Genomic DNA, 72089 nt, shown 5'->3' on the forward strand with positions numbered 1-72089 from the left:
TCTCAGGTTTCCTAGAAGTCTTCCGCTGTTTGCTTATATGTTAGACAAGCTATGTGCATGGAGTCGTACATGGCATATTTTTCAAGAAAACATTGCATTCACCAAATCATCATCATGTATCTTATTTTGACTGCATTGTCAACGGAAGTACTATTGTAAACTATTATTTACGGTGATTATCTATATGTAGAAATCATCAGATGTCGAAAACCTTTGATTTAAATATTCATTTATGGTGTGCCTTTTCAAAAGAATGCAATGTTTACAAAACGTATCATATAGAGGTCAAATACCTCGCAATGAAATCAATGAATGACGTATTGTCCATATGGATTTGGAGCGATCGTCACATTTGGTATCAGAGCGTTGGTCTTAGCGAACCAGGTCTTGCATGAGTGTGTCTAACTGATAGTTGTTAGGATGCATTAGTAAGTCTGGACTTCGACCGTGTCTGCATGTCAAAAGTTTTACTTATCATTTCTTGTCAGAAATTACCTGCTTATCATTCTTAGTCTAGACACGTCTTACTGCATTGATTGCATGAATAGTGTATAGACAAAATTCGTATCTTAGCGTATCTGCTAATTCATATCTTAGCGTATCTGTTACTGTAACTTTGCCTGACAGCTTCCGAAAGTTTCCTCTGTAATTTACGGATCCCTTGTATTATATATAGGTATTCTATGTAATAAGAATATCATCTGATATCTAAAAATCATTTCATATCAAAAATACTTTATCTAACCGTGTAAGATGAATTCCACATCTAGTTCAAATTCCTCAGATTCCGACAGCTATTCCAATATGGATTTCCATTCGAGCTCCGAAAGCAGTGTGACCGGAATGGATCAACCAATTAGTCATCATCTATTATGGATGAATTGGGGATGGGTTCGTAGCCTACTTAATCATTGGAGACAAGAAGAAGGCGATCCTTTCCATCCACCACATTCCCCTCTTGGTGAAGAACCTGAAGCACTTACCGGCGAACTTATTCGAAACACCATTTTCTGTCTCATTTCCCGAGTATCTCGTCACGATTATATACTATCCCATATTCTAAATCTTATTTATCTGATCGTCCGAACCACCGATCATCCCAGTGTAATAGAAGAAGTCAACGAGCTTCGCACTCGGGTAGTGGCTTTGGAGAATATGGTGCAAGGATTACAAAAACCAGCAGCAGCACCAGCAGCCTAACCAGTACCACCATCATCAACACCAACAGTATCATTACCACCACCAACAACAACATCACCATCACACGCCTCAACATCATACGCACCATAGATACCAAGGTGTACCAACAACAACAAACGATGAAGTATGGATTCATAACTTCATCGGAGAAATATCCAACGGCGATTATGTAATCTCTAAAATCTTATAGATTATTTATCCCAGTTCTAACCATAAATCATATAAGTAGAGAAGATAGAAGGGAGATTAGAAAGCCTGACCGGAATGGTGCACGATTTACAAGCTAGATCTGTTAGCAGCAGCACCGTCAGTACCATCAGCATCAGCAGCATCTACAACAACCACAAGCTCCGCCAGATCCATAATCACCGCAAACATCATCACTAATCAACAACGCTTATATCGTATCAACGAGTTATGAAGTATTAACTCATTTCCCCTGAAGAAATTATATGTATATTTTATATATATGAATTTTGAAATCAAAATGAATCTTTTCGTACTAAGCTATTACGTATGAATTTTAAGGAGTAAATAGTACTCGGTTAATTCATATTACTAAAATGCTATAATGTACATCCTTCGTTAACAACTTAACTATCGTTAACTATAATCTCTATTTCAACTCAAAGAATTCCATTCCATAACAAACCAAGTTTATTATTCAATCACATGTTTGATTTTACACTTTCGATATATCCAAAACTTTCTAGGAAAACATCATTCGCACCTTGCGAAGTTTGCAAGAAATCAACGAACATCAACATCCTTCACCAATGGATATCAATAAACAATGAAGTATTGATTACATTAGTGAAATACTCCGCAAAGATTATGTAATCTCTAATGCTATAAGAGATTATTCATTTCTAATTACATCCAAAAATCAAATGAGATTAAAACGATATTAACCCATTAAATCTGTATTACAACTGAAGAAAATATACATACCTATATTTTCATAAAGACTGTAATGAAAATTCTTTGTACAAAGTATTAATTGTGAAATTTTTTTAACGGGTAGGTAATACCTGAGAAATATTTGAGTTCACAATTAATATGTTACACAGTACAACATTCGATTATTCAATAATCATTAACTAGACTACTTTCACAACGCTATACATTCGTTCATAGAAATCTGAAAAATCATTCTGATTCGAATTCAAATTACATATTCTGACAGAACAGAATCCAAGTCAAGATTTAACCAGTGACATCATTATTAGATCTCTACATCTTTCAAAGCTATACTTTGACTTCAAAACTGTGCAAGATCCTTTAGCGTTGTTTTTACCGAAAATAATCTTGAAATCTCTTTTCAAAGTATCCAGTTTTACCACACTTCCAACCAGTCAACTTCGACTTTTCAGATTAGCCTTATTATAACCTTGATATATATGCGTGCTCTTTTATTGTTACCGAGGAACCGTTTATATTCCACCACATTAGCAGTAAACGTACCAGCAACTTCATAAATCTGTGACTTAAGTCTCTCCGAAAAGTCATTATAATTATTCATTGAAACCCTAACAAATACGCATCCGCATCTTGTAGCAAGAATGGCCATACCAACTACCAGGAATTAGCAATCAGTATTTTGAATCTCGCAGTAATTCTATGCCAACAGTTATATATATATACATATAATGTCTATCTCCTAGACTCGCATACTTTGAATGTGAAGTTTCTGAAAAATACCCCAAACTGTGAAAATAGTCCTCCAAGTTTTGGAAAAATGCTGATGAAGCAGCAAAAACTGTAAACGACTTTAACAGTTAAAAGTTTAATGATAAAGAGAAGTGTGTTGGAAAAGCACAGAAAAAGAGAAAGTTTGGTACTGAAAAACAGATTGAGCAGACCATAAAGGATACCAAGGACAAATACAAGGACCAAACTCTGTATGTAAGAATCCTGATGATTCTGTTTCTGATGAAGTCTTTAGCAAATACCTTACTCCTTAAATTTCTCTACATCATAGTGAATGAATTTCTTCATCACAGTATGATTCTAAGATATCATCATATCTTTCATTATAAATATCCTCCATATTTCTGGAGATAATTCCATAATCATTCTTATCGGAAATCAATTTTCTCCTTGCGATATCTGTGTAACATCATAAAAGAAACTATTTTAGTTTCTAAATTCTGAAACCTTCGAGTTTAAAATATGAATATTTTTGAAGTGGTGTTGGGAGCTGAAGCATGAGTTAGTATAATATAATGACACTTAATCAACGTAATTATATTACAGTAAGTCATGCTGAGTTTCTAATGAAACATGATGATTCACAGTCCATACCGTCATCATGTGCCATGTTACACGACTCTTACATTCTACCCAATCTACAAACATAATAAAAACATATCTTCTTGATAGTTCTATCTTTTTGGATATTCTGGTAATTTGATAAATCAAGATCGTGCCATTACGATTACCTTCTCAGAACATTAACTATGTTCATCCAAAACTCCATACCTATGAATTCTGGACCATTATTCGCTTGACTTGAAGTTGGGAAGGAAAAACGAAAGAATGGAGCTCCTAAATATAAGGGAAAAATATAAAGCCTGACAACAACACATATATTACAAACCGTGTATATCAATGTGTATAGCAATATAAAGACACGGGAGAATAAAAAATACTATAACCCCAAGGTAGTGGTAGAAGAAAATAACTTCCTCTGGTGGTAGATGAAAAAGAAGAATGACAGATATGAAAGTTAGGAGTATATCAAGAATCAGAACTGGATGAAGCATTTTCACAATCTTTTGGAAGTATGAAATAAGAAAGAAGATTATAGGAGTGGTGAAAATAAATGAAACGGAAGAGGTCAATTTATAGCAAAATATCAGACATAGCAATCGAGACAGATTACGCATTTAATCAAATGAAATCTTAATTTCCTTAAATTTCGAAGAATCAAATCTTATTTAGATTATGAAGATTTTCTATTCCTTAAATTCCGAAAATCAATCGATACTACGTCAAGAATTAAGACGAATCCTTATTCCTTCAATTCACTATTTTACGATAACTTCTCTAATACAATTCGAGTACTTGGATTATTTTATCCATATTATTCAACGGTGATAAAACTCTATTTATTGACTCATATTCGTCATAAAAACATTTTTATTGTTAGTCATGACGACCTCACTCAAATTTCGGGACAGAATTTCTTTAACGGGTAGGTACTGTGATGACCCGGAAAATTTCGACTTATTTTGAACCAAATTCTATAAATGAATTAATATTTCTGACACGATAAGCAAAGTCTATGAAGTTGAATCCTAAAATTCTTGAACTATTCAAATACCCTTCGATTGTTCTCAACGATTCGCGAACAACTATATATAAATAGATACATATACTATAACTTGAAAACGTAACAAAGTGTTGAATATATGATACTGTGCATTAAACTTATTGGTTTGATTATCTGATTGATATATTTAACTACGGAGATAAAAGATAATGCCAAACGATTGAATTAAAAGATATTTATTGAGTCCCTTAAAGATTATGATATTATTACGAGTCTCTGTTATGAGGTCCACGTTGATTTGGGAAATCGTTTATTTTTAACGATATTCGAAATAAATGGTAAAGTGTTTGTTTAAATAACGTAATTTGGAGACATATAATAATAAGGAATATTAACTGTTGGAATTAGATATATGAATAACTTGAGATATGTATTTTAAAACGTATATATTAATATTGAAAATATATAAAATATAATATTAAACTGGTCATAAAACGAATTGTTATTATATATATATATATATATATATATATATATATATATATATATATATATATATATATATATATATATATATATATATATATATATATATATATATATATATATATATATATATATATATATATTAACAAATAGCGAGACAATGATTTATAGAAGTAAATGACCAAAACACTCGAAAGTTTAATATATACTTTGAGTGGTATAGTTTAGGGATAATTTAAGGTTATATTTTGACAAAGGTACGTGACACGAAACGTAAAATGCAAGTTTTCTAAGCGTACAAAAATGCGATCGAGAAACTGAAACCGGGACATGAGTCGAGTGATGACGTACGACTTATCGGAACAAAAATTAAAAGTCAACTATGCACGTGAATTTAATATAATATATAATTAATTATTTAAATTAAATATATTATATATATTATATAAAAATATGTCGACAAGCTAAAAGTTAAAAAATTTTGAGCTGGATTTTGGGGCCATGCGATCGCTTGAGAAATAGGCATAAAACCCATGCGATCGCATGGGCATCAGATTCAGAAAACATTATAAAAGCTCGCGAGTTCAGTTTAATAATTCACACACATATATCACTCCCTCTGTAATCTTATTATTATTATTTATAATATTATTTATATTATTTTTATTATAATAATAATAATAATAATAATAATAATAATAATAATAATAATAATAATAATAATAATAATTATTATTATTATTATTATTATTATTATTATTATTATTATTATTATTATTAATCTTAATATTATTATTATTAGTATTAGTAATATACATAAAATATTACGACGAGGCCATGAGCGGGTCACTTTTGAAATGGGTTTTTGAGCGGGATAGAGCTAAGGAAATTATGGGTTATAACTATGGAGGTTCATGGGTATTGTTTGTAAATAAAACCTAGTGTTTATCATCTCTGTTGCGTCTACGTACTTTCTTGCAATATTGAATCACAATATTAATACGTGAGCATTCATATCTTATCTTCTATATATTAATAGTGTATCCATGTCTAGTGCTCGAGTATATATGTTTATGTATGCTTGTATACTAAATTTCGTCGTTAAACAGTTTATAATGCATCACGAATTAAATACATATATTACTAGTAAAAGGTATATGATATACATGTTTTTGGAAAGATAACGAAAAATCAATAACTTTTCATTTAGATATCGAATAGTTTCGATGAACGGATTAAAAGATATGATCAACTGAATTATGATTGACGTTAATTGAAATTGCTTTTGAATCTGCAATTAAGATTTAAACAACTTGTTTACGAGATTGATAAAATGAATTTTTAAATATTACCAGCTGAGTAAATGAATTCTTATATAAAGCACGTCTCGTTTTGTTGAACTATTGTCAAAATTGACTTTTTGAAACAACTTTGGATAACTTTTGTATGTCGATCTCGAGCATTAGGATTATGATATACTATGACCAGACCTAGCTTGGTAGACATTTATTGACCAACATATGCTCTCTAGGTTGAGATCTACGGATATTTGGTATTCCGAGTTTCAGTCACATTTTGGTGAACGACTTTATATGCTGCTAAGGTGAGTTTCATTTGCTCCCTTTTTAATTGCTTTTCCAATCTATATTTTTGGGCTAAGAATACATGAACTTTATTTCAAACGCAATGGATACAAGTACATACTAAATTCTACACTGAGTTTGAACCGAAAATCCCTTAGCTTTGGTAACTAGTAACTGCCGGTTATAAGAACTGGTGGGCGCGAGTAGTACTATATGGATCCATAGGGCTTGATATCCCCGTCCGAGCTAGAGCACTAGCCTTTTAACGGACGTATGCTATTTGAGAAGCGTACACGTTGGTTTGCGTATATTATTAAGATGATTATACAAAGGGTATAAATTATATATACGTTAAGTTTAGTTACCAGGGTGCTCAATTTTGTAGAATATTTTGATAAACGTTTCGGATAAAACAACTGAAATCTTGTGATCCACCTTTATATACAGATTATGCGAAACACTAAAACTATGAACTCACCAACCTTTGTGTTGACACTTGTTAGCATGTTTATTCTCAGGTTTCCTAGAAGTCTTCCGCTGTTTGCTTATATGTTAGACAAGCTATGTGCATGGAGTCGTACATGGCATATTTTTCAAGAAAACGTTGCATTCACCAAATCATCATCATGTATCTTATTTTGACTGCATTGTCAACGGAAGTACTATTGTAAACTATTATTTACGGTGATTATCTATATGTAGAAATTATCAGATGTCGAAAACCTTTGATTTAAATATTCATTTGTGGTGTGCCTTTTCAAAAGAATGCAATGTTTACAAAACGTATCATATAGAGGTCAAATATCTCGCAATGAAATCAATGAATGACGTATTGTCCATATGGATTTGGATTGATCGTCACATTGTCGGTTCGGACGAGTGGCTGAATAAGATCTAGAATCTGAGATAGTATATAATCATGACGAGATACTCTGGAAATGAGAGAGAAAGTGGTATTACGAACAGATTCACCGGTAAGTGCTTCAGGTTCATCGCCAAGAGGTGAATTCGGTTGGTGGAAAGGATCACCTTCTTCTTGTCTCCAATGATTTAGTAGACTACGAACCCATCAGATAAATTGGGGATGAATGATTGGTTGATTCATTTGAACTAAAAGTATTAGCGAAAAAGCCAAGTGTGAGGTATGTTACTAAGCTTTTCGAATTATTATCACAAAGTTTTACAAAGTTAAAACGATTAAAGTACTTTTGTCTTGGAAATAAAAGAAATAAAAGTCACTAAATGGAAAGGATGCATCTACTCCGTCCTTGAAGGAAGTGAAGTCTTCCGAATGTCGCCTTACTTGATATAGCAAACTTCCTAAACTATGTCATTTCATACCAATATCATTTCACGATATTAGGTACAGTGGGAAGGGAAAGTCTTGAACTTTCAAACCCGAAAATAAACTTGGTAGGGTAAATCCAAGGAGCTGTCCAGTGTAAAACCGATTACGGCATATAAGCTGGAGCAGGATCTGTCCCACGCGATAGCTTAGTCTTCGTAGTTTTAACCCTTGAATTAAAATGTACAAATTATCATGAAAGACCGATATTAATATCGCGTCCGGGGGCGCCCGGTTAAGAGTTCCATGATACTACAATCATGGGGGCGGATAGCTTGCTAATTGCCGACTGGGACTTCAGTTTTCAGTTACCCTCAACCTGAATTTGAGGTTAAAACCGGAAAACGTGTCTAGTTTAAAAAAAACTAGCATTGACATTTTCAAAATCTTAAAACGTTTTCTCAAAGATCCAATTTTTCCTAAGGATCCAAACTTTTAAAAGAACTTTCACCAAAGTTCGTCTCTCCCAAATAATCCAAATCTGTGCGTGTATTTCATAAATTGTGTGTGTACCTCAACGAGTGTGTAATCCAATAGTGTAAACTTGTGTACTATATCGTGTGAGTGTGATTCCTATTATTGTGTTCTCCAATAAATGAGTGTGTATTCCAATTGTGTAAATATGTGTTCATTAAAGTGTGAGTGTGTATTCCATTTGTGTTTTATGGGTTTCATATAGCGTGAGTTTGTGTGTGTTTTGCGTGATTCGTGTGATTCGTGTAATATGTACTTCAAATAATGCGTGTGATTCATTGATGTTTGTGTTTTATATATGAATGATTAGAACAAGTCTTGCTTGAGGACAAGCAAGAGTTAAGTATGGGGGATTTTGATATTACTCAAATTAGTCATATCTTTAGTCGTAATATCGCATCCTATTGTCGTTTATTTCATATGTAAACATAGTAATTCCGTTTGTATTTCATGTTATTGTAATATAGTCTAGAATCATTGTAAACTTGAAGAAATATGGAAGATTATGTATGATACAGCTCAGAGATCGAAAACAAGACCAGAGAGCCAAAGACAGAAGGGTGCGCTCAGCGCACCACAAAGTGTGCGCTCAGCGCACATTGCATAATTTTGATCTGACGAATTCTTGGCCAAAACCAAAGTGCGCCAAGCCTAGTGCGCGCCGCGCACAGTAGTGCGCTCAGCGTATCCCTCCGCGTACTTTTACCAGAAAAGCAGATTTGAACGTGCGATGTCGAGCTGTAAAGAAAAAGTGGGTTAGGTGAAGAGTGCGTTCAGCGCACCCTTACTGTGCGCGCCGCGCACAGTGCTTTTCACCAACTGTTCAGCTTATTTAATTCCATTTCCAGTTTCATTTCAAGGACACCAGTTTCCTTTCTGTTCAGAGACGAAAACATACGATTCAAAGCAGTTCTTGGGCTTATCAAAGTGCATCTAAGCACTCAAATCATTGAAGAATCCAAGATCATTCAAGAGCTTCATCCAAGATTACTCCTAAAAGGTTAATCTTGTATTTACAATGAATTCTATCTTTGTTACTGTTGTGTTTAAGTTTTCAAGCATGATTGTTGGCTAGTCCATTTTATGTTCATCTAGATAAATAACCGAGATGTTGAATGTTTACTATTGATTAATTGTTATTATGCACGATAGTTTGATGTTTGAATACAAGAACCATTCTTGTTAAGTTTAATCCTTTCGATTCAACTAGTTGATATGTTCATTTGATTAAGAAACATCATTTTGTTAAGTTAATGTATTGATTTACACCTAGTGACATGTGTTTATCCGTCTTTTACCAAAAGGGATAAGTTGAGTTCAAATGGTTAATTTACATAAGAATGTAAGAACGACTCTTGTAGATACTTTGGAATAGCTTAATTAGTATGTGTAATTGTCTAGGAGAATGACCAATTCCTTAGAATCTGTTATACACACTTTCAACTACCTAGTTCCATCAATTAACATGTGTTAGTGATTTGCCTTATCTAGCGACGTTTATAGGGATCTTATTATAACACTTAGTTAATTATTTAGGTTGGGTAAATTGAGCATTTAACCGGACCAAGGGAATGAACTAAGTTAAACCTTTAGTTGATATAGGAGTGGATCATGTATAACACACCATTGACTTGATCATTCTTCAAGTCTTCAAACTAGTTGAATTAGTTGATTACAAATAGGAGGTCTTAGATGACAAGAACATCACTTGCGTCGTGTAATCCTGTTTGAGTGTTTGCGCAAGACTACTCTTGGTGAACCAATTAATTAGTTCTCATGCATAACCAATCAGTCCGATCTTAATCCTAAATAACATTCAACATTAAGGGTAAAAAGTCTAGATGAGCATATTTCTTTAATTTGATATCAAAACTATCTTTCTGTTTTCATAAACTAAAAATACCAAAAATATTGTCTTTTTAATCTTATTCATCACTTGATTCGCCCATCGTAAAAGGGCAAACTAAAATATATCTTGTACTTGTAATTTTCTTAGTTAATCATAATTTAGTTTATAATCCTAATTTGATTTAGATATTGTCCTTGGAACGATACACGGATTTTACCATTTACTATACTACTACACGATCGGGTACACTGCCCGTTAGTGGTAGCAATCTCTAATCGGTATTTTTCCATACTATTTCATACAACAATTCATATACCACGTTTCATAGTATGAAGGTAGGTTGTGAATAATGTGGTGGTCTCCATTTAGGAAAAGATTGTGATGCCGGTTTAACAATGGCTCAAAAAGAAGAAGTGGCTTTCATAGGCCAAAGAAATAATAATCAATTTTAAGGAAGAGCCCAGTTTAACCGAAACTTCAACAACCCATACAACCCTCAAGGTCAAAATTCCAATTACCAACAAGGGTCAAGTAGTGAGCTCCAATAACAAACTCCGGGTTTTTATCAAAAACCCCAACAGGAAGAGAAAAAGTTAAATTTGAAGAGTATGTTGGAAAAGTTGATTGCATCACAAACTCAGCTTGTTACAAACATAAACCAAACGAACGAGAAAAACGAACATCAGTTTAGAAACCAACAAGCCTCAATTCAGAATTTGGAGAAGCAAAGGAATGGTTTAGCTAGTTTACTTAGTGAGAGAAAACCAGGGAGTTTACCGGGCGATACTAATAAGAACCCCCGAAATGAGCACGCCAATGTTATCACCACACGGAGTGGTCTAGCATACGAAGCTCCAAGAATGCCCGAATATTCTGATTTTAGTGTTTCGTTGAACAAAAATGATGAACCGATTAAAGAGCCGGAACAAGTGGTTGAGAAGAAAGAACGTGAGAAACCCGTAGTGAAGCCATATCAACCACCGCTCCCATACAAAAGGAAACAACAACAAGAAAGGCTCGAAGCCGAAAGGTCAAAATTTTTAGATATGTTTAAACAAATTAACATAAATATGCCTTTCATTGATGTGATTTCAGGTATGCCCAAGTATGCTAAGTTCTTAAAAGACTTACTTACTAATCGAAAGAAAATGGAGGAACTTTCATCCGTCACCATGAATGCTAATTGTTCCGCAATTTTGATGAACAAAATACCAAAGAAGTTAGCAGATCCTGAGAGTTTTACCATACCATGTCTCCTAGGAGATTTGGAATGCATTAAAGCATTAGCGGATTTAGGGGCTAGCATAAATTTAATGCCTTATTCATTATATGTTAAGCTAGACCCCGGGGTACTAAAACCAACCTGAATGGCAATTTAACTAGCGGACTGCTCTGTTAAATTCCCTCGTGGGATTTTAGAGAATATGTTAGTAAAAGTGGGTACCCTAGTATTTTTGGCCGATTTTGTAATTTTGGACATGGAAGAGGACACACGTGTGCCTCTTATATTGGGTCGACCTTTCCTCAATACCGCTAGAGCTATGATAGATGTTCATGGGCAGAAATTAACCCTTAGCATTGAGGATATTAAGGTTACCTTTTCCGTTGACCATGCCTTGCAATACCCTGAGTCTACTGATGATAAATGTTATTATTTACAAACCGTAGACACGTATTCAGAGTTGTTGCAGGAATTTCCAGAATTGCAATGTTCGGGAGAATGCATTTTGGCAGAAGGTGATGAAGAGAACATGGTGGAAGAAGTGAAGATGTTGACCACCTTGATGGCTAACGGTTATGAGCCAAATGATGAAGAATACAGAAAGTTGGATTTAAAAAATGAGTACCGATGTAAAACATCGATTGAAGAACCTCCCGTTTTGGAACTAAAGCCACTTCCAAGTCACTTGGAATATGCTTACCTTCAAGAGGATTCTACTCTCCCGGTTATCATTTCATCCGAACTCTCTGTAAGTGAGAAGTCTAAACTTGTTTCCATGTTAAAAGCCCATAAACCGGCTCTAGCATGGAAAATTCATGACATCAAGGGTATAAGTCCCTCTTATTGTACACATAAGATTTTAATGGAAGATAACTATAAGCCATGTATACAAAGACAAAGGCGACTGAACCTTAATATGCAAGAAGTCATTAAAAAGGAGATTGTCAAACTCCTTGATGCGGGTCTTATTTACCCAATTTCGGATAGTCCTTGGGTGAGTCCGGTCCAATGTGTACCCAAAAAGGGTGGCATGACCGTTATCACCAACGAAAATGACTAATTAATTTCCACTAGGACTGTCACGGGTTGGAGGGTATGTATTGATTATAGAAAATTAAATGATGCTACCCGAAAAGACCATTTTCCCCTTCCTTACATTGATCAAATGTTGGAAAGGTTAGCAGGAAAGAACTTTTATTGTTTTCTTGATGGTTTCTCAGGATATTTCCAAATCCCTATAGCACCCGAGGACCAAGAGAAAACCACCTTTACATGCCCTTATGGTACTTTCTCCTATCGACGTATGCCCTTTGGCTTATGCAATGCTCCTGCTACCTTTCAAAGGTGTATGGTAGCTATTTTTCATGATATGATTGAAGACTTTATGGAAGTATTCATGGATGACTTTTCAGTCTTCGGTGATTCTTTTGACTCATGTCTTAATAATCTTTAGCATATGTTGATTAGGTGTGAAGAATCTAATCTTGTACTTAACTGGGAAAAATGCCACTTTATGGTAAGAGAGGGCATTGTTTTAGGTCATAAAATTTCTTGTGCGGAATTGGAGGTGGATAGAGCTAAAGTGGAAGTCATAGCCAAATTACCACCACCGTCAAATGTGAAAGGTGTAAGAAGTTTTCTGGGGCACGCCGGTTTTTATCGATGGTTCATTAAAGATTTTTCTAAAATTGCAACCCCGATTAACAAAATTCTTGAGAAAGACGCTCCATTTTTCTTTACAGACGAGTGTCTTAACGCCTTTAACCTCCTTAAAGGAAAGCTCACATAATCACCCATTCTCATATCACCGAATTGGTCACTTCCATTCGAACTTATGTGTGATGCGAGTGACTTTGCTATTGGTGCCGTCTTGGGGCAAAGAATTGAAAAACATTTTCAGCCCATTTATTATGCTAGTAAAACATTGCAAGAAGTCCAACTTAATTACACTACCACCGAGAAGGAACTCCTGGCAATTGTCTTTTCATTTGACAAATTCCGATCTTACTTGGTACTAGCAAAGACGGTTGTCTACACGGACCACTCAGCCTTAAAGTACTTGCTTACTAAGCAAGATGCTAAACCCCGATTAATACGTTGGGTCTTGCTTTTACAGGAATTCGACATTGATATTAAAGACAAAAAGGGGGCCGAAAACCTAGCAGCCGATCACCTTTCTCGCCTTGAGAACCCAAATCTTGAGGTTCTCCATGAGACCATTATTCAAGATAATTTTCCTGATGAAAATCTCATGAGAATAGAGAAAGTTGATGATCCTTGGTTTGTAGACATAGCCAACTATCTTGCGGGTGGATTCCTAGAAACCGGTATGTCACATCAAAAACGAAAGAAATTTTTCAGTGACTTGAAATACTATTTTTGGGAAAACCCGTATCTCTTTAAATGGTGTCCCGATGGGATAATCCGTCGATGTGTCTCCGGGGAAGAATGCAATCAAATTCTTCTCCAATGTCATCTTCGTCCCACTGGTGGACATTTCAGACCCCAAATCACGGGGAGAAAAGTCTATGAGGTCGGTTTTTATTGGCCTACCATCTTTAAAGATGCCCACCAAATATGTAAATCATGCGATTCTTGCCAAAGGGCAGGAAAGATTAGTCAAAGAGACGAAATGCCTCAAAACATAATCCAAGTTTGTGAGGTTTTCGATATTTGGGGCATTGATTTCATGGGACCATTCCCAAAATCTGATTCTAACCAATACATACTCGTTTCCGTTGACTACGTATCAAAATGGGCTGAGGCAAAGGCCCTCCCCACAAATGATGCACGAGTTGTTGTAACTTTTCTTAAAGAGCTTTTTGCCCGGTTCGGTACCCCGAAGGCTTTAATTAGTGATCGTGGTACCCATTTTTGCAATACTCAATTAGAAAAGGTGTTAAAACGATATGGGATAACCCATTAAATTTCTACATCTTATCACCCACAAACAAGTGGGCAAGTTGAAAATACGAATCGGGCACTTAAAAGGATCCTTGAGAAAACGGTTGGATCCAAACCTATGGTGTGGTCAATGAAGCTTGACGATGCTTTGTGGGCATTTAGAACCGCCTACAAAACTCCTATTGGAACCACACCTTACCGTCTAGTCTATGGGAAGGCATGTCATCTCCCTTTGGAGATAGAGCACAAATCACATTGGGCTCTTAAGACTTGTAATCTCGATCTTGAAGATGCGGGAAACCTTCGTTTAAACCAACTAAATGAGTTGGATGAGTTGAGACATAACTCCTATGAAAACTCGCTCATATACAAGGAAAAGACCAAAGTTTGGCACGATAACCGTCTTAAGAATCCGAAAGATTTTAAAGAGGGTGATCGTGTTTTGTTATTCAACTCACGATTTAAACTTTTCCTTGGAAAACTCAAGTCCCGATGGATGGGACCATTTGTTGTTAACAAGGTTTTTCCGTATGGAACGGTGGAATTACGGAATGCGAAGGGTGATACGTTTAAAGTAAACGGACACAGGGTCAAACTATATGTTGATGGACCCATGAACATTGAAGATGAGGTAAAACTCATTTTCAACCCTAAAGCTACCTAAGTTTGGGGGAAGAGTCGGGTGAAGCGACTCGTTTTTAAAACCTTCACAAATGTAAAAAAAATAGGTTTTTGTGTTAGTTACATGATTTTGAGTGATTTTAATTTTTGTTGAATGCCATTACGTTCACCAATCTGTTACCAACCTCCCTGTACTGACCAAACGCGAAAAACACCTGAAAAACAACTGTGCGCGCCGCGCACCCCTCAGATGTGCACTCAGCGCACTTTGTAAAAACTTGGTCAGTAGGATTTTTAGCTCGGAGCACTAGTGCGTGCCGCGCACCCCTAAGTGTGCGCTTGGCGCACTCTCTCAAAAAAAAACTCGGACCAGCTTCAAATTTTTGTGGGGTCCACGATTTTATCTACTCTTTAACACCACACACTCGATTTCACTCACTCCTCACCCAAAAATTGCAGATCCATTCTCTCTTTTACTCTAAAACACTCCAAACCCTAATTTTAATTCTTCAAATTTTAACCAATTCTTCTCAAATCAAAGCCTAAATCAAGATGCCTAGGGTATGTTCATATGATTCCACTTAATTTTCTTTCCAATACTTCAATTTCATGCTTAATTTTTCGGATTGTTTAAGAAATTTATGTGGATTTTCTTGTATTGATAATTGTTATAAACATTAACATGCTTTAGGTTGTTATAATTGCCTTGTATGCCTTGAAATCATATTACATTGTGTTTTTAGGGTATATTCATGATTCTAGGGTTTATGTAAAATTTAAATTCGAATTTTGACTTTGAATTTGGTTGAATTTGGTTCCTAGCTAAGTGTTTGTGAATGTTTGAGATAAATTGTGTACTTCATAAGTATGTATCACATTTTGAGCATGCCATGGTTAATGTTTTGGAAATCTAACATATTTTGGTTCTTAATTGATATAAAAAAACTTGAAAATTGTTAAGTTTCCATTACTTTGTGTCTAATGTGATAGTTTGTTAAAGGGATGAGAATGATATGAGGTTCATGTTCAAATTTGGTTTCTAAAACGCTAGACTAGTTATGTTAATCTTGGATCTTTTGAGAAAATGTTCACATGAATGATTAACATAATTATGTGCTATATGTATTTTTGAACATATACTTGATTTATGATAAACTCACACTAATGCATACTATTTTCTATGCGCCTCTTTTGTTTTGGTGTATGTTTTATGTGTGCAGTACAACTTTAGATCAAGGGGAAATCAACGACAAGAAGAACCTCCACACTGGTACCGAGAAGAACAAGATTCTTCAGATGAACAAAATTCCCCACCAAATGAATGACAACCTTCACCTGAAGGATCACCGGATCAAAATGATCCAAGGGTTTGGTTAGCTTATGTCCGGGACTATCCGGATTAAGCAAGTGCATATAATTGGGTAGCGAACAAATCATGTGATGCCACTTGGTATTTTGACCCAGCTCCATTGGTAGAAGCAAGGGAATATGATAGAGTGTCGAGAATGTTGGAGGTTAAATATCGGATTTTAACGGGCAGGTTAATAACAATCAGTGCATGGGAAAGAATTATGCGGTTCAATGATGTCATATACCCGGAATTATGCAAAGAGTTCATAGCATCTTTACGTTTTGATCTCATTATGGACCCGACAAATCAAAACTTCATGAGATTTCGTTTAGGTGGGATCGATCGGGCACTTAGTCAAATTGAGTTTGCCCGAATATTCGAGCTGTATATCGAACTATATGATGACCAACTCAATGCTTATTTACGGTCATCCGAGTATTATGACGATTCTTATGATCCCCGCCCGTTTTGGAACGGTATGAGCGACATTCAATTCTCCTCTAGCCAAAGCAAGTTTACCAATATAAATGATAAAGACAAAGAATGCTTCATCGACTAGTTGCATGTATGTTTAATGCAAGAAAACATGGCACAAATAAGGTAATACGTCTCGATGTTTTTCTTGTAGACAAAATCTACAACCAAAGCAGTGTCGACATTCCATCTACTTTGGCGGATTATCTTGATAATTCACGAGGAGATAGAGGGTTGAATTAAATTGTTGGTGGGCATTACATCACCCAGATTGGCAGGCATTTTGGTGTCGATTTATCTTGGTTGATTCCAAACAGTACAACAATGAAGCCTTTAAACAAGACTTATTATCTGAATGCAGAATTTTTTAGCTATAATAATCATCAAAGGCTTATTCCATTTGTCCCGAGGGTAAACGAACCACCACGTGCACATGATCATGAAGAGGTTCGCATGGAAGAACCTGAAACTGAAGAAGAGTTACCACAAGCTCAAAGGTGAAGGCATAGGCGGACACAACGGTCAAGGGAAGAAGAGTTGGAGGAAGTAATTTCTGGTTTTCATGATATGAGGATAGGTTATCAACACAGGGATAACCAATATGAGGAACAAAGGCAACAATTTAACCAATATCATGAAGAACAACGCGAGCATAATAGGACTGTAAGGTATGACCAAAGGTGGGGGAATTACAGGGGCGATTGGCTTCGCCATAATGTTGGTTTATATATGCAAAACCCACAAGAATATTATGCTACTTCCTACCAACATCCGACCTATTACCACACCCCAAACCGAATTCCGAGTCCTCCGTTATATGAGGAACAAGCGGCCATGCAAGATGCACAAAGACGCTTTGAGGAGCATTACCCGCAGGGAAGACCTAGGAATGATGGTTCGGGCACCTACTCCGGCTGGCCTTTTGGTAACTTCTTTGGTGACAATTAGAGGGCTCATGTGCCCTATTTGGTAATATTCGGTAACATTTTGGTAATTTTTCAGAATTTTTTCTTTTAAGAAAATGGTGTGTAATAATTAGAATATTTATGTTGTACGCTTGACGTTTGTGGTGGTTGTGTTAAATACACCATTTTTATCTATTTTATTTTGTGTGTTTGTTTATTTCTTATTGTTAAGGTTTAGTGATGCTGGCATTAAGTTCAGCGAAGTACAATCAATTTGGAATTTGTAATAGAGATCAAGGAATGAACGATGTTCTTATGCTGGCATTAAGCTCAGCGCCATCGCTCACCTACATTTCACGATCTCCGGCTTTATGCCAAGGTTTTTCGAACTCTTTTCACACTAATGCCCTCGTGAATTTTAAAATTATTTTTGATTTTAAGTAATAAGGGCCTTACTTAATCTTAAGTGTGGGGGAGGGGGTAATTCTCTCGGATATGCAATGCAACTTGGCTTATTGTCGCATTTTATGAAAATTTTTAAATTTTTGAACTAAAAGTATTAGCAAAATAGCCAAGTGTGGGGGATGTTACTAAGCTTTTCGAATTATTATCACAAAGTTTTGCAAAGTTAAAACGATTAAAGTACTTTTGGCTTGGAAATAAAAGAAATAAAAGTCACTAAACGGAAAGGATGCATCTAGTCCATCCTTGAAGGAAGTAAAGTCTTCCGAATGTCACCTTACTTGATATACCAAACTTCCTAAACTATATCATTTCATACCAATATCATTTCACGATATTAGGTACAGTGGGAAGGGAAAGTCTTGAACTTTCAAACCCGAAATAAACGTGGTAGGGTAAATCCAAGGAGCTGTCCAGTGTAAAACCGATTACGGCATATAAGCTGGAGCAGGATCTGTCCCACGCGATAGCTTAGTCTTCGCAGTTTTAACCCTTGAATTAAAATGTACAAATTGTCATGAAAGACCGATATTAATATCGCGTAAGGGGGCGCCCGGTTAAGAGTTCCATGATACTACAATCATGGGGGCGGATAGCTTGCTAATCGCCGACTGAGACTTCGAATTTCAGTTACCCTCAACCGGAATTTGAGGTTAAAACCAGAAGACGTGTCTAGTTAAAAAAAAAAAAACTAGCATTGACATTTTCAAAATCTTAAAATGTTTTCTCAAAGATCCAATTTTCCCTAAGGATCTAAACTTTTAAAATAACTTTCACCAAAGTTTGTCTCTCCCAAATAATCCAAATATGTGTGTGTGTTTCATAAATTGTGTGTGTACCTCAACGAGTGTGTATTCCAATAGTGTAAACTTGTGTACTATATCATGTGAGTGTGATTCCTATTATTGTGTTCTCCAATAAACGAGTGTGTATTCCAATTGTGTAAATATGTGTTCATAAAAGTGTGAGTGTGTATTCCATTTGTGTTTTATGGGTTTCATATAGCGTGAGTTTGTGTGTGTTTTGCGTGATTCGTGTGATTCGTATAATATGTACTTCAAATAATGCGTGTGATTCATTAATGTTTGTGTTTTGTATATAAATGATTAGAACAAGACTTGCTTGAGGACAAGCAAGAGTTAAGTATGGGGGATTTTGATATTACTCAAATTAGTCATATCTTTAGTCGTAATATCGCGTCCTATTGTCATTTATTTCATATGTAAACATAGTAATTCCGTTTGTATTTCATGTTATTGTAATATAGTCTAGAATCATTGTAAACTTGAAGAAATATGGAAGATTATGTATGATACAGCTCAGAGATCGAAAACAAGACCAGAGAGCCAAAGACAGAAGGGTGCGCTCAGCGTACCATAAAGTGTGCGCTCAGCGCACATTGCATAATTTTGATCAGAAGAATTCTTGGCCAAAACCAAAGTGCGCCAAGCCTAGTGCGCACCGCGCACAGTAGTGCGCTCAGCGCACAGTAGTGTACTCAGCGCACCCCTCCGCGCACTTTTACCAGAAAAGCGGATTTGAACGTGCGATGTCGAGCTGTAAAGAAAAAGTGGGTTAGGTGAAGAGTGCGCTCAGCCCACCACAGTGCTTTTCACCAACTGTTCAGCTTATTTAATTCCATTTCCAGTTTCATTTCAAGGACACCAGTTTCCTTTCTGTTCAGAGATGAAAACATACGATTCAAAGCAGTTCTTGGGCTTATCAAAGTGCATCTAAGCACTCAAATCATTGAAGAATCCAAGATCATTCAAGAGCTTCATCCAAGATTACTCCTAAAAGGTTAATCTTGTATTTACAATGAATTCTATCTTTGTTACTGTTGTGTTTAAGTTTTCAAGCATGATTGTTGGCTAGTCCATTTTATGTTCATCTAGATAAATAACCGAGATGTTGAATGTTTACTATTGATTGATTGTTATTATGCACGATAGTTTGATGTTTGAATACAAGAACCATTCTTGTTAAGTTTAATTCTTTCGATTCAACTAGTTGATATGTTCATTTGATTAAGAAACATCATCTTGTTAAGTTAATATATTGATTTACACCTAGTGACATGTGTTTATCCGTCTTTTACCAAAAGGGATAAGTTGAGTTCAATAGGTTAATTTACATAAGAATGTAAGAACGACTCTTGTAGATACTTTGGAATAGCTTAATTAGTATGTGTAATTGTCTAGGAGAATGACCAATTCCTTAGAATCTGTTATACACACTTTTAACTACCTAGTTCCATCAATTAACATGTGTTAGTGATTTGCCTTATCTAGCGACATTTATAGGGATCTTATTATAACACTTAGTTAATTATTTGGGTTGGGTAAATTGAACATTTAACCGGACCAAGGGAATGAACTAAGTTAAAACTTTTGGTTGATATAGGAGTGGATCATGTACAACACACCATTGACTTGATAATTCTTCAAGTCTTCAAACTAGTTGAATTAGTTGATTAAAAATAGGAGGTCTTAGATGACAAGAACATCACTTGCATCGTGTAATCCCGTTTGAGTGTTTGTGCAAGACTACTCTTGGTGAACCAATTAATTAGTTCTCGTGCATAACCAATCAATCCGATCTTAATCCTAAATAACATTCAACATTAAGGGTAAAAAGTCTAGATGAGCATATTTCTTTAATTTGATATCAAAACTATCTTTCTGTTTTAATAAACTAAAAATACCAAAAATATTGTCTTTTTAATCTTATTCATCACTTGATTAAACCCATCGTAAAAGGGCAAACCAAAATATATCTTGTACTTGTAATTTTCTTAGTTAATCACAATTTAGTTTATAATCCTAATTTGATTTAGATATTGTCCTTGGAACGATACACGGATTTACCATTTACTATACTACTACACGATCGGGTACACTGCCCGTTAGTGGTAGCAATCTCTAATCGGTATTTTTCCATACTATTTCATACAACAATTCATATGCTGATGAAAACGGGGAACCCTTTGATATAACGCTTTATAGAAGCATGGTTGGTTCTTTAATGTACTTAACTGCGAGCAGACCGGACATCACACTTGCTGTAACAGTCTGTGCTCGTTTTCAATCAAACCCGAAGAAATCACACTCCAAAGCAGTGGTTAGAATATTTCAATACCTAAAAGGTACACCTAACCTTGAAATCTGGTATCCTTATGGATCCGATTTCAATCTCACTGCTTACATAGATGATGATCATGGCGGTTGCCATATTGATGGAAAAAGCACATCTGGATCAATTCAGATGTTGAGAAATAGACTAGTTGGTTGGTCATCTAAAAAGCAGAACTGTGTGTCTTTATCAATAGCTGAATCTGAGTACATTGCTGCAGCTCACTATTGTTCACAAGTTTTGTGGATGCAAACTCAACTTTTAGACTATGACTTTAAGATTTCTAAGACCCCAATTTACTGTGATTCACAAAGTGCAATTGCAATAACTAGCAATCTGGTCCAGCATTCTAAGACCAAACACATAGATATTCGTTATCATTTCATTAAGGACCATGTTGAACAGGGAGATGTAGAATTATACTTCGTGCCTACCAAAGTGCAATTAGCTGACATGTTCACTAAACCTTTAGATGACGTTAGGCTAAAGTTCTTAATTAAAGAAATTGGCATGGTGGAGTATACTGATTAAACTTCCTTATTTTTATGGGTTCTTATACCTGGGATCTTGTGTTTAGGGGGAGTATATACTTTTTAGGGGGAGCAACTGACCTCTAATGCTTTAGATATTATTTTTCAAGGGGGAGCTGTTATCTTATTAACTCCCTGTTGTTTAAATATTCAATGGTTACGAAAGGGGGAGTTAACTAATTGATATCATCTTTCAAGGGGGAGTTAATTCATTTTATTGGGACAAATCAAAATGCTGATTTACTTAATTGTTCATCACATTTTGAGGGGGAGAAAAAAAGGAGAAAATGAAAAGAAAATTGATTTTTCAAAAAAGTGAATTCATAAATTCTTTGTTTTATATCTGAAATAATTCACTAAGGCTTGTATACATCTGAGTATGCAACTCGGTTCATCAATTAGTATCACTGAAGGTTTGTACTTTGTACATAGTTCAAAGTTTTTCTAAGTAAAAATCTTGATTTTGGAAAATTCATAAACATTGGAAAAGTTAAAATCCAGAAAGATTTGAGTTTTTCTTGAATAAATGCTATTTTAGCAGCATACCGAATTTGACAACCAAACAGTCCTGATTCGGTAAGTTAAAAACTTTTTCAAAATTTACTCAGAAATGTTGTTTAATGAAAATATTATAAACTTGTGATATTTTGATAAAAAGGTTGTCAACATTTGAAGTCAAATTGACTTATTCTTGCAAATGGACTGCATTCGGTATTTTTAGGCCCATTCGGTAAGGCCCAAGTGAGATCTAAATTTGGTATCTATAAATAGGAGAGTCAAATTCAAAGCTCTCACGCTTTATTAATTGCTTACCGAGTCCGATTAACTTACCGAATTTGCTCTAATCTACCGAGTCTGTTCAACTTTTACTTCAAATCTTTGATAATTCCTATTTTTTAATCAAGTTTATGATAACATCTTATAGATATGAGATAAATGAAAGATTATAAACCAGAAAAGATCACAAAGAACAGGAATTTGATATTTAATTTTGAAAAATGTTGAGAAACCAAATTTGGGTTTGAAACCTTAATTCCTTGATTAAATCTGATTGATTTGGTTAATTAATATGAAATCAAGTCCGTTCTGTTATAAATTAGTTGATCTATCAATAGACCGAGTCTGATTGCATGATTAATTGAAGTTTTGATAGATTCTGTAGATACCAAGTGTGTTCTTGCTAGAGTACCGAGTCTGTTCATTCGATTAACATGTTTATCAGATCTCTTGTGCTTTAAATTGATACTGGTTAATGTTCTAAAGATTATGTGGCTGAATATGCATGTTTTACTGATAATTTTTGAATTTTAACGATACCGAATCTGGTTTTTGGCTTGATACCGAGTCTGGCTTCTAGTATTTTGAAAATTGTTTGATTCTACTCTGGAAAATTTGCATGCTTATTCTGGTTCATTAATATGAAAAGAAATGCTGATTTGGTTACCGAATCTATGATTTTTCATGGTTACCGAATCTGATCAAGTGTGTTTTGGAAAATTGCCTAAGTGTTGATTAGATTCTGTATGTTTTCATATTTGATTATTCATGATGGTTTTGCATATTATAAAATTTTATCTGTTAATCATGATTATCAACTATTTGTGCATAAAATGGAATAAATGATTTTTATAACTTAGAAAATCCATAAAAATTATAAAATTGGAAAAATACAAAGGACTTCAAAGATATAAGGATAGAGATATGTGCTTCGTGATAACATATTTTGGTCTTCTATTTCTTATTTCAAACAGTCAAACGGCAAACAATTATTTCATCAACACTGAGACAAACATTCCTGGAAATTACTGGCTAGAAATATAACGACCCGTCCTAATCCATCTGGACGAATACATTACAATTGGTTACATCGCGAGGTACTTAACCTCTATATGATACATTTTACAAACATTGCATTCGTTTTTAATAGACAAACTTTCATTTCATTGAAAGTTGACAGGCATGTATACCATTTCATAATATATCCAACTATAAACGACCTAACAATAATCTTGATGAACTCAACGACTCGAATGCAACGTCTTTTGAAATATGTCATGAATGACTCCAAGTAATATCTCTAAAATGAGCAAATGCACAGCGGAAGATTTCTTTCATACCTGAGAATAAACATGCTTTAAAGTGTCAACCAAAAGGTTGGTGAGTTCATTAGTTTAACATAAATAATCATTTCCATCATTTTAATAGACCACAAGAATTTCATTTCCAGTTCTCATAAATATACGTCCCATGCATAGAGACAAAAATAATCATTCATATGGTGAACACCTGGTAACCGACATTAACAAGATGCATATAAGAATATCCCCTATCATTTCGGGAAATCCTTCGGACATGATATAAAATAACATCGAAGTACTAAAGCTTCCGCTACAACGGATGGGGTTCGTTAGGCCCAATAGATCTATCTTTAGGATTCGCGTCAATTAGTAGACCGGTTTACTAATTCTTAGGCTACCAAGCAAAAGGGGCATATTCGGCTTCGATCATTTAACTATATAATGTAGTTTCGATTACTTGTGTCTATTTCGTAAAACATTTATAAAAATTGTGCATGTATTCTCAGCCCAAAAATATAAAGGGTAAAAAGGCAAATGAAACTCACCTAATGTATTTTGTAGTAAAAATACATATGACAATATTGAACAATGCATGGTTAGCCTCGGATTCACGAACCTATATCAATTGCATATCTATTAAAACATATAATGGAAATCACATAATTTCTTTTATTATATATTATTTATGTGTTTGTAGTTTATATTGAATTCCCTTTAAAAAATATATACTTATATTATATCTTAAAGTATATGTTATATGTATTCATTTTATATATATTTAAAATGATTAACATATATACATTTATATATATATATATATATATATAATATTATATTAAAAATATCTAATTTGTTGTATGTAAGTGTTTATATAAGAAATACTAATATATCTTATATATTGTTATATGTAATATTTATATAATTTTAGTATATGTAATAGGTATGTTTTATGTACAAAATATTTATTTGTTAAAAATGATAGTTTTGATATTAATAGTCCTACTAATAATAACTTTATTAATAACCATAATACTAATAATAAAAATGATAATGATAATAATGATAATACATATGTTAATAATGATTCTAATAATACTAATAAGTACATAATGATACTAATACTAATATTAATAATAATAATAATAATAATAATAATAATAATAATAATAATAATAATAATAATAATAATAATAATAATAATAATAATAATAGTTTGTGTTATTTTGATAATAATAATAATCCTAATCATAATAATAGTAATAATACATATATTAGTAATAATGATAATGATAAAAATTATAATTTTAGTTACAATAACAATAATAATAATAATAATAATAATTTTGGTAATGAAATCTACCTTCAAAAGCCTTTCTAAAAAAAATATGCCCCAAACGGGATTTGAACCCGAGTCCTCTCACTCACCCACAAACACCCTTAACCATTCTGCTATTCATGTCCTACTTATTTATTATGAAACCCAAATATATATATCTAATATCTATTTCAACTTGAATCATCTTCTTCATCTTCTACCATAAATCCATTTAACCATGGAACTTCAAAAATCAAAATAACGAATTCAGGTTTTCATTTATGACTTGTAAACAACATGAAATAAAAAAATAAAAGTGTTCTTGTATTTAAAAAAATTGAGAAAAAACTGAAAAAAGCTACTGCTTGCTCGTAGCTCCTAAAAAAAAATTAATACTTTCAATTTTGAGTTCGTTTTGGACAATCTTTACAACATGAAATATGTTTCAAATCATTCCTAAAAACTTTGTGAATCATCAATTTCAACAGAAACATCAATTAGAACTCGAATTTGATTGTAGAATAATAGTTTACTTTTTAAAATTAAAACTTTGACTCACAAATTCGAATTCGTTATTAAGAATTAGAACTTGAGATTTTACATGAAGTTTAAGTAAATGATTCCTAACAACTCTGCATTTTTAGTTTTTGAAATTTATTTCGAATTCAAATTTTTGTATCTCACAGAACACATGAACTCAAAATTTGGTTTTTAGATTTAGAATGTTATAGGTTATGATTACAACATGTATTGTGTTGCAAATCATTCCTATAATCTTTATGGATCATCAAATTAACTGGAAACATCAAAACAAATTCGAATTTGATTTAAGAAAACTTAGTTGACTTTTAAAATCCAAAACTTTGACTCTCAAATTAGAGATTAATAGAAAGAATTTAGGATTGAAAACTTACAGATAGTTTAGATAGACGATTCCTAATAAGATTGTATTATTACATTTTGAAAATTCATTCGAAATCAAAATATGGTTAAAAAGATGAAGAACAGAGGTGTCGAGCTTTATTTCATGAATTTTGTTAGTTTGGTTCTTTCTCAAAATGCAGATGCCTATATAATGAAAGAGTTTTTGTTCTGCATTCAAGATTGAAATGGACTTGTAACAACATCCGACAATTAAAAAATCACAAATAGTTTTGAGGGATATATGTAACTGATTTTGATTCTATATAATTATTTTTAATATATATTAATAGTAAATGTACTAATAATATTAATAATAATTATATTAATAATAATCCTAAAAATAACTAAATAATAGTCATAATATTATAAAATGATAATAATAAAAAAAATAAGAATTCATTTAAATCATAAATAAATTTTAATCTTAAATTATTTTCATAATTCTTATAATATTTATAATAATAATACTATTAGTGTTAATAATATTAAATTGTATTATTTTTTATTAATAATAATAATGTCTTTTTAAAACAATAATAACAACATTAATATCCTAAATTACATGCTTTAACTTTTATATGTAATAATAATAATAATATTCATAATACTGAGATTAATATTAATATTTATTTTAATGAAAGTAATAATAACTTTTTTAATATAATAACTATATTTTAACTTGAAATAAGATTTAATATGTTATCCTTACATTTCTTTAATTATTTACTACTTATTTTATATAATAACCTATTTGAATATTTATATGTTTTATATACATATTACAATATATAATATCAATTATTTATAGAATTCATATATATATATATATATATATATATATATATATATATATATATATATATATATATATATATATATATATATATATAGATTCATTTAAATAATAGCTTAATTATTTTTGTATATTACTTTACATTTTCAACTCCAAATGATTATTTTGTATTTTCTTAATTCAACTTAATATGTACACTTATATTTATATATGAATATACATAATTACATTTTTATTTACACACAATTGTTCGTGAATTGTCGGGAATAGTCGCAGGTTAAATGAATCCATGTAAATAGTTCAAAATTTTTGAGACTCTACATTACAGACTTTGCTTATCGTGTCAAAATCATTTAAAGATTAAGTTTAAATTTGGTTGGAAATTTTCGGGTCATCACAGTACCTACCCGTTAAAGAAATTTCGTCCCGAAATTTGAGTGTGGTTGTCATGGCTATCAATAAGAATGTTTTCATGATGAATATGAGTTGTTAAATAGAATTTTATCAACATGAAGTAACATGGATAAGATAATTTGATTATTCGAAGAGTACGAATGAAGCTATCATCAAAGAGTGAAATTTGGAATCAAATATTCGTCTTAACTTTTGATGTGGTAACGGTTGAATTCCGGAATTCGAGGCATTTATAGAAAATATTCAAAATCTAAAAGATTTGATTCTTCGACGAATAAGGAAATTAAGATCTCTATAATTAAATATGGTGATCTGCCTCGATTACTCTGTCTGATATTTCAATTATAAATTAAACTCTTTCGTTCCATTATTCTCACCATTCCTATATTTTCTTTCTTAGTTCATACATCTAAAAGATTGTGAAAATGCTTAATCCAGTTCTAATCCTTGATATTTTCCTAATTATCATTTCTGTCGTCCTTCTTTTCAATCTTCCACCAGAAAAATCTGTTTACTTCTACTATTACCTTGGGTGATATTATTCTTAATTATACCGTGTCTTTATATTGCTATTCTTATTAATATCCACAATTTGTAACCTCCGTGTTGCTATTGGGCTTTATATTTTCTCTTATATTTTGGAGCTCTTTGCCTTTTTATTCTCCTCTCGTCCTCTAGTAAAGCGAGTAATGGTCCAGAATTTGTAAGTATGGAGTTTTGAATGAACTTAATGTTCTAAACGAGAAAGAACGTAATAGCACGATTTGATTTGTCAAATTACCAAAATCACTGAGAATAGAACTATCAAGAATATATTTTCTTGATATGTTCAGAAGTTAATCAGAATGAAAGAGTTATGTAACATGACATATGATGATGTTATAATCTGTGAATCATCATATTCCATTTAGAAACTCAGCATGACTTACTGTAATATAATCACGTTGATCAAGTGTCATTATATTATACTAACTCATGCATCAGTTCCCAACATTACTTCAATAACATTCATATTTTAAGCTCGAAAGTTTACAGAATATAGAAACTAACAGTTTCTATATGATGTAACACTGATAGCATGAAGAGATTAATGATTTCAGATAACAATAGTTATAAAAATATCTTCAGAAATATGGAGGATATTTATAATGAAAGATACGATGATATCTTGGAATTTCTAATATCGAAGGATGGTGAAGAAAATTTGTCCTCAAGAGTTTGGAGTCAGAAGCAAGGTATTCGCTAAAGATTTCATCAGAAACAGAATTATCAAGATTCTTAATGTACAAGTTTAGTCCTTGTGATTTGTTCAGAGACTCCTTCGTAGTTTGCTCAATCAGTTTTTCAGTTTTAAAATTTTGCTGAGCTTTGCCAACATACAATTCTTTATCATCAACTTTTGGCTGTTGAGGTCGTTTACGGTTTTTGTTGCTTCATTCAACTTTTCAAAATTTAGAGCATTAATTCGCAGACTGGGTGCTTTTCAGAATTTTAGAATGGAAGATCATAGTTCTAAGAGATAAATGTTATATGGATACATATAACTGTTGATGTGGAAACGTTGCGAGACTCATAATACAGGTTTGCTGATTCCCGATAATTGGTATGGCAATTCTTGTTACAAGATGCAGATGAGTACATGATGAGACTTCAATAGATAAATATAGGTATTTGTTGGAGAGATTTAAGCCAAGGAGCAACGAGGTTACTGGTACGTCTGCTGGTAATATGATGGAATATAAAAGGTTCCTTGGTAACAATAAAAGAGCACGCATATATATCAAGGTTATAATAAGGTTGTTTCGAACGAAAAGTCGAAGTTGACTTGATGGAGCTGTGACAAAATTGGCTAATTTGAAAAGGAATTGCAAAGTTATTTTCGGTAATAACAACGCCAAAGGATCTAGCACATATACGTGTTAAACGTTTACTCAGATTCCGAGTATTTTCAAGTGCATAACTATATGTATCAATCTTTTCTTCCGTAGATGAAGTGCGGTTGGTTCATCCTCTCGATTGAAGTGTTTTCAAGAATTATGAAATGTTTGAACGCAGATTGTAATCGCCAAGATACAAATGAGGTTTAAGATGAAATCAAGTGGCTAACTTGAAGAATTGTTTAGTTTCATATGTTATAATCAATATTTTAATTCATTTTAATTGTCCAATGTTATTAGTCCACAGTCGATAGTCCACAGTTGACAGTCCAATAATTCATATATAGTTTAATATATAATATTCGAATTAATTAATACATATTATGACCCGTGGACATGTCTCAGACTCGATCACAACTCAAATTATATATATTATTATAGAATCAACCTCAACCCTGTATATCTAACTCCAACATTACTGCATATAGAGTGTCTATGGTTATTCCAAATAATATATATAGATGCGTTGATATGATATGTCAAAACCTTGTATACGTGTCCCGATATTTAAATGCGTAAATAACAGTATTTAAATGACTATAAATAAAGTGCGTAAAATAAATAACAGAAATTAAATGAAGATAAATAAAATTGCGAGAATATAAATTGCGATAAATAAACTGCGATAAATAAATTGCGATAAATAAATTGCGATAAAATAAAATATAATACGGAATTAACAGTTAGCTAGGAACAGTTAGCTGGAACAGTTAGCGTGGATTCTTAACAAAATTTCTCATAGTTAATTTGTTTGTTTCTAACAAATTTTATTTTGTCCAATGTTTTCTTCATTATGTCACTTGTCGGATTCTGATAGGTCAAAATCCAAATATGAAATTGAATGAAAATGGTTATTCTGTGGTGAACGGATACGTACATCGGTGGATGTAAATAGGATAGTAAATGACTGTTGAATCAGATTTGAAAGAATGTACAGTGTAACTTATTAATGTGAAATCTAAATATTCCTCGGGTATTACCTACCCGTTAAAATATTTTCATCATTAACAGTTTATACAAAAGAATTTTTTCTTACAATCTTTATGAAAACATATATACATATATATTTTCTTCAGATGTAATCATAGATTTAATGAGTTAATATGATATTAAACTCATTTGATTTATCGTTAGAACAAGAATATATAATCTCTAAAACATTAGAGATTACATAATAGCCATGTCGTACGAAGATAAATGATGTAGAACGTCATGTAGAACGAAGATAATCGATGTAGGACATCATGTAGTATGATGATTATGCTGGAGGTACAGACTGAGAGTTTGAGATGTGTAGTGTTGAGGATTATGCTGTGGATGTTGTAGTTGGTGGTACTGGTGTTGCCGGTACTGTTGCTGATGGTACTGTTGGTGCCGATGATGTTGTTGAAGCTGGTAAATTTTTCACCATATTCTCCAAAAATCATTACTCAGGCGCGAAGCTCGTTGACTTCTTCGATTACTTCGGGATGATTGTCGGTAAGAACGAGCGAATGAATAAGGTTTAGAATTATGAATAGAATATAATAGTGGCGAGATACTCTGGAAATGAGTGTGAAAATGGTGCTTCGAATGGGTTCGCCGGTAAGTGCTTCAGGTTCTTCGCCAAGAGGTGAATTTGGTTGATGGAAAGGATCGCCTTCTTCGCGTCTCCATTGATTAAGTCGACTACGAACCCATCAGATGAATTGGTTGATTCATTCTGGTGACACTGCTTTCAGAGCTTAGGTGAAACTCCATATTGGAATAGCTATCGGAATTCGAGGAATTCGAACTGGTTGAGGGATTCATCTCGTACGAGTCGACGGCTTCCAATTTTACAGAGATTCTAGAACATTCTGGCGTATTCAATACCAAGTCGGCGGCTTCCTTGACTCTAGGCCGGCGGCTTCATGGCCTTTTCTGCATTTTTCTCTGTTTTTGATCATGTTTGATACATAACTTTGATAAAATCATTAGAAATACCCTTTTTCCCATTTTACCCATTTTAGTATGTTTTAGGATTAAAATGACTTTAAAATGCTAAGATAACTCCTTAAAATGTTATCGAAAATCTGTATAATTTAGGAGTTATCAACACCTCTGTTAGTTAGACGTCCAAACTTCTCAGTTGACACATGAGATGATTGATTTTGCAAAATTTCTAATTTGATTTTACGTTTCTTTGCATCATACTTGACGTGACCCTTCCTAATCCATCTGGACGAAGTCCATATCGATTACAAACGATTCACAATAGTTGACTACATCGCGCGGTACATGACCTCTATATGAAACATTTTACAAACATTGCATTCATTTTTAGAAGACAAACTTTCATTTCATCGTAAGTTGACAGGCATGCATACCATTTCATAATATATCTAAACTATAAATGACTTGATAATAATCTTGATGAACTCGATGACTCGAATGCAACGTCTTTTGAAATATGTCATGAATGACTCCAAGTAATGTCTCTAAAATGAGCAAATGCACAGCGGAAGATTTCTTTCGTACGTGAGAATAAACATGCTTTCAAGTGTCAACCAAAAGGTTGGTGAGTTCATTAGTTTATCATAATCGATCATTTTCATCATTTTAATAGACCACAAGATTTTTATTTCCATTTCTCATAAATATACGTCCCATGCATAGAGAAAAAAAAATCATTCATATGGATTGAACACCTGGTAACCGACATTAACAAGATGCATATAAGAATATCCCCTATCATTCCGGTAAATCCTTCGGACATGATAAAACAACATCGAAGTACTAAAGCATCCGGTACTTTGGATGGGGTTCGTTAGGCCCAATAGATCTATCTTTAGGATTCGCGTCAATTAGTAGATCGGTTTACTAATTCTTAGGTTACCAAGCAAAAAGGGGCATATTCGGCTTCGATCATTCAACCATATAATGTAGTTTCGATTACTTGTATCTATTTCGTAAAACATTTATAAAAAATTGCGCATGTATTCTCAGCCCAAAAATATAAAGGGTAAAAAGGCAAATGAAACTCACTATACTGTATTTCGTAGTAAAAATACATATGACGTTATTGAACAAGTGCAATGTTGGCCTCGGATTCACGAACCTATATCATTTGTATATTTATTAATATTCATAGTTGTAATTGAACACATATAAATATAAATGTATTGGTTATATCATTTTTATGTTAATAATATATATGGTTTATATGTTCATTTTGTATATAAAAATATTAAATTTTGTTATGTTATATGTGTTAAATATGTATATTTATGTATGTATTTCAGTTGTTTAACAAAACATTAGTTCTATTATACTAAGTTAATATTAGTAAAAATAATAATAATAACATTAATAATATACATATGTTAGTAATAACCCTATTAGTGATAATAACAATGATATTCATAATAATACTTGTAAAAATATTAATTTTACTGTTAATGATAGTTATCATATTGATTTCGATACTTATAATGATTCTCATGATAACATTAATAATACTTATAATGATCTGATAACATCGTTAATAATGATAATAGTAATAATAATACAGATACTAATAATCATAGAATGTTACTAATATTAATATTTATGAACATAATATTAAATTGTATTATCTTCATAATAATAATAATCATAATAATACTAATAATACTAAATTGGTAAAATTAATAATAATAATAATAATGATATTAGTAATATTTATAATAATATTAATGATAGTAAATATACTAATTAATAATGATACTTGTAATGAAAATAATATAAATTACATTAAGGATACTAATCATGTTATTAATAATATTGATAATAACGAATAATACCATAATACTAATATACAATAATAATAATAGTAATAGCATTAATCCTAAATAATAATTCATGGCAATGATAATAATTATAAGATTAATAATAATAACAATAATAATAATAGTAAAAAATTTTAAAGAGAAAACTACCTTCCAAAAGCTTTTGTAAAAAAATTTGCCCCGAGTCGGGCTCGAACCCGAGACCTCTCGCTCACCCGCTCACCCTTAACCATTTCGCCATTTATGTGTTTCTGATTTAAATCCATTTTAATTATAGTTAAAACTTCTTTTTCTGTTTCCCATTTCTTCCTCCTTCTTCACTCTATACGGGATCGATCAGTACCCAAACAGCTCATAACAAATAATTTCCTAATTTTAGAATTATGACTTGAATTAACAGAAAGAACTCAATTGTTGTTGAACTAATTTAAACAGAAAGATAAAACAAAAAGAATAGCTGAACAGAAAGAAAAAAAATACGTTTATGACTCAATATTGCTTTTCGAATTTAAGAGTGTTTTAGACAATACTTACAACATGAAAAAGATCCCAAATCGCTCTTATAAACTTTCTGAATCATTAATTGATTCAGAAACAACACGCAGACTACGAATTTCTTTATGAACACATTGGTTGACTTTTTTGAAAATAATCTTTGACTCAAAAATTCTAACTCGTTTGGAAAAATTGGAATGTTATAATTTGCAGATAGATTAAATGAATGAATCCTAACACGACTGCGTTTACAGATTTTGAAATTAAATACAACTTTGAGGTTTTTGATTTAACGAAGCAAGAACAGAGTGAGGTTTGGGTGTTCTTCATTTATTTCTGTTTGAAATTCGAAATTGGGGGTAATGGGTAGTAATAATTGATGATGAATTGAATGAATGTCAATAATAGCTTTGAGAATTCATTTGTTTTGTAGTCCAATGAGTATCGACAGGTTTAATCAAAAGGACAGAAAAAAATGAAAAGAAATCGATATGGAACTGTTATAGATTTGTACAATTGATATGGATATATAACAGATTTAAATAGAAACAAGGTTTATACACAGCTGCTGTTGGATCTTTTCCCGAATCCATATCTGTGTGTATCGTTTATATATATATATATATATATATATATATATATATATATATATATATATATATATATAATATAATATTAATAATTGATAAATATAAATATTATAATAATATCTTTAATATTAATAATAATAAATAGTAGTAATAATAATAATAATAATAATAATATTAATAGGTTGTTTTATAATAATAATAATAACCTAAATTATAAGATTTTTAATAAATTTAGTAACAATAATATTAATATTAATAATAGTCATAATGATATTTCATTATATTAACATTAATGTTAAATATTAATAATAATACTAATTATAATAATAATAATAATAATAATAATAATAATAATAATAATAATAATAATAATAATAATATAACAATTTATTAAATATCATGTTTATATCCTAATATTATTAATGATAATAATAATACTATACTAATTATAATAATATTTACATCATTATTGATAATAATAATATTAGTAATAATAATATCACAATGTATATATATATATATATATATATATATATATATATATATATATATATATATATATATATATATATATATATATATATATATATATATATATATATATAAACACATATAAAAAAAATATATATATACATATATACATCTGTATATAAATCTATATCCATTTTCATATCTTATAAGTCATCTATTTTAAATAAAAATTTTAATAATACAAGTATTTAATATTGAAAGTACTAATAATATTAATATAATGACTAATTTACCTTATAATTAAATTTAATATCATTTATTATTAATTACATATTATATATTAACATGTACATATTTATATCTATTACCATTACTTAATTACTCTAACTGTTATTTTTCATTTTAAATTCTAATTGTTTAAAGTATACTTTATTTAATCAAAATATTATACATTCTTATATTTATAGTTATATAATATATACATATTTATTTTCAAATAATTGTTCGTGAATCGTTGGAATTAGTCAAATAGGTAATCGATTACATGAATAAAGTTTCAAAGCTTTTGATACTCAATATTACAGTCTTTGCTTATCGTTTCGGAAACATTAAAGATTAAATTTAAATTTGATTGAAAATTTCCGGGTCGTCACAATACTCACTCAAATCAGGTTTAGGACTTGTGTATTGTTTAGACTTAACTGATTTTTTTAAAAGACTTTCCTTTGATTGATTTGACATTGTAATCATAGGATTCTTTTCAGTTGAAAAAGAACCATCATGAGAATGAACCTTCTTTACAATAAATTGTGTTGAAGGTGCAACTTCTGAAACACTTTTACCAAATTGAGAACGTAGAGGATTTTTAAGAATAGTAATGGGTTTAGCATCCTTAGATTTGTTGTCCTCGTAACCTTCTTAGTAATCCCACAAAGACATTCAGACACATTGGTTTCAATAGTAGAGGGTTGCTTAAGTGTGTTAGCTTGTTTCAGTTGAATTATCTTTTGTTTTACACTTTTAATCTCCAGACATAATTCCTCAGCAGAAACTACCACTTCACCTTCCTTAAAAGCATAAGTACATTCTTTCTTAGGAAGTGGGGGCAATTTATCACACAAAGCAAGCATTTGTTCTAATGATTTACACTTAAGTTAAAATTCAACATTTTCCTTTTCCAGTTTATCTACTATACGACTCAAATTACTTACATCATATATTTTTTCATTGAAGTCTATCAAAGGTTCAATTGTTGGTTCATCTTGAGGTTCTACCTTTACATCTAAAGTCTTTTGACATAGTGATTCCGTCTCAAAGAAGATAGTTAATTCATGTGCTAGGTCTTCACAGATTTTAGCATCAGAAACAGGACATGCAGGTAAAGCAGGTAGAATTGGTTTTACATCAAAAGTTGGTTCATCAAACACCTCATATATAGTAATAATGCTAGAACTAGGTTTGTTAAACACTTTATTCTTAAGCATTAAAATGTATTTCTCTAGCATGAGTGTAGGAATATAAACCAATCTACGCTTAGGCACATAGTCAGCATGTTGCATATTCTGTTCATGTTCAGCTAGTTCTTGTAAGAAACTAGGATGTGATTTACCCAATTTAGCATTAATCTTTTCATACATCAAGTTGATTTGATAATATTTCTTAGATGAACGATTAGCAACAACATTATCAAAATCAGCATCAGATGAATGCACAAAATGATATGATAAACTAGCTTGAAAGTAATCAGAATGATATAATCTAGGAACTTTCTTTGAAATTTCATCCAACGTCTTGGGATCTTCATACCCAACCCCCCATCTTTTACCATGAATGGTTTTTGGTCTATTCATAAATATTATTTACTTTGAAAGTTCTATTTCATTTATTGCCTTTGATTGCTCAGTGCGATAAAGTTTATCTTCATATTTAACAAGCTGAGCTTTCATTTCAAGAATTTCTTTATTGAATAGATAAATCTCAGATTTCTTTTTAATGATGATTTCTTCTAATTGAATAATTTTCTTATTCAACTTGGAAATGGTAGGTTCATGTTTTTCTTTTAGGTCAGACAAGTCCTTTTCCAAGAATTTGACTTTTTCCTCAAGACATTTGGACTTTAAACGATAATCAGTTCGTTCAATTTTGATCGGAATAATTGACTTTTTAAGTTCTTCCATCTCAGTGTCCATTGCACTGAGTTGGGTTCTCAAACGATTTGTTTCCGATTGTGATGAAGAAGGTTTAGTCTCATTTAGTTTGATTTTATCTTTTGAAGTTCTGTTTTCAGTTTTCAAACCTTTAACCTTTTTAGTGATTGATAGTAAATTCTTCATCAAGGAGTTTTGCATGTTAATAAAATCAGGTGGGATTTCAGTTAATTGTACCTCATCATCATCAGATGTTGAGTTAGCACTTTCCTTAGCTTCCTTAGCTTTGATAAGCTTGGTCACTTTGCAAACATTTGCATGTTCCTCCTCGGATTCTGACTCATCAGTCCAGTTGAACCAAGTATCATCAACCAGTTTCAGCTCTCCCCAGTTTCCATAACCTTTGCCAACAACATTTTCTTCTTGTAGTAAGCTGCATCCTTCTTCTTTGGCATTTTGCAATCACAAGAAAAATGGCCAGCTTTGCCACAATTGAAACAGGTGGAATCTTCCTTCTTGGAATCATCAGATTGTTGTGGTTGAGGTTTCTTGTAATAAGAGGAAGAAGAAGAATTTTTGCGTTGGTTGGATGATTTGCCTTTGAATTTTTACTTATTCAAAGCCTTTGTGAACATAGCAGCCATCTTGACCAATTCACAGTGAAAATCATCAACATCCGAAAGATCAAGATCTTCAGAATCAGATGACTCTTCAACAAGCACTTTCTTTGATAAGCTTTTGGAAGTGGTGAATGATCTACTCTTTTTCTTAGCAATAAGAGCAAGAGGATCACTCGGAGAAGACTCTTTTCTTTCAGCTTGAAGAGAAGACATAGCTGGTTCATAATGCATAAGAACCCTAACAAGCTCATGAATGTTAAGCTTGTCAATCTCCTTGGTAGATTGAATTATGATTCCATAAGGAGTCCAGTCAGAATTGAGCTTTTTGAGAAACTTCATGTTGATCTCAGCATTCACCTTTTCAATCTTGCACTTTTTCTACTCATTTAGAATACCATTGAAACATCTGTAGGTATCCTTAAGTAATTCCTCGGGTTCTTGCTTAAAATCTTCATAAAGTCCAAGGGCCTTATTCAGCTTAGTGACACTTGTCATGTCATAGCCTTCTTGTTGTCTACGGATCTCATCCCAAATGTCTTTAGCAGATGTGTTGCTATCCACATTCTCAAACAATTCATAAGGAATTGCTTGCATGGTGATATTTTTAGCTTCCATATCACCTTGAGCCCTTTCACGTTTATCACCTGAGAGTTCATAGATTGGAATTGGTACTTCGGTTTCTGGATGATATTCCACAATGGTCCATCTCTTAAAGACGCCTAACTGTATTTTGCTTTCTCACCCTTGTAATCTATGTACTGTGTGATACGATGTAGCCACTGGTAATACTTGCCATCAAACAATACAGGTGGTCTGGAATCGGATCCAATGATTAAGGTATCTTGAGGAGACATAATGATTAAAATGAGGTAAGATTCGGTAAAGATTAGGTAGATCACTAAAACCAGAAATCGGTATAGATTCGGGTTCGGTAAGTACTGTAGCAGATTCGGGTTCGGTAACAGACTCGGTATATCAGATTCTGTATCAGAAACTGATAAAAATAATACGTATCACACCCAAATTCGGTATAGATTCGATTAGCACAAAACAGACTGCCTTAGGTCACTTAAAACCCAAAGTATCAAGTAAAACCGAGATTGTGGTTCGGTATCAGATTCGGATTCGGTATCTGGCTCGGTAGCCAAATTCTGTAACAATTTGAACTAAAAACAATCCAATTCCTTTGAATTAGATTCGATAACCTTGCTGCACAAGAAAAACCAGTTAGTAACACACAGAATATCAAAGAAACCGAATGTGAAATATACCGAATGTCGACTGTAGCAGTTGACAAACCGAGTCTAAGTGTAAAACTTAGAAATTCAATCGAATCCTTGCTCAAACCACACAAACTAACTGCGTATGATCAAACTGAATGTGATAGAATCACAAAACACCACAAACTTTAACTGTTAAGTTGAATTTTCAACTTTGAAGCAGACTCGGTATGGCAGTTGCAATACCGAATGTAGATCAAATCTTCAAATTTTGAAGAATTGAAGAAATTGAACAGTCAAATATGTGATTAAACACCTCACGAGCACAACTGAATCCACAAACCTTCACTTAAACACAGAATCAAGTTGAAAATGATCAATACCGAGAGTTTTAGCCACGAACTCTAAAAATCAACTTGATTCACCATAATTGTTGTTAAAAAGCTGTAATAATGATCAAAACTCTTTCTAATACACCTAATGAAGCTTCACTAAACTTATCACAAGAATCTGAACGTCAGAATATCAAATTCGATGTTACCAAATCAGATTCGACCTAACCGAATGTGATCAGATTCTGTAATGTTCCATCTCTGGATCGATATAGTGATGTAATATCACTCCCTGGAAGCTCTGATACGAAATGATAGGTCAGATCATGGTGAGAATAGAAGAAATGATAAGATTGAGTGAGACTCAGTATGTAAGAACAGATTCGGTATTAGAGAGATTCGGTAAAATTACATTCCACGGCTTCTTAAACTAGTTTACAATGCAATGACTATCTAATTAGGACTACTTAGGTTCCTTATATAGCCCTCTTCTAAGGAACCTTCATTTAGGCTCATATCACATTAACACTATACCACTTTACGGGTCTAACAAAGTACACTTAATGTTAAGATCATTTAAAAATTTAATAATCCAAATAATCTCACAAGTTATTGTAGCTAAAGCTCTATATTCTAATTTAGTAGAAGATCTAGAAACAGTTGCTTGTTTTTTACATTTCCAAGAGATTAATGAACCAGCTAAGAAAATACAATAACCAGTTATAGATTTTTTAGACTCTAGACATTTACCCCAATCAGCATCAGAATAAGCAGTAAGCACACAATTATCAGATACATATTTATTAATGTTAACTCCTTTACCAGGTGCAGACTTTAAATGCCTTAAAACCCTGTATGCAAGTTTGACATGAGACTGTAATGCAGCATGCATAAACTGACTAAGACATTGAACAGTAAAAGATATATCAGGTCTAGTTAAAGTAAGATAAATAAGTTTCCTAATTAGTCTTTGGTATTCAGTAATTTTCCAAGTATCATTTATGTTTAAAGCTTCCATTTCACTATTCATTGCAATAACCCAATTTTTATCATTTTTAGCTTCATAATAATTTTGAGGTTCAACAGACTTATCTAAGTTGGAAAGAAAACAAAGATAAGTATCTGAATTAATTTTAGAAAAATTATTAACATTTTGTATGAGATATCTAACTTTTGTATTAACATCATATTCATTTTTTTTGTGTGGAAAAACTCTAGGTCTAGCAGACCTTCTTAAAACACTTTGATCAACATTATTGTCATCTACTGTATTAGTCTCCAAAGTTTCTTCTACAAAGTTATCATTATTGCCCTAAGGGATGAATAATTCTTAATTTAGACTAGTGGTATCACCTAAGTGACCACTACCACTAGCCTCACTTGATGAACTGGTGGTATCATTTTGATCACTGCCACTAGCTTCATCAGAGTCAATATCAGCTCTCCATTCATCATTGGGTCTTGGAGAATTAATGGATGGTTTTAAAGCAGACTCAAAGAAAGAAAAGTATTCAGAATTAACATCAATATTTTCTGAAATTTTTCATTATTTTTCAATTTAAAAGGAAGAACAGTTTCATAAAACTTTATGTTTCTAGAAAAAATATAAGTTTTATTATCAAGACTATATAATTTGTAACCTTTTTTACATTTGAATAACCAATAAAGACACACTTTTCAGCTTTACTAGAAAATTTATCAGAATTATTTAAAATAGTAGAAAAACACAAACATCCAAAAATTCTCAAATGAGAGAGACTAGGTTTTTTTTATTATAAATGCATTCATAAGGAGACTTTCCACCCAATACAGAAGAAGGCAATCTGTTGGTCAAATAAGTTGTAGTTAAAATACATTAAGTCCACATATAAAGAGGAATATTACTTTTAAAGAGTAAAGATCTTGCAACACTTAAAACATGCATGAGCTTTCTTTCAGCAATTCCATTTTGCTGAGGAGTATAAGCACATGTTGTTTGATGTATAATACCCTTTTCAGTACAAAAAGAATTAAAGTTTTGATTAACAAACTCAGTCTCATTATCACTTCTTATATTTTTAACTTTAACTCCAAACTTATTGTTTAATAATTGAACAAAAGATTTAATATTGTCAACAGTTTCATCTTTGGACTTTAACAAGAAAACCCAAACAGCCCTGGAAAAATCATCAACAATTGTTAAAAAATATTTAAAAACCTCTCTGCTAACAACTTTATAAGGACCCCACAAGTCTAGATGAATTAACTCACCTACAGTCATGGACTTATGATCACTTAAAGGAAAGGGATTTCTAGACTGATTTGCCTTATGACAGATATCACATACATGATTACTGTTATCATCAAGGTCTAGAATTTTAAGGACCTGACTAGCAGGATGCCCAAGTCTGCAGTGTCAGACTTGAGTAGAAACAAAATAACTAAGACTGCAACAAGAAATACCATCTAACATATTCAACAAATACAATCCATCACTTTAACTACTAATCACAGTGTTCAACTTTAGAGTTAAATCCTGAATAAAAAAGTAGATTCATTAAAACTAACAATCAACTTATTGTCTTTAGACAACTTATGAACAGACAGATGACTAACACAATATCCAGAAATAACCAAAACATCAAGTAAAACTAAGTTATTTTTAATTTTTAAATTTTCAAATCTGTCAATTTTAGCAAGAGTTCCATTAGGGTGACCAACAGTTAAATTCAATCTAGAAACATCAACAAGATTAGTCATATTATCACTAGAACCAGTTATATGTTGACTAGCTCCAGAGTCAACAATCTACCCATAATTGGTATTACTAACAGAAGTATTATTTGACTTAGAAAATTCATTAATATTTTCACTAAAAAACACATTATAGTTTGTAAAATTACCTCCCATATAATATGAGCATTTCCAGACAAACTATTATCCTTGATAAGACTCGTCAGCTTATTTATCTGCTCACTAGAAAAAGGATAAGAACTAGAATTCTGTTTTTCACTGTTTCGAGCACAAGTAGCAGAGTTAGACATTTGAGAATAATCATTGGTCATAGCATTATTATTTTTATATCCAACCTTCTGTCCCAGATTCTTATTAGTATTGTAGCCCTTAACCCACCAGGAAGGATACCCAACAACTTCATAACATCTATCAATAGTATGACCATCCCTATTACATTTAGTACATTTTAAGTTTGGGTTAGGACCTTTTCCAACTCTTTTTGAATTATCAAATGTTTTAGAAACCAGAAAAGTTGAACTTTGACTTTTGTTTGTTAAAGCTTGAGAAGAACCTCTATGAGATTCTTCTCTTGAAATAGTTGTAAAAGCATATTTCACATTTGGTAGAGGATCACTGGTTAAAATATTACTACTAATGGTTGAAAAAGAGTCATCTAAGCCCATTAAGAAGTGCATTAGGTAGATAAGATCATTATGAGTTTTAAAATCTTTATTTGCATCATAAACACATGTAGGTAGTTTAACCAAAGCATCAAACTGTTTCCATAAAGAAATTAACTTGTGATAATAATCAGAAATAGTAGAACCACTTTGAGTTATAGAATTAATTTTGTGATGTAAATTATAAGTAATTGACTCATCAATCTTAACATAAGTTTCTTTCAGTTCATCCCAAACAACCTTAGCAGATACACTAAATACTTGAGCAACAAATAAATCCTCAGATATAGATTTCAAAATCCAGGACAACGCCACAGAATTACATATATCCCACTGACTCATAAGCACAGAATCAGAAGTATGTTTAACACAAGTTCCATCAATAAACCCTACTTTATTTTTAGTTTGTAAAGCAAGTAACATACTCCTACTTCAAACATTATAGTTCTCAGTGCCTTTTAATTTTAAAGAAATAAGAGCAGTTGTACTAGTATCACTAGGGTGAAGATACAATGGATATCCAAAATCAATATCACTCACTTGAGTGATCTTTGATCCATCACTCTCATCTGATTTAGTCATGATAGCAAACAGTTACTAAACAAAATAATAAAAACAATTAAAGAACAATTAAACCCTAAAGGAAAACCGCAGCAGTGATCTTCATAAGTGAGTTCTCAAAAGGATCTCACTCCAGGTCTTACTATGGGTCCTCTCTGCTATCAAGAACCCACTTAGCAACAAAAAAATAAGAACAAGAAATAATAGCACACAGTTAGCAAGAAATATGAAAACACAAGAACAAGAACAAAAAATAACAAGAGGCCTTGGCTATGGACCAAGTATGAAACACCAAGGGGCAGTTAATCCACAAATCGTATTGTGAACTCCTTGGGTCAGGTACTTGCCACCAACACAAGAGATATTAGAGGTGTTACAGAGTAATCCACGCACAGAAGCAAGGAATCAACACTTGAACACAACGGAAGACTTAGACCACAGAACCAGCCGAAGGATTTCGATATGAAACCCTGACCCTAATTCTTTGAAATAAGAAGAAATCAAACTAACAATCAACAGATTAGCGGATATATTATCACCAATCTAACCGATCTTCAACACAATCACCAGATTCAAAGAAAACTCGAAGAAACCCTAAATCGATCGAAACCCTTGAACACGAACAATCAATCGATCATATTCTTCCCTCTCTACTCTGATACCACGGAGAATTTACACAAACAAACTTACAAACAAACTAGGTTCACAATCTATGAACCAAAATTAACTAGAAACTGAAGATCCAAAATTACAAAAAATAAGATGATGAATATGATAACGAATAATGAAAAAATAAAAAGAACCCTAATCTATACCAAAATAATTAGGTCGGTGGCAACTATCTCAAAATGACAGAAACAGTCCCTAAAGTAACAAAAGAGATTCAATTACCTCTCAACTATGTATTTAACTAAATTAAACCCCATATCATATGTTGTTTTATATTTAGTAAATAATGGTTAGCAAAGAATCTGTGACCTTCAATCTTGAGGTCTTCTAATCACCAATATTCCAGGATAAAGATTGCAGCCTTTGATCATCCCAACTTTGAACAGTTGTACAATTAATTTATAGGATATTAATTAGTTAAAGTTAATTAAGTTGTTAAGTAGGTAATTGTTTTTTAAATGGATGGAGGCAGAAGATGTAAATAGAAATATAAAATATATAAAGTTGAAGACACGATGGATATATTATATTGATGAATATGACATGTAGTGATGCTCGATCTTAGATTGAAACATGATATATATATATATATATATATATATATATATATATATATATATATATATATATAATATGGTGTCCACTACATCCACAGTTCATACTGAATAGCATCACAAAATGTCCAGCTCTTCGTGGGTTTTTGTGACTAGTTTACTAATAGTTGTAACTACTACTTCCCAGCTTCTGCTTGCAGGTGTCCATGGAATTAGTAGTCGTAGTAGTAGTAATCCACTACACTCAATATGTAGTACAACCTTGTACCCGGACATATGCTACTCCACCTTAACCACCGCAGATGTTGATGCTGCTGCTGCTGCTGCTGCTAATACTAGTAGTCTCTCAACTCAAAAACATTTAATCCAAGTTACCCTCAATAAAACTAAAGAGATCATTCAAGCCAATATCTTCACCATAAACAACTTCCTCACGGGAAGAACTACTACCACCCCCATCATGATCACCAACCGCACCAAAATAGCTCTCCATGATTGCCTTCACTTGGGAGCTGAAACCATACGAAGATTGGACATGGTCATCCAACACCTTACAGACTACCATCCAACACCCAATTACTACTATAATAAAAAGAAGAAATCATCAGATCCACTAATTATAATCAACAACCTTAAAACCTTCATGAGCACTACCATCACCAACAAAGAAACCTGCTTGGATGGCTTTACTCATGATGCACCAAGTAAGCGGTTGCTGAGAAAATCAATTAAAAATGGTCAGGATTACGGTGGAAAGATGTGTAGCAATGTCCTTGCTATGATTAGCAACATCATCACACAAGATGATGTTGAGTATGAGACTAATATTAATAATAAAATTAACATGGATGAGCAGCAGAAATTAGTTGTGATCAGGATGTGGCCCGAGTGGTTGTCTGCAGGAGACAGGAAGCTGTTGCAGTCGGAGACGGTAACTCCAAACGTGACTGTGGCGACAGATGGTAGCGGAGATTACACGACGGTTGGGGCAGCTGTGGCTGCAGCACCATCCAAAAGTGTAAACAGGTATGTGATTAAGATAGCAGCAGGGGTGTACAGAGAGAATGTTGCAATTCCAAGTAGCAAAACAAATATTATGTTTATAGGGGACGGAAGAAGTAACACTATTATTACTGCCAGTGAGAGTGTGGCCGGCGGTAACTCCACCTTCGACTCTGCTACCGTAGGTACGTACTAACCCAATACGTAATTACTACACTATATATTACAGTATTAATTACATGTTTAATTTTAAACCACCACATTTGGTTTCTACGGTACCATTCGTCGAAATAGGCCAATCAAATTGGTTGATTTTTATGCCTTTTATAGAATATATAAATAAATAAATTTAGTTGTAACATTATGGCAAACTAGATTAGGAATAAGTAAAGTTGTTGGTTATACTAATTAATGTTGCATTGTCTAGAAATTATTTACTCATATTAAATTTGACATAACACCGCTAAACAGATCTTTTAGAGATAGTGGAGATCTTTTAGAGATAGTGGCTAAAATCAAAGTAAAATCAACGTTGCTTAAGTTAGCTAGGGAACCATTTGTTCAAAAGTCTGATCAATCAACTAATTGCTACTATAGCTTATTATTCCCTCCGTCTCAAATCTATTGTCCATTGACAAAAAAACACATAGTTTAAGAAAAAAATACATGACACATGTACTTTTCTGTTAACTTTCCAGTTTTACCTCTTACTTTTTCTTTCTCATTTAATCTTATCCACATACATTAGCGATGGGGTCGGGGTTATTATCGTTGTATCGGCATAGTCGAAACGGGAGATGATGGCAACAGTTGGTTTAGTCCCCCTCGGGTGATCTCAATCGCGGTTCAAAAAAAAAAATAGAACTTAATTTTCTTATTCTTTTCTATTTATGAAAGTGGACAATTAATTTGGGACATCCCAAAATGAAATACTGGACTATAGATTTGAGACGGAGGTATGTACAAATGTACGATACGTTACAAAATTAGCTGGATCACATAACTTTTTATTTTTTATTATAATAAGAACAAAAGATAATATGCATTTTTTATCTGAAAAAGACAAATAATCTTTTACTCTATCAATATCTCTAATTCTCTATAATGGGAGATTAATACACAAAATTATGAACAGTATCCGCATGACCTGATTCATTTTATCTTTGTGCTAATTTTTTTTCCTTTCTAAAAGACAAAATTGTACCCGTCACAGCATGCAAGGTTTGTTTTTTTTTTTTTTTTTGAAAGGCAAAGATTTTATTAAGCATTGAATTTACATGGAACCATACTTAAGGAAAGTATGGGATCGAACTTACAGGAAAAAAACTACACTAAACAAACGACTAGCAGGATACATCGAATTCAGATTATTACTACCAGGAAGAGAATTATCCTATGTCATCGAAATATCTAGGATTTCCAATCCACTGAAGCCAATCGAGGTTGATATGTTTAGCGCGATTCGATATCCATTCGAAGCACTTTAGTTGGATTTCATGGAATCTCATTGCCACCGTGGTACTCGATTTCCTGAACAATTTGTGATTACGGTTTCGCCATATCGTGTATGCACATACCCACATACAAGCTTGACGAATGCTTGGTTTTGATCCTATGTTTGTAAGCATGCTTCCTTTAAGAATATCGTTTAATGACCAAGTGTTGTTGCTATAGATGCCGAGCCAACGAAACACTCTATCCCATAATTCTTTTGCAAAGGAGCAGTCTTTGAGTATATGCTCGCTTTTTTCGATGTCATTGTCGCAAACCGGGCATCTAACTGAGTCTAGGTCTATCCCTCTTTTGTCCAACTCAAAACGTACCGGTAATCTGTTCTTTAACGCCCTCCAAATGAACACCCCTATCTTTTCGGGTATTAATCTGTTTCGCAGTGTTTCGTTACCACCACTCGAAGGTTGCTGCAACTTCTGATTAACGAGATCGGCCATCGCAGATGTTGAATAAACCCCGTTGCTTTGTAGAGTCCAAGCCCAAGTGTCCTCGTCCATGTCACTGTACTTGAATCCCGCAAGTAATTCTGATAATGAATGCAGTTCGGTTAAGGAGCGACCGCTAGGATCCCTGCACCAATTCCATGAAAAATTCCACGAGTCGTTGTGCTTTGTAAAACGAGCATCAACCGAAGCGTTTGCATCCGCCTCTAACCTGAAAATTCTCCCATATCGTTCGCATAGGGGTCGGTCTCCGATCCATTGGTCTTTCCAAAACAACGTGTCTGCACCATTACTTATCACCTTGACAAAAGAGTTAGCAAAGCATAGATCGAGTTTTGACAAGTCCTTATGTATGTTAATAATGCTATTCCAAGTTGACCCGTGACCCCCAACCCGATTTGAACTCATAGGACCCAACCCCCCATCTCGCCCGTAAATACTTTGGATGACTTTTACCCAAAAAGCGTTTTTCTCTTTTCGAAATCGCCACCACCACTTCCCTAATAATGCTAAATTTTTGGATTTAAGTGACCCGATATTGAGCCCCCCCGATTCATAAGACCCAAGAATTGTTTCCCATTTAACCCAAGGCATCTTAGAATTATCCCCGGTCCCGCCCCAAAAGAAATTTCGTCTCAAACCTTCGAGCATGTTAATGACACACGATGGAGCGCGAAAGAGGGAGAAAGCATACAACGGTAGACTACTGAGAACCGACTTTATGAGAGTGATGCGACCCCCGTACGAAGATGTTTTGGCCTTCCAATCAGACAATTTCTTTTTGAATTTTTCTACAACCGAATCCCAATCCTTTGCCTTGTTCATCTTGCATCCTAAAGGAATACCGAGGTATGTAAACGGAAGTGCCCCTACACTACACCCCATAACCGTAGCCATCTCTTGAACTGAATTGGAGGTGACTCCTACGCCATATAAACAACTTTTTCCGAAGTTAACTTTTAGACCCGAGATCATCTCAAAGTATTTTAAGAGTTTCATTATGTTCTTCGCGTTACGTTTATCCCATTCACCGAAAAAATCGTATCGTCTGCGTATTGCAAGTGGGAGATCACTACCTTATCTTCTCCTACATTAAGCCCTCGGATCGTTCGATGCTCTACCGCCTTTTTTGTTAGTCGATGTAATCCCTCGGCCGCAATTATGAAGAGATATGGCGATGGTGGATCACCTTGGCGTACACCCTTTTCCATGCTAAATTCAATCGTGGGCGAACCGTTAACTAGTACCGAAACAGAAGGGGACTTTAAACATTCTTTTATCCACGAACGCCATTTAGAACCGAAGCCCATACATCCCATGACTGAATCTAAGAATTTCCAGTTTAGGCTATCAAACGCCTTTTCGAAGTCCACCTTGAAGATTAGACTTTTTTGCTTCTTCCTCTTCTGTTCGTCCATGGTTTCAGATGCAATCAGAATACCGTCCAATATTTGCCTCCCCTTTATGAATGCACTCTGCTCGGAATCTATTATCATGGGGATTACTTTTCGGATGCGGTTAGCGAGAATTTTCGAGAGGATCTTGTAGTAGCTTCCGATTAAGCTGATAGGCCGATAATCCCCAAGTCCGATGGGATCCTTTTTTTTCGGGATGAGAGTTACGAATGAGGCGTTGCAGCCTTTTGAGATGGAATTAGTGTTCCAGAACCAATCGATCGCCGCAGTGAGGTCATCTTTAATCAACCACCAAAACTTTTTGAAGAACTTCATGTTGAAACCATCCGGCCTCGGGGCTTTCGAGTCCCCGCAAGATTTTATTGCTTCCCATATTTCACTTTCTAGGAAACGCGATTCTAATTTTTCAGCTTCAGAAGCAGGATAGAATTAAATTCGAGGTTATGCATCCCCTCAATCTCCTTTTCAGTCGCCTGGTTAATCATGTAGTGGTTCCGAAAAAAATTAAAAACTTCTTCCTCAATGGCACTTGGACTTTCCTGCCATATTCCGTTGACGTATAAACCGCGAATATTGGACTTGTTAAGTTTGCGTCTGATCGAGGAATGAAAGTATTTTGAGTTTTCATCGCCTTCCGCGGCCCACTTCAACCGAGCTTTTTGTTTTAACATCGATCTTTTTTCCTTTTCCCTTTTGAGCCAATGACACCTGGCCTGTAACCATTTCTCACGCTCATCATCAGAAAGTTGATCATTGTCAGCTTTCTTCTCGAGTCCCATGACGATTTCTTTTGCATTGGCGATGTCCCAGTCGATCGATCCATACTGAGTTTTGCTCCAAGATCTTAAAGCTTCCTTGACATTTTTTATTTTATTCCGAAGACGACAGTCGCCTCTTGATCCCGATACGTTTATGTTCCAGGCTTGCTCGATAACTTTTTCCACATCTTTATTTTCCAACCAAATATCAAATATTTTAAATGGTTTGGGTCCAAAATCGGTGTTTTTGTCGCGTAAGAGGATTGGACAGTGATCAGAGGTATTACGGTCCAGACCAATGGTAGATACATCCCCCCAAGTGTCGAGGAAGCTTTCCGAGACTAGAAAACGATCCAACTTACTTAGCTTCATTCCATCGTCACTTATTCTTGTAAAATTTCTCCCAATAAGTGGAACCTCCAACAGATGCGATTTATCAATGAAGTCGTTAAAAAGAGCAGCACGTTTTTCGATGTATTGACAATGTAAACGTTCGGCCGGGTGCCTTACTTCGTTAAAGTCTCCACATATGACCCACTCCGCGTCATTAAATTCTATTAGTTTCTCCAAGCTATTCCAGAACTCGATTTTCCCCTCATCATGATGAGGACCGTAGACGTTAACGAATATGGGTTCAGTATTTTTCCCAATCCAAGTACCTTTGACTGCTAGGTAATACCTACCTTCGACTGCATTAGACACTTTGAAGGAGTTTGTGTCCCAAATAATAAACAAGCCGCCCGATTTGCCAACCTTTGGTTTTTGAATGTATCCAAACTCAGCGCTCCCCCAAACGTATTCTATCCAATTATCGGTTACCTCGGGGCATTTAGATTCTTGGATGGCAACAATCTGAGGTAATTCGGAGAGGCGAATACTTCTAAACCAGTTGATTTTTCCTTCGGTATTATCATCGAACCCGAATCCACGAATATTAATAGAAAGCATCTTCATAATCAAACAATAGGAAACGAAAAAAGAGTGGGGGGTTACTGTGGTTTTTCCACACAATGCAACCCAAACTTTTCCCCAAAAACCCATGAACCCCACACTACTTTCAGAGATAGCAGATGAATTCTTTTTCGAAGCCCCAGATGGGTCTCTTGTTGACCTGGAAACCTTGTAGCTTTTGCCATTATTTTTTGGGAATAACCGTGGCTCTTTGGACAGCTTAGAGCTTTTACTGGCTATGCCTTTGCCTTTACTAGACGAACAATTTTGTAGGGTTCTAGGATTACCTCTTGCCACACTTTTGATGCGCATCATACGTGAAGAAGTTTTCCATCCAATCATAGAATTCCAAGTATGACTATTAACTCGAAGGGGGTTCTTTTTAGGGTGTGGAGAGTGGGGAATATCTCTGGAGGGAAAAGGCTGGAGGGAGAGTGGGGAATTCCAAGGTTTGTAACTCGTTATATTATTATTATTATTATTATTATTATTATTATTATTATTATTATTATTATTATTATTATTATTATTATTATTATTATTATTATTATTATTATTATTATTATTATTATTATTATTATTATTATTATTATTATTATTATTATTATTATTATTATTATTATTATTATTATTATTATTATTATTATTATTATTATTATTATTATTATTATTATTATTATTATTATTATTATTATTATTATTATTATTATTATTATTATTATTATTATTATTATTATTATTATTATTATTATTATTATTATTATTATTATTATTATTATTATTATTATTATTATTATTATTATTATTATTATTATTATTATTATTATTATTATTATTATTATTATTATTATTATTATTATTATTATTATTATTATTATTATTATTATTATTATTATTATTATTATTATTATTATTATTATTATTATTATTATTATTATTATTATTATTATTATTATTATTATTATTATTATTATTATTATTATTATTATTATTATTATTATTATTATTATTATTATTATTATTATTATTATTATTATTATTATTATTATTATTATTATTATTATTATTATTATTATTATTATTATTATTATTATTATTATTATTATTATTATTATTATTATTATTATTATTATTATTATTATTATTATTATTATTATTATTATTATTATTATTATTATTATTATTATTATTATTATTATTATTATTATTATTATTATTATTATTATTATTATACGGATGCAGATGTGCATCAATGAAATGCATTTTTTCTTATAGGTGATGATTATTTTAAATATATACATACAAACGTGGAAAGGTTACAGACTTACAATGAATCATAATCATAGTATTCCCTCGTCACATATTTATTGTAATCAGACATAAAATATACAGTTTAAAGAAATATCATTAAAGTAGTACTTTCTGTTTACTTTTCAATTTTACCCTTACTTTTTTCTTTCTTTTTCAATCTTACCCGGATACATTAAGGGCATAATATAACTTAATTTTCTTGTTCATTTCTATTTATAGAAGTGGACAATAAATTTATAATATCTCAAAATGAAATATTGGATAATAAATTAGGGACGAGGGAGTATATTGTTAATACTTAAAATGATCGATCTGGCAAGAGTTTTATAAATGGGAAGTGATAATTTCACTTGTATTTTTTATTCATTCACTATAAAATTGTGTTTCTTTCCAGAATTATCCTCCAATATATTTAATAAGAAAATTGCATAATACATCATTTAAGGATAAAATAGTAATTTTAAGTGGATTTAGTAAAATGAAAAGTTGAAATGTTAATCCCCTCCCCTAAATAAATAAATTATATGAGTATTTGTCTTTTAATAGGATTAATCAATTCATCAATCAATGGAACGATGATGTGACTCTTTCTTTCTCCATTCACACAACTCGATCTGTTTTCTTTTTCCGACTAAACTATAAATTTGCTTTCCATCAATCAATATTTTGAAATACTATATTAGTATATGTTGTTGGAACACCACCGGACCTTTAATAATTCATAAACATCCAAATGAGTTAAAGTAAGAAAGAAAATCAAGTTGCATACGAGTGAGAAAATGAGAAAATGGAACAAAACAATTCTCTGTTTTATTTTGCTCAACTAAAACTCAGATTACAATATACTTACTTATATACGGAGTACTAAAAAGCAATAGCAAACTATAACCCATCAATCCTAAAAAACTGTTGACTACACTTCCATCATTAAATATAAACAAATAAATCCTAACTTATCAAACCATATACCGATTAATTAAGACTAATGCTAACACAAAACATAAATAATGATTAATCTAAACTTGGGATAAATATTAGATCGTTTAATTCCAACAGTTGTATTGAAAATGACATCATGATTAAATCTAACTTTTTGAATATGAGTCCTAACTAATTGGCTTGTTTAACTTTTGCACTTTTTTTTTACACTGACTTTGCACGTTGAAATGTCTCTCTTTATATATGCAAAAAAAAAAAAAATAAATAAATAAAAAATAAAAAGAGAAACTTTATTACAAAACCACTTGTTACAAACGCACACATTACACATACATGTAGTATATATGTACTCCGTAACATATATATACCTTTTTCTAATTTCTAACCTAAATTTTGTACATTTCAAATCTATATGCTGATATGCATATGCAGCATATGCGTGGGACCTCCATGAGCTTTTGTCTTTTGATTTTGATTTACAACCAAACAGGATTCTAATGTATACTAGTACCAACCATATACGTGTTTAATTTCAACTAAGAAAGTAACAAATCATGATGGAATGGAAATGGAAATGGAAATGGTACTCCGTATTAATTTACTGTAGTTTGTCCCCATTTAAAGTTAATTATTTTAAGAGTTTCGTTCGTGGGACAGACCACCCTCACCACTTTAATTAAAGGACTGTTAATGATAATATGGGGTGTAGCAAGTATATGATAATATGGGTGAAATACATAATATATGATATATGATATATTACATATGGTATAGTATAATGTAGCAAGTATAGATAATTAGACATTGATATGTCATGGGATTCTTATATATATATGTGTGTGTATTTCACGTATAGCGGCGGTTGGTGATGGATTTTTGGCACGAGATATTACATTTCAAAATGCAGCAGGACCGGCTGGTGAACAAGCAGTTGCATTACGTGTTGGTTCTGATTTGTCTGCATTTTATAGATGTGGTATGTTAGCCTACCAAGATACCCTGTACGTCCATTCTAATCGTCAGTTCTACGTTAACTGCATGATTGTTGGCACCGTCGATTTCATATTTGGGAATGCAGCTGTAGTGTTCCAAAACTGTGACATCCAGGCCCGTCTTCCAGGGCCCAAACAAAAGAACATGGTTACTGCTCAAGGGAGGACCGATCCAAACCAGAATACTGGCATTGTGATTCAAAAGTGCAGAATAAGTGGGACTTCTGACCTACTACCAGTTATAGCTACGTATCCAACATATCTTGGAAGACCATGGAAAGAATATTCAAGAACAGTGGTAATGCAATCGACAATCAGTGATGTGATAAACCCTGCAGGATGGTACCCTTGGGATGGTGATTTTGCTCTAAACACCTTGTATTACAGAGAGTACCAAAACACTGGGCCTGGGGCTGATACATCAAATAGGGTCACATGGCCAGGTTGGGGAGTCATTACAAATACTACCGAGGCACAGAGTTTTACTGCAGGATCCTTCATTGATGGAGGTAGTTGGTTACAATCCACTGGCTTTCCTTACTCCCTTGGTTTGTAGTAATAATCTTTAAATATTACTCGATCAATTTGTTATTTAATAAATAATTTCTAGCTACCTGGTGTGCTAGCTAGCTAGGACATCATGTCACATCGTCGTTCTTATATATGTTCGTGATTTTGTTAAAATACAATGTATCAGTTATGTTTATCTTTATTATTATTATTATTATTATTATGATTATGATTATGATGATTTCCTTTTAATGGATAGTACCTACATCATATATTATTGGAAATCAAGCTTTTACAATCGCACAATTCAAGTATATTTTGCAGATATAAAATAAAAAATAAAAAATTAAAGGCCAGGGCAATTTTCTGAGATTATTTCTTCAGAAACAGAAATATGAACACAAAAGAAGCTATTGAATACACCAAACTTTCTTAGCAGTTGACTTTAATGGACTATGAAACTGCCGTTGGTTATTAATGCTCAAGAGACAACTTATGTCTATACTACTAATAACATTTGAACCTATAGAGTCACACACAATGAGCAAATAAATATCAATTACATATTTGAATATGATTTGTATATTACAACCTTATTATACATGTTGTGACATTGTTATTTATTAGAAATAATAATACTACAATTGTATATGGATGAGAATGCATACATATATATAAACATGTATATGTGCAAGTAACAATTACATTTGTTACTTATTTCCATCTTGTTAACTAAATAATATAATAGTTTTATCAAATTGTTTGATAAAAGTAACTATATAATATTAACTAGTTGACTCTACATTATGTAAGAGTACAAGTAATATGGAATGGTGAGTATAGTCATTGCTTGTGACTTTGGTCATAGAATTGACAAGTATGCTCCATACTTTACTAATAGATCTTTTCTTTAAATAGGATGGATGGATGTAAGTTTTAAAATGCAAGCAAAAACACACATACAAGTATCATAAAATGTCATCTTTCTTGACTTACATAAAGTTCTAAGTGTTCTTTCAAGTTTGAATAAATATTAACATAACAAGATAATATTAAAAACAAGTTATAAGAAAGCTTGTTTCTTAGACTTGTTTTCAAGGGTTGTGAGGGACTAGCATCCCGTTGATATAGGAGTTTGATTTTGTGTGAATTATCGATAGAGGAAGACTACATTGGCTTCTTAGTGTTCTAAGCATCCATAACTTCCGAAGTTCAAAGTCTTCAAATGTTGTAGTCCTAAACCCTCTCTTTAATGTTTTAGTTTTCTTAACATCGTGCATTTGGATCCTTGGTGAGGAGTTTTTAAAAGGTTTAAAAATTGTTGTACATGCTTCCGTTGCTAAATTGTTTTAAAAATTTTATACAAACCCCTTCAGTGGTATCAAGAGCCGCTCTTGCATGTGTTAAGAAACTTATGTTATATAAAATAAGAACTTGTTCTTATTATTATAAATGAACAACTTTTGTTTTTAAACAAAGGAAGTTGAAGATTTCTAAAATGCAACTTATTTATTTTTATATTCTACAACCATTCTTTTTGCATGCATGCTTGGTTGTAGAAATTGCAATATATCAATTAGTTGTTATATTAAGTTGCAAGGTGCATAGAAAGCCTTTAGACCATTGTGATGTTTGGTTGTGTTGAAATTCGAGTTGGTTGTAAATTATTCTTTCATTTATAATGATTTGTAATAATTTTATTTTTCATATTTTATTTATTTTTGAGATGCAAAAGTATTAGTGTAGACTTGGATATTTTATCTTTAATAATGTAACAAGACATGAAGAAAAAACAAGATGGAGTTCTAAGCAACTTTGGAGTCATTTGCAACATCAAAGGTTGACAAGGCAAGTGGGAGCTACAAGACATCACAATGAAGCATGGATATTTGTTATGTCCTTAGATTGACCTGGTCCCTTCGTTTGGCTCACAAAAATCGACTAGGAAAGTCTTGACTATGCACCTATTGATTGTCGTGTTTATGTTTGTATGTTGCATGTTTGAATATAGGATATTTGCATGCTAGAAAATATGTTTTTATAACAAACTAAACACAAAATGAGAGTTTTGTAAATTTATATATAATTTTGAAAATGTCTTACGTAAAATTATAAAATGAGTTTTACTAAAAAATGAGTTTTTACATAAAGCTCAAAATCACATTCCAAAGTGAGTTTTAGTAAATTATGAATTTAATAAACTCAAACCAAACTCTTGTATAAAGTTCTAAATAAAATGAGTATTATTAGAAACTGAAAATGATCTCAATTTAGTGCGCTCAATATATACATATTAATATAGGATATTCGTTTAAAATTGGACACCCCATGAGTGACTAAAATAGAGATTCTATAAACTCATTACCCACATATGAGATATCATTTTATCTAAAGTATATGTATAATATATTGTTGAATGCATGCAACACTTATTATACAAAAATATTTTTGTCAAATTGAAATAATACAAAACATAAAATCCCTTTTAAAATGTAAGTTTATGCCATCCTTATTGGGACACTCGCTTGTCACTTGTACGCCGTTGTGGAGAGAGCATCAGCCAACCACAACGATCATCTTGTGATTACCGAGATGGTGCGTCACGATTTCCATGACAGTCTTGGGCCGAACATCATAGTTTTAAAATAGGACGACTTAATTGGTGCTTCTTGTGGAGAGAGCATCAGCCAAACAAAAGAGGCCTAAGGCATAGATGGGATTAAACATACCAATTGACAATTGTTGTTAAGGATCCCATTAAGATCTAGAAATTGCATTAGACATGCAATTGGTACTCGCTACCTACCATGTTGATTTAAACTTGGTGGAGAGAGCATCAGCCAACCACCCAAGGTTAAATATAACTTGGATTCTAGCCTTTAACAAGTTAATTTTTCAGAAATGAGTAATTAATTTATTAAAGGATCAAATATTAAAATACTAAAAGAACTTTGTTTATTTTGTAGATGTCACCCCATGCAACTACACCCATTTACCACCTTTCCATAAGATCTGTTTTAGAAAAGGAAAAACGCAATGGTACGAACTTTTTAGACTGGTATCGTAATTTGAGAAGTGTTCTCAAACTTGAAAAGAAGTCATATGTACTTGATGGACCCATTCCCGAGGAACCTCCTGCTGATGCCACTAAGGGCATCCGAGATGCTTGGACTAAGCACACGGATGACTCGACAATGGTAGCTTGCCTTATGCTAGCCACCATGATTCCAGACTTGCAAAAGGACATGGAAGCAAAAGGACCAAAGGATTCTATCAAGAAGAAGAAAAACCTTCCAAGGATGCCACTTGTTTCCATTGTGGAGAAATTGATCATTGGAAGCGAAACTGCCCGACTTACCTTGCAGAGCTGAAGATTACAAAGACTAGCAATGCTAGCACCTCAGGTATCTATAGAACTATTTGCTTTTTCTAGTAATTCATGGGTATTTGATACTGATTGTGGAACTCACATTTGTAGTAATATGCAGGGACTGAGAAAAAGTAAGCAGCTGAATCAGTCGATTTGGTATTGCATGTTGGCAACAGAGCACATGTTGCGGTCGTAGCAATAGGCACTTATGAACTTTTGTTACCAAATGGCCTGTATCTAATATTAAATAATTGTTACTATGTCCCTAGCTTAACTAGGAATATTATTTCATCTGCACGATTGTATGAATTCATTACTCATATGCTTTTCCTAATGGTAATATTTCAGTTTTCAAGAAAGATGTTTTTTATTTTGAGGCACGCCCTCACAATGGCATATATGAAGTTGACATACAAGATTCATCCAATAGTAGTTTTATGTATAACATAAGCACCAAAAGATCCAAGTATGACTTGAATCAAACTTATTTATGGCATTGTCGTCTAGGTCACATAAACAAGAAATGCATAATCAAACTCCAATATGATGGAATTTTGAAATCAACTAACTCTGAGTCATTTTATGTGTGTAAATCTTGTTTAAACGAGAAGATGACAAAGGCTCATTTCTCCGATTCTAGAGAAAGAGCAAAGGATCTTTTGGGACTTATACATTCCGATGTATGTGGTCCTTTTAGAACTATGTCAAGAAATGTAACATTTACTGACAATTTTAGTAGATTTGGTTATGTTTATTTGTTGAAACATAAACATGAGGCATTTGACATGTTCAAAGTGTTTCAAAATGAGGTTCAAAATCAGCTCGGCAAAACGATAAAGGTCCTTCAATCAGATTGAGGAGGTGAGTACTTGTGTCAAGAGTTTGACGATCATCTAAAGAATTGTGAAATTATTTCGCAACACACTCCACCCAGAACACCACAACATAATGGCGTTTCTGAGAGGAGGAACCGAACCTTACTTGATATGGTTCGATCTATGATGAATTATACTACACTTCCTCCATCCTTCTGGACCTATGCCCTATTATCTACTGCTCGCATATTAAATATGGTACCAACCAAAAAGGTGAATAAGACACCATACGAGTTATGGCACATAAAAGTTTCAAATTTGTCTTACTTGAAAGTATGGGGTTGTGAAGCTCATGTTCACAAGAAACTTCCAAAAACTTGATCCCAGATCTATCAAGTACATTTTTGTGGGATACCCATAGGATTCTATGGGTTATTATTTCTACAATCTTACTGAGAACAAAGTATTTGTTTCTCGACACGCTACCTTTCTAGAAAAGGAGTTCCTTCTTAAAGCAGTAAGTGGGAGTAATGTAGAACTCGAAGAAATTAGAGAACCACCAAATAGCACCCGAGGTTGGCACTAGCTATCAACAAACCATTAAAGAACCTGAACAAATATTTGCTTAGGTACCTGAAGTAACGCAAGGCATTCGTAGATCTAGTAGACATCATCATAGTCCCGAAAGATATGAGGAAATTTTCTTAGTGGATGAAAGTGAGCCCACTAACTACAAAGATGCTACATCAGATCCTGAATCTGAGAAATGGAATGAAGCCATGAACGCTGAGATGCATTCCATGTATGACAACGAAGTATGGGACTTAGTTGATCTACCTCCTAACAACAATCATGTTGGGAGCAAATGGGTTTTCAAGAAGAAAACTGACATGGATGGAAACGTACACACATTTAAGGCACGACTAGTGGCGAAAGGATTCACTCAAACTCATGGTATCGACTATGATGAAACTTTCTCTCCAGTAGCCATGCTAAAATCAATTAGAATAGTCATTTCCATGGCCGCATATTATGACTATGAGATATGGCAAATGGATGTTAAAATTGCATTCCTTAATGGACACTTAAGTGAAGATGTCTATATGGAACAACCAGAAGGTTTTGTAAATCCTAAGTATCCTAATAAAGTGTGTAGGCTTAAAAGATCCATTTACAGATTAAAGCAAGCATCTAGAAGGTGGAATCTTCGTTTTTATGAGAAAATAAAAGAGTTTAATTTTACCAAAAGTGAAGATGAACCATGTGTTTACAAAAGGGCTAGTGGGAGCGTAGTAGTATTTTTAATCTTATATGTGGATGATATACTAGTTATTGGAAATGACGTCCCAACTTTACAATAAGTGAAGTCTTGGCTTGGGAAGTGTTTTTCAATGAAAGACCTTGGCGATGTTGCTTATATTCTAGGAATAAAGATTTATATAGATAGATCTAAGCGGCTAGTTGGCTTGAGCCAAAGTGCATATATTGACAAGATCCTGAAAAGATTCAACATGCAAGATTCCAAACGTGGATTTTTGTCAATGTCACATGGTACAATATTGAGCAAGTCTCAAAGTTCTAGCACAAGTGATGAGCTTAGATGAATGAATGGAACTCCATATACTTCTGCAATTGGATCCATTATGTATGCCATGTTATGCACAAGATCAGACATATCGTATGCTCTGAGCATGACGAGTAGATACCAACAAAATCTGGGTGAAGCCACTGAATGGCTGTCAAGAACATCTTGAAGTACTTACAAAGGACTAAAGATATGTTCTTGATTTATAGAGGTGTGGAAGAAGATCTTACTGTAAAGTGTTATACAGATGCTAGCTTCCAAACCGATCGAGATGATTCACGATCACAATCGGGGTATGTCTTTATCTTGAATGGATGAGTTGTAACTTGGAAAAGTTCTAAGTAAAAGTAGTTGCACAATCAACTACAAAAGCTGACTACATTGCTGCATCAGAGGCAGCACAAGAGGCTACTTGGATGAAAAAGTTTATTGCTGATTTAGGGGTTATACCCCAAGCATAGAAGACCCCATAGAGATATTTTGTGATAATGAGGGTGCTATTGCATAACAAAAGAACCTAGGTCACATCACAGCACCAAACATATTCTCAAAAGATTCCACTACATACGTGATATAGTGAGAAATGGAGATGTTTATATTCGCAAAGTTCACACAGATCAAAACCTTGCTGATCCTTTTACAAAGGCTTTATCACAATCCAAGCATGAAGGTCATGCACGGTGCATAGGGCTTCGTTATGCCAGTGAATGGATTGATCTGTAATTTATGTATTTGGATATTTTAGAACATCTGACGACCCGAAAAATTTTGACTTATTTTGAACCAAATTCTCGATATGATTTAATGTCTCCGACCCGATAAGCAAAGTCTGTAAAGTTGAATCTAACAATTTTAAAGTATTCAAATACCCTTCGGTTGTTCTCGACGATTCGCGAACAATTATGTGTATATAGATATGTGTATATTATAACTTGAAAACGTTAACAAAGTATTAAGTATATGATACCGTGCATTAAACTTATTGGTTTGAATATCTAGTTGATATATTTAACTATGGAGTTAAGAAATGATGCCAAACGATTGAATTAAAATATATTTATCGAGTCCCTTATAGATTATGATATTGTTACGGATCTCTGTTGTGAAGTCCACGTTGATTTGAGAAATCGTTCCTTTTTAACGGTATTCGGAATAAATGGTAAAGTGTTAGATAACGAGAAGTTGAACTAAAGAAGCAAATGACCATAACACTCAAATGTATAGGTTATACTTCGAGTAATATAGTTTATCGATAATTAAGTCTAATTAATGTTAAAGGTACACATCGCGAAACATAAAGTGCTAGTTTTGCGTACGAAATGACGCTCGAAAAACCGGAACCAAGATATTAGTCGAGCGTTAACGTACAAGTCATTGGGACTAAAATTATAAGTTAACTATGCACATAAATATAATATAATATATAATTAATTATATAAATTAAATATTATATATATATATATATATATATATATATATATATATATATATATATATATATATAAAATATAAATCGGGTGTCGGCAGAGTAAAACAAAGGAACCAGGCTGGACACAGGTGGCCATGCGATCGCATGGCCATATGCCCATAAAACCATGCAATCGCATGGAGGGAGGGGGCAGGCCAAGTGCTATAAAGCTCGACGTTTCTGGCCGAATTCTTTCAATCTGTTTTCTCTCAATCTCTCTACTTTCTATATATATATATATATATATATATATATATATATATATATATATATATATATATATATATATATATATATATATATATATATATATATATTATTATTATTAAGATTAATATTTTTATTAATCGTATTATTATTATTAGTCGTAGTATTATTATTAGTATTATACATAAAATACTACGACGAGGTCATGAGCGTGTCACTTTCAAAACGGGTTTTCGAGCAGGATAGAGCTAAGGAAACTATGAGTTATAGCTATGGAGGTTATGGGTAATGTTCGTTGGTATTATTTGAAAGTCAAACGTAGTGTTTATCATCTCTGTTGCGTCTACGTACTTTCTTGCAATATTGAATCACAATATTGATACGTGAGCATTCATATCTTATCTTTTATATATTAATAGTGTATCCATGTCTAGTGCTCGAGTATATATGTTTATGCATGCTTGTATGCTTTAATTTCATCGTTAGATAGTTTATGATAAATCACGAATTTAATACATATACTATTGATAAAAAGTATATGATATGCATGTTATTGAAAAGCTGGCGAAAAATCAATAGCTTTTCATTTAGAAATCACGTAATTTCGATGAACGAATTAAAAGATATGGATAACTGAATTATGATTAACGTTAATTGAAATTGCTTTTGAATATGTAATTAATATTTAAACAACTTGTTTATAAGATTAATAAATTGGATTTTTGAATACTACTAATCAAGTAAACGAATCCTTATATAAGGCACGTCTCGTTTTGTTAAACAATTGTCAAAATTGACTGTTTTATCATATTTTAAAGCTTTATAAAAACTATAGTCTAATTTTACAAGTATTGGGAAACTATGTGAAATGTTAAAATGTTTTCGATTGCCATAATCATTCAACTATATTATAGATTTTAAAAGTCACTATTAAGTCAGGTTAACTTTTTGAGATGACTTTTGTTAACTTTTGTATGTCGATCTCGAGCATTAGGATTGTGATACACTATGACCTGACCTAGCTTGTTAGACATTTATTGACCAACATATGTTCTCTAGGTTGAGATCTACGGTTATTTGGTATTCCGAGTTTCGGTCACATTTCGGTGAACGACTTTATGTGCTGCTAAGTTGAGTTACATTGCTCCCTTTTTAATTGCTTTTGCAATATATTTTTGGGCTGAGAATACATGCAATTTATTTTAAACGCAATGGACACAAGTACATACTTAATTCTACACTGAGTTAAACTGAAAATCCCTAGCTTTGGTACCTAGTAGCTGCCAGTACATAGGATGTGAACTGGTGGGCGCGAATAACAGTATATGGATCCATAGGGCTTAACATCCCCGTCCGAGCTAGAGCGCTAGCCTTTTAACGGACGAATGTTATTTGAGTTTATGACACGTTGGTTTGCGTGTATTAAAACAACAAGGGTTATTATTATTATAACGTTAAGTTTAGTTACCAGGGTGCTCTGTTACGTAGAATCTATTGACAAACTTTTGATAAACGTTTCGGATGAAACAACTGAAATCTTGTGGTCCACCTTTATTTACAGATTATGCGAAACATTAAAACTATGAACTCACCAACCTTTGTATTAACACTTGTTAGCATGTTTATTCTCAGGTTCCCTAGAAGTCATCCGCTGTTTTCTTATATGTTAAACAAGCTATGTGCATGGAGTGTTACATGGCATATTTTTTAAGGAAACGTTGCATTCACAAAACCATCACCATGTATCTACTTTGACTGCATTGTCAACGGAAGTATTATTGTAAACTATTATTTACGGTGACTGTCTATATGTAGAAATCATCAGATGTCGAAAACCTTAGATTTAAATATACATTTATGGTGTGCCTTTTCAAAAGAATGCAATGTTTGCAAAACGTATTATATAGAGGTCAAATACCTCGCAAAGAAATCGATGAATGACGTATTCGTCCATATGGATTTGGTGCAATCGTCATAGTTAGTATCAGAGCGTTGGCCTTAGCGAACCATGCATTGTATTAGTGTGTTTAACTGATAGTTGTTAGGATGCATTAGTAAGTCTGGACTTCGACCGTGTCTACATGTCAAAAGTTTTGCTTATCATTTCTTGTCAGAAATTACCTGCTTATCATTCTTAGTCTAGACACGTTTTACTGCATTGATTGCATGAATAGTGGATAGACAAAATTCGTATCTTAGCGTATCTGTTACTGTAAACTTTGCCTGACATATTCCGTAAATTCCTCCGTAATCTACGAAATCTTTTGTTCTATTTATGTAGATATTCTATGTAATTAGAATACCATCCGATAATCGGAAATCATTTCATATCGAAAAATCCTTTATTCAATCGTACGAAATGGAACTCGCCACTAGTTCAAGTCCCTCGGATTCCGATATGGAGTTTCACTCAAGCTCCGAAAGCAGTGTAACCGGAATGGATCAACCAATTAGCCTCGGATTCCTCAATCTACTTAATCATTGGAGACAAGAAGAAGGTGATCCCTTCCATCCACCACATTCACCTCTTGGCTAAGAACCTGAAGCACTTACCGGCGAACCTGTCCAAAACACCATATTCTCTCTCATTTCTAGAGTATCTCATCACAATTATATACTATCTCAAATTCTGAATCTTATTCATCCGCTCGTCCGAACCGACAATCATCCCGGTGTAATAAAAGAAGTCAACGAGCTTCGCGCTCTGGTAGTGGCTTTGGAGAATATGGTACAAAGATTACAAGCACCAGCAGCATCACCGGCATCAACAGTACCACCATCATCAACACCAACAGTACCATTACCACCACCAACAACATCCACATCCCATGCTTCAACATCACAAACTGTCCCACGAGCATCAACGTCATACGCACCAAGGAGCACCAACAATAATAACCGATGAAGTATTAATTCATAACTTCATTGGAGAAATATTCTACGGTGATTATGTAATCTCTAAAATCTTAGAGATTATTTATCCCAGTTCTAACCGTAATCAGATGAATAGAGTTGATAGAAGGAAGAATAGAAACCCTAATAGGAATGGTACGTGATTTACAAGCTAGACTTGTTATACGAGCGCCACCAGAAGTGTAGAGACCCGTCCTAATCCATCCGGATGAAGTCCATATCGATTACAAACGATTCACAACAGTTGATTACATCGCGAGGTAATTGACCTCTATATGATAAATTTTACAAACATTGCATTCATTTTTAAAAGACAAACTTTCGTTACATCGACAGTTGACAGGCATGTAAAGCATTTCATAATATATCCAAATATAATTGACTTAATAATAATCTTGATGAACTCAACGACTCGAATGCAACATCTTTTGAAATATGTCATGAATGACTCCAAGTAATATCTCTAATATGAGCAAATGCACAGCGGAAGATTTCTTTCGTACCTGAGAATAAACATGCTTTAAAGTGTCAACCAAAAGGTTGGTGAGTTCATTAGTTTATCATAAAGAATCATTTCATAATTTTAATAGGCCACAAGATTTCATACTTCCATTTCTCATAATCATACGTCCCATGCATAGAGACAAAAATATCATTCATATGGATTGAACACCTGGTAACCGACATTCACAATATGCATATAAGAATATCCCCATCATTCCGGGATCCTCCTTCGGACATGATATAAATTTCGAAGTACTAAAGCATCCGGTACTTTGGATGGGGCTTGTTGGGCCCGATAGATCTATCTTTAGAGTTCGCGTCAATTAGGGTGTCTGTTCCCTAATTCTTAGATTACCAGACTTAATAAAAAGGGGCATATTCAGTTTCGATCATTCAACCATAGAACGTAATTTCGATTACTTGTGTCTATTTCGTAAAACAGTTATAAAAGTTGCGCATGTATTCTCAGCCCAAAAATATAAAGGGTAAAAAGGTAAATGAAACTCACAATACTGTATTTTGTAGTAAAAATACATATGACGACATTGAACAATGCAGGGTTGGCCTCGGATTCACGAACCTATATCAAGTATTAACACATTATAGTATATATCAATTAAGTTTATATATTTGTTATGTACTAATTATTCTTATAATATATTATGATACTTATTTGATATTTAATTAATGTTATATCAATAATATTAGTTGAAACATAATTTTATGTAATATTAGTATATTTTATGTAATAATATATTTACATATATATCTTTTGTTTTGTAAAATTAATAATTGTAGAAATACCTAAGGATAATAATAATAATATTAATAATAATAATAATTTTTAAAAGTATAAAACTACCTTAGGAGTCAGTTTTAAAAAAATTGCACCAAGCCGGGCTCGAACCCGAGACCTCTCGTTCACTCATCAACACCCTTAACCATTCCTCCATTTCAGTTTTTCTGATTTATAATACAAACCCAAATACTTATCTATTACATGTTTCAACCCACTTCATCTTCTTCACAAAAATCTAAACAATCAAACAACTTCATTCTTAATAGTCAATCATCAAAATGGTTTTAGGACTTCTAAACAAACATGAAACAAAAAATAAAAATGTGTTCATGATATAAAAAAAATGAGAAAAAAAAACAAAAAAATCCTACTGCTTGCTAGTAGCCAAGAACAAAAAAATTTTGTTTTCAATTTTGAGTTCGTTTTGGACAATCTTTACAACATGAAACATGTTTCAAATCATTCCTAAAAACTATTGAAATCGTCAATTGAACTTAAAACATCAAAACAAGCTCTAATTTCTCCAAGAACAAAACAGTTGACTTTTGACAATTTAACTTTGACTCGCAAATTCGAATTCGTTATCAAGAATTGGAACTTGAGATTTTGCAGGAAGTTTAAGTAAATGATTCCTAACAACTCTACATTTTTAGTTTTTGAAATTTGTTTCGAATTCACGTTAGTGTATATCACTGTGAAGAACTCAAGAACTCAAAAATTGATTTTTAGATTAAGAGTGTTATAGGTTATGATTACAACATGAATTGTGTTGTAAATCATTCCTATAATCTTTATGGATCATCAAATTAACTGGAGATATCAAAACAAACTCGAATTTGATTCAAGAACACTTAGTTGACTTTGAAAACCAAAACTTTGACTCTCAAATTAGAAATTAATAGAAAGAATTGAGGATTGAAAACTTACAGATAGTTTAGATAGACGATTCCTAACATGACTGCATTATTACATTTTGAAAATTTGTTCTAAATCAAAATATGGTGAAAAAGATGAATGTACAGAGTGTCGAGCTTATTTTCTGGGTTTTCTTTGTTTTCAACTCAAATTGCAGTTTGTAACTTATATAGAGTGATTAGGTACATGATTTAACAGTTAAATTGATTTCCAATTGATTTGTGAAGTAGACTTGTAACAAACTTGAGACATGAAGTACGTAAATTATTTTCATGTGAAGAAAAAGAAAAAAAATTGATAGTTACTTCTAACATAATGGGATTCCCTATTTTTATTTTTAATAAATATTAAATGTAAATACCCTAATAATATTAATAATAATTCTAATAAAATAACTAAATAATATCATAAAAATGATAATAAATAAAAATAAGAATTTGTTTAAATCATAAATAAATTTTAATCTTAATTATCTTGTACATTATTTTACATTTTCAATTCAAATGATTATTTTGTATTTTATTAATACAACTTAATATGCACTCTTATATTTATACATGTATATATATTTACATATTTATTTACACACAATTGTTCGTGAATCGTCGGAAATAGTCACAGGTTAAATGAATCTATATAAATAGTTCAAACATTTCGAGACTCAACATTACAGGCTTTGCTTATTGTGTTGGAACATATAAAGATTAAGTTTTAATTTGGTCAGAAATTTCCGGGTCGTCACAGTACCTACCCGTTAAAAAAATTTCGTCCCGAAATTTGAGTGGAATGGTCATGGCTGACAATAAGTATGTTTTCATGACGTATCCGAGCTAGAAATTAGAGTTTTATCATCAGTGAGTAATATAGGTAAAAAAAAATTGATTACGCGAAGAGTATAATCGAAGCTATCGCAAGAGAGGGAACTGATGACGTAGTTATGATTGATTTCTGGAATTCATGGGATTTAAAGAAAATCTTCGTAATAAGATTTGGTTCTTCGGAGATATAGGAAATCAGATCTTCTTTGATTAAATGCAATAATCTGTTTCGATTGCTCTGTCGGATATTTTACTATAAATCCACTCCCTTCGTTTCCTTATTTTCACAGCTCACACCTTCCATTCTTTCTCCCCTGATTCATATTTTTAAAGCATTCATTAATATGCTCCATCCAGTTCTGATCCTTGATATACTCTTAACTTTCATATCTGTCATTCTTCTCTTTCATCTACCACCGGAGGATTATATTTACTTCTACTATTATCTTGGGGTTATAGTGTTTTTAATTTTCCCGTGCCTTTACGTGGCAATACGTATTGATATGCACGGTTTGTAATTTATGTGTTGTTGTCGAGCTTTATATTTTCTTTATATTCAAGAGTTCCATACTTTCGTCTCCTCTTCCCGACTTCAAGTCAAGCGAATAATGGTCCGGAATTCGTAGATATGGATTTTGAAATGAACATAGTTAATGTTCTAGAAGGAAATCGTAATGGCACGATCTTGATTTTTCAAATTACTAGAATATCTGAAAAGATAGAACTATTAAGAATATATGTTCTTGATATACTTGGAGATTGGGTAGAATGTAAGAGTCGTGTAACATGGCACATGATGACGTTATGATCTGTGAATCATCACGTTTCATTAGAAACTCAGCATGACTTACTGTAATATAATCACGTTGATCAAGTGTCATTATATTATACTAACTCATGCATCAGTTCCCAACATTACTTCAATAACATTCATATTTCAAGCTCGAAAGTTTACAGAATATAGAAACTAACAGTTTCTATATGATGTAACACTGATAACACGAAGAGATTAATGATTTCAGATAAGAATTGTTATGAAAATATTCTCGGAAATATCAAAGATATTTCTGATGATATTTTCAGAATTTCTGAGATCGAATGTTGATGAAGAAAATCCTTTCGCAAGGATTTAGAATAAATAAGGAGCAAGATATTCACTAAAGACTTCATCAGAAACAGAATCATCTAGGTTCTTTATGTACAAGTTTAGTCCTTGTGATTTGCTCAGAGTCTCCTTCATGGTTTGCTCAATTCGTTTTTCAGTACCAAACTTCCTTTTGAGCTTTTCCAACGTATCTTTTTTTTATCAAACTTTTGACTGTTAAAATCATCCATAGTTTTTGTTGCTTCATTCAACTTTTCAAAATTTAGAGCATTAATTCACAGACTGGGTGCTTTTCTGAATTTCAGAATGGAAGATCATAGTTCTAAGAGATAAATGTTATATGGATACATATAACTGTTGATGTGGAAACGTTGCGAGACTCAAAATACAAATTTGCTGATTCCCGGTAATTGGTATGGCAGTTCTCGTTACAAGATGCGGATGAGTATATGATAGGGTTTCAATGAATAAATATAATGATTTGTCAGAGAGATTTAAGCCAAAAAAAACAACGAAGCTGCTGGTACGTCTTCTGGTAATATGGTGGAATATAAAAGAATTCTCCGTTATAAAAAGGGTAATTGTATATATCAGGATTATAGTAAGGCTACTTCGAATGAAAAGTCGAAGTTGACTTGCTGGAGCTGTGACAAAATTGGCTACTTTGAAAAGGGATCGCAAAGTTATTTTTGCTAATAAATGCCAAAGGATCTGATGCGGCTACGTGTTCAACTTTTACTCAGTTGCCGAGAGTTTCTTAGGTGCATAACTATATGCATAAACCTTTCCTTCCGTAGATGAAGTGCGGTTGATTCATCCTATCGATTGAGGTGTTTTCAAGAATCATGAAAGGTTTGAATGCAGATTGTAATCGTCAAGATACAGATGAGGTTTAAGATGAGATCAAGTGGCAAACTTGAAGATATGTTTAGTTTCATATGTTATAATCAATATTTTAATTCATTTTAATTATCCAATGTCGACAGTCCATATTTGATAGTCTACAATTAACAGTCCGATAATACATATATAGCTTAATATATAATATCCGAATTAATTAATACGTATCGGGACCCGTGTACATGTCTCAGACTCGATCACAACTCAAAGTATATATATTATTATAGAATCAACCTCAACCCTGTATAGAGAACTCGATCGTTACTGCATATAGAGTGTCTATGGTGATTCCAAATAATATATATAGATGCATCGATATGATATGTCAAAACCTTGTATACGTGTCCCGATATTTAAAATGCGTAAAATAAATAACAGAAATTAAATAACGATAACTAAAGTGCGTAAAGTAAATAACAGAAATTAGATGACAATAAATAAAATTGCGGGAATGTAAATTGCGATAATTAAATTGCAATAAATAAAATGCGATAAATAGAATGTAATCAGTTAGCTAGGAACAGTTAGCTGGAACAGTTAGCATGGTTTCTTAACAAAATTCCATATTGTTAATTAGTCTGTTTCTAATCAATTTTTATTGTGTCCATTATTTCTTCATTATGCCACTTGTTGGATTATGGTAAGTAAAAATCCAAATATGAAATTGAATTTGAATGAAAATGGTTATTCTGTGGTGAACGGATTCGTATATCGATAGATGTAGGTAGGATGGTAATCGACCATTGAATCAGATTCGAAGACTGTACAATGTAACTTATTAATGTGAAATCTTAAATATTTCTTGGGTATTACCTACCCGTTAAAATATTTTTACCATTAACAGTTTGTACGAAAGAATTTTTAATCACAATCTTTATGAAAATATATTTACATATATATTTTCTTCAGATGTAATTATGGATTTAATGAGTCAATGTGATATTAAACTCATCAGATTTACGATTAGAACTATGATACATAATCTCTAAAACATTAGAGTTTACATAATCATCATGTAGAACGAAGATAAATGATGTAGAATGATTTGTGGAACGATAATTATACTCGAGGTACAGAATGAGATGTTGAGGCATGGATTGTTGAAACTTGGGTTGTTGGTGGTACTGGTGCCATTGGTGCTAAGGCTGGTGATGTTACTGGTGTTGGTGATACTGTTGATGATTGCAAATTGTATACCGTGCTCTCTAAAGTTAATACTCGAGCTCGGAGTTCTCTAACTTCTTCTACTAACCCGAGTTGTTTATCAATGTGAGGTAGAGGTCGGATATCTTCTATAGTTCCATTAATGGTCATTTAAAGACGAAAAATTCTTGCAAATAGGGTATAAACGGTATTGCGAATGGGTTCGCCGGTGAGCGGGTCAAGTACTCCAAGGTTAGGTGGTAGATTTGATTCATGATATGGAGTACCTTCTTCCTTTCTCCATAGGGTGAGTATGTCGCGAACCCATCCCCATTTTCTCCAGTAATCACGGTAGTTGATTGGTTGGTGTGCTCCTGTCACGCTGTCTTCGAAGTCAGAGGAACTTGGTCGATTCGTAGAGGCCATCTTAAACGATCTCAGGAAAGATTTTTGGTATGAAGAGTTTAATGGCATCAATTGATAGTTAGATGGTATTCTCAATGCATAATTTGCATAGATATATATAGTACCAGGATCCCTTAAATTAAGGAGAAATTTACGAGAGATATCAGGCAAGGTCTACAGTAACAGATACACTAAGATATGAATTGTCAGATACGCTAAGATATGAATTTTGTCTATACACTATTCATGCAGTCAATGCAGTAAAATGTGTCTAGACTAAGAATAATGAGTAGGTAATTTCCTAAGGATGATAAGCAGATGTTTTCCAATAAAAATGATAAGCAAAACTTTTGACATGCAGACACGGTCGAAGTCCAGACTCACTAATGCATCCTAACGACTATCAGTTAGGCACGCTAATGCAAGACCTGGTTCGCTAAGACCACCGCTCTGATACCAACTGTAGAGACCCGTCCTAATCCATCCGAACGAAGTCCATATCGATTACAAACGATTCACAACAGTTGATTACATCGCGAGGTAATTGACCTCTATATGATAAATTTTACAAACATTGCATTCGTTTTTAAAAGACAAACTTTCGTTACATCGACAGTTGACAGGCATGTAAAGCATTTCATAATATATCCAAATATAATTGACTTAATAATAATCTTGATGAACTCAACGACTCGAATGCAACATCTTTTGAAATATGTCATGAATGACTCCAAGTAATATCTCTAATATGAGCAAATGCACAGCGGAAGATTTCTTTCGTACCTGAGAATAAACATGCTTTAAAGTGTCAACCAAAAGGTTGGTGAGTTCATTAGTTTATCATAAAGAATCATTTCATAATTTTAATAGACCACAAGATTTCATACTTCCATTTCTCATAATCATACGTCCCATGCATAGAGACAAAAATATCATTCATATGGATTGAACACCTGGTAACCGACATTCACAATATGCATATAAGAATATCCCCATCATTCCGGGATCCTTCTTCGGACATGATATAAATTTCTAAGTACTAAAGCATCCGGTACTTTGGATGGGGCTTGTTGGGCCCGATAGATCTATCTTTAGAGTTCGCGTCAATTAGGGTGTCTGTTCCCTAATTCTTAGATTACCAGACTTAATAAAAAGGGGCATATTCAGTTTCGATCATTCAACCATAGAACGTAA

At 32.7% G+C, this 72089-nt stretch overlaps 4 protein-coding genes across 4 annotated transcripts; 1 reads left to right on the forward strand and 3 right to left on the reverse strand.

Annotated features, from left to right (window-relative positions):
- Nucleotides 1-37762: 37762 nt before the first annotated feature.
- Nucleotides 37763-38238, reverse strand: LOC139839385 (uncharacterized). The gene is made up of 2 exons (XM_071829449.1): nucleotides 38127-38238; nucleotides 37763-38028 (listed from the first exon to the last, which is right to left on the reverse strand). The coding sequence occupies exons 1-2, from the start codon at nucleotides 38236-38238 to the stop codon at nucleotides 37763-37765; spliced, it is 378 nt and encodes a 125-aa protein (XP_071685550.1).
- Nucleotides 38239-38424: 186 nt separating this feature from the next.
- On the reverse strand, nucleotides 38425-39966 carry LOC139839387 (secreted RxLR effector protein 161-like). Its single transcript, XM_071829450.1, has 3 exons — nucleotides 39543-39966; nucleotides 38640-38743; nucleotides 38425-38535 (listed from the first exon to the last, which is right to left on the reverse strand). Exons 1-3 carry the CDS (start codon nucleotides 39964-39966, stop codon nucleotides 38425-38427), a joined length of 639 nt encoding a protein of 212 aa, XP_071685551.1.
- Nucleotides 39967-40266: 300 nt separating this feature from the next.
- LOC139839388 (uncharacterized) lies at nucleotides 40267-42913 on the reverse strand. Its single transcript, XM_071829451.1, has 6 exons — nucleotides 42770-42913; nucleotides 41819-42664; nucleotides 41484-41723; nucleotides 41302-41381; nucleotides 40821-41092; nucleotides 40267-40469 (listed from the first exon to the last, which is right to left on the reverse strand). Exons 1-6 carry the CDS (start codon nucleotides 42911-42913, stop codon nucleotides 40267-40269), a joined length of 1785 nt encoding a protein of 594 aa, XP_071685552.1.
- Nucleotides 42914-44220: 1307 nt separating this feature from the next.
- LOC139904058 (pectinesterase-like) lies at nucleotides 44221-54133 on the forward strand. The gene is made up of 2 exons (XM_071885992.1): nucleotides 44221-45302; nucleotides 53303-54133. Exons 1-2 carry the CDS (start codon nucleotides 44240-44242, stop codon nucleotides 53992-53994), a joined length of 1755 nt encoding a protein of 584 aa, XP_071742093.1. The 5' UTR covers nucleotides 44221-44239; the 3' UTR covers nucleotides 53995-54133.
- The last annotated feature ends 17956 nt before the right edge of the window (nucleotides 54134-72089 follow it).

This window comes from Rutidosis leptorrhynchoides, chromosome 4 (genome assembly GCF_046630445.1).
Source record: "Rutidosis leptorrhynchoides isolate AG116_Rl617_1_P2 chromosome 4, CSIRO_AGI_Rlap_v1, whole genome shotgun sequence".
Lineage (NCBI taxonomy): Eukaryota > Viridiplantae > Streptophyta > Magnoliopsida > Asterales > Asteraceae > Rutidosis > Rutidosis leptorrhynchoides.

What these genes read in the sequence shown, in the direction of transcription:
- LOC139839388 (XM_071829451.1), bottom strand. Translation starts at nt 42,913, where the DNA reads ATGACTAAATCAGATGAGAGTGATGGATCAAAGATCACTCAAGTGAGT. An exon ending in TTGGGCATCCTGCTAGTCAG is followed by an intron (nt 41,093 to 41,301) that starts GTCCTTAAAATT and finishes TGATTTTTCCAG; the next exon opens with GGCTGTTTGGGTTTTCTTGT. An exon ending in AAGATCTTTACTCTTTAAAA is followed by an intron (nt 40,470 to 40,820) that starts GTAATATTCCTC and finishes GAAAAATTTCAG; the next exon opens with AAAATATTGATGTTAATTCT.
- LOC139839387 (XM_071829450.1), bottom strand. Translation starts at nt 39,966, where the DNA reads ATGAATAGTGAAATGGAAGCTTTAAACATAAATGATACTTGGAAAATT. An exon ending in AGCTTTAGCTACAATAACTT is followed by an intron (nt 38,744 to 39,542) that starts GTGAGATTATTT and finishes GATCATACGCAG; the next exon opens with TTAGTTTGTGTGGTTTGAGC. An exon ending in TTCGGTATATTTCACATTCG is followed by an intron (nt 38,536 to 38,639) that starts GTTTCTTTGATA and finishes AAATTGTTACAG; the next exon opens with AATTTGGCTACCGAGCCAGA.
- LOC139839385 (XM_071829449.1), bottom strand. Translation starts at nt 38,238, where the DNA reads ATGTCTCCTCAAGATACCTTAATCATTGGATCCGATTCCAGACCACCT. An exon ending in ACAGTACATAGATTACAAGG is followed by an intron (nt 38,029 to 38,126) that starts GTGAGAAAGCAA and finishes ATGAACTCTCAG; the next exon opens with GTGATAAACGTGAAAGGGCT.
- LOC139904058 (XM_071885992.1), top strand. Translation starts at nt 44,240, where the DNA reads ATGTCCAGCTCTTCGTGGGTTTTTGTGACTAGTTTACTAATAGTTGTA. An exon ending in CTTCGACTCTGCTACCGTAG is followed by an intron (nt 45,303 to 53,302) that starts GTACGTACTAAC and finishes TTTCACGTATAG; the next exon opens with CGGCGGTTGGTGATGGATTT.